The following is a 72,089-nucleotide window of genomic DNA, read 5'->3' as shown; positions in this document are numbered from 1 at the left end:
CTGCTCAGATCACAATATCTGCAGATGCCACCACTGCCTTTTTGAAGATACTGACAAGCATCCCACTGAGACCCTGTTTCTGGGGCCCTAAGCTGACAGATTTCCCAGTATCAGGATCTCTCACCTGGGACATCAGGTTAAATCACAGGGCACATTAGAAGCCAGACATTCTATTCCCACCATTTTCCCTGACACCTGCCTAGGAATTAGAACGTATGGCAGCAGACTCGTACTGTGAGACATCCCCTATCTCCAGAAATCAGAAAAAGATATCCCTACTTCTGCAGTGAGGCCATAGTTTCCTCTCTTCCAAGACACCACCACACAGTCTGTCTCTGCTGCTGGGTCCTGAATGATCCTTGAAGCCACAGTGATGCATTTGCCTCTCTGTCTGTCCACAGCTATAATAACTTCTATGAAAAGTTCTTCACTCCCCAGAGATCCATTTCAGTGTCCCTCCCGACGACTCCCCATTCAAAACCTTTCACCTATTCCTTTAAAATCTCCATAAATGTAGAGGTTTAAAAACAAGAATAGTTTATACTTTACAGTCCTGGTAGAATGAATGATGAAATCAAGTCAATAGTGACTGTATTCCTAGATCTCTCTCCCACCTCACTCCCCCCCTCTCCCTTTTTCTCCCTCTCCCACCTGCTCTCTCTCTCTCTCTCTCTCTCTCTCTCTCTCTCTCTCTCTCTCTCTCTCTCTCTCCCCTTCCTTCCTTTGTTCCCACCATTTTTCTGTAATGTCCATACTAAATGCGATGTTTAATTTTGATGGTCCTTTTGACAGGATGTAGACTCACTTAGGACGCACACTTCTGGCCAACTTCTATGGATGTATCCAGAGAGGCTTAACTGATGAGAGAAGACTCCCTTCTTCCAATGAATGCAGCAGCATTCTATGAGTTAGGATCCCACCCTGAAGGAGAAAAGGAGAAGGAAAGAGAAGAACACCAGCACTCCATAGCCACTGTTTTGTGACTGCGGTCACCATCTGCCCAACCACTTTATGCTCCCATCACAGCGCCTTCTGTTCTAGATTGTGTTTCCTCAAACCATGAGCCAAAGCAAGCCCCCTCCCTTCCCTCAGCTGCCTTGGGCCATATTTCGTAATGAGAAAATAACTATACTCCAAGCAGTGATGTATGGCTCAGCCACAACCCAGTCCCAGTCATTCACTTCTTTTTTTAATCCCCCCCTTTTTTAATCTTTTTAAAAATTTCGTTCTTATTTACATTTCAATTGTTATTCCCTTTCCTGGTTTCCAGGTCAACATGCCCCTAACCCCTCCCGCTCCCATTCTATATGGGTGTTCCCCTCTCCATCCTCCCTCCATTACCACCCTCCCCAACAATCCCATTGACTGGGGGTTCAGTATTGGCAGGACCAAGGGCTTCCCCTTCCACTGGTGTCCTTTCTAGGCTATTCATTGCTACCTATGCAGTTGAAGCCCAGGGTCAGTCCATGTGTAGTCTTTGGGTAGTGGCTTAGTCCCTGGAAACTCTGGTTGTTGGCATTGTTGTTCATATGGGGTCTTAAACCCATTCAAGTTCTTTCAGTCTTTTCTTTGAATCCTTCAGTGGGGATCTCGATCTCAGTTCAGTGGCTTGCTGCTGGCATTCGCCTATGTATTTGCCATATTCTGAATGTGTCTCTCAGGAGAGATTACATCCAATTCCTGTCAGCCTGCACTTCTTTGCTTCATCCATCTTATCTAGTTTGGTGACTGTATATGTATGGGTCACATGTGGGGCAGGCTCTGAATGGGCGTTCCTTCAGTCTCTGATATAAACTTTGCCTCCCTATCCCCTCCCAAGGGTATTCTTGATCCCCTTTTAGGTAAGCGCTCTACCACTGAGCTAAATCCCCAGCCCCTTGATCCCCTTTTAAAGAAGGAGTAAAGCATTCACATTTTCGTCATCCTTCTTGAGTTTCATGTGTTCTGTGCATCTAGTCTGGAAGCTGAGGAAGGGAACACGGACATCGTCTCAGTTAGGGGTTTACTGTTGTGAAGAGACACAACACAACCAATGCAGCTCTTATGAGGACAACATTAATGGACACAGGATTGCAGGTTCAGAGGTTCAGTCCAGTATCATCAAGCTGGGAGCATGGCAGCATCCAGGCAGGCATGGTGCCAGAGAGAGTGAGAGTTCCACATCTTTATCTGAAGGCTGCTTGGGGAAGATTGGCTTGCATGTGGATAGGAAAAGGGTCTTAAAGCCCATGCCCACAGTGACACACCTGCTTTAACAAGGCCATGCCTCCTAATAGTGCCACTCCCTGAGCTAAGCATATACAAACCATCACAGACATCTTGCAGGTGGGTGGCACTGTTCTATCAGACAGAAGTCTCAGCTCCCATTAATATTTTGAGATCAACCCTGGATAGGGCACAGAGCCCTCCACACATCCTTTGACTCAGGGAAGCATCATATGAATGAGATTTGTTTTCAGAAGCACACATGACTCTCCAGGCCTCACTTCCATCCAGGTCCTAGGGAGTCTCCAGGGCTAAATTCTGTCTCTTCTTTTGCAGAAGAAAAATAAAATAAAAATTCACACTTCACAATACAGCCATTAGCAAAAATGGTGAAAGGTTTAAATACAACAGATTAGTACCTGAGCATGAGGATTGACTTTATATGGAAAGTGTTTGGGTGCAGTGCAGTATCCTCTTACATCTACGTGGTGGCCTGTATGTCAGGGAGATGTGTGTGTGTGTGTGTGTGTGTGTGTGTGTGTGTGTGTGTCCATCCCCTTTTGCTCCTTGTATCTATATTATCTGCACCTCAGTGCAAGAGAGTGTAGAATCCAGAAGTCACCCCGGCTGCTGTTCCTGAGGTAGGTCCTCAACCTTATTTTCAAGACAGGCTCTCTCTGGCCTGCAGCTGGCCAATTATCTGGGCTGGATGACCAGTCGCTTCCAGGCCTTTGGTATGCCAACCCATAATATCAGATTAAAGGCCTATGTAGATGGCTGGCTTCTTATTTATAGATTGACTGATTTTTATATGAATACAAGAGATAGATTTAGGCCATATATTTGGAGGACCACTGGCTATTTCCTTACTGAGGTTTCGATTTTTTTTATGCTTTATTAGGGTGTCTGGTTTTATTTATTGTGGTAGTTTTTATGTTCTTATGTGGAATATTATTGTTTTGATTATTTACATGTGTAATTTTAGCTCCTGTATTGCTACATCTTTTTCACTATTTGATTCCTACTTTTTAATGTTATTTTTAGACAGCATCAGTACTGATCAAATGTCTACACAGAGTGAGGAGGAGTTACCACTCCATATCCCCAAGCCCAGTATCTCTGAGGAGGGAAACGTTCACTCCCAATACAAAGTATTGAGGACAATTGGGCAAGGGAGCCACGCCAAGGTCCACCACTGGCTCACAGGCACCCCGGTGGCTGTCAAAGTTCTCCTAAAGTACAAGCAGTGGTTCCAGCAAGCTATGACGGAAGCAAATATATAGAGAAAGACCAACCACCTGAACATCATCTCGCTCCTCCAAATCATTGAGAGCAAACCTAGAATATACCTCATAATGGAGCTGGTGGAAGGCCAACAGAGAGTCAGAGCACATAGAGGAGGACCAGGCCAGGGAAATATTTGAACAGATATTATCAGCAGTGAGCTACTGCCATGGGCCTGGTATAGTTCACAGGGACCTCAAACCAGATGATATTATGATCGATAAAACGAAAAGGTCAAAGTCCTCGAGTTTGGTCTTAGCACCCAATTTCAACCGGGACAAATGCTAACCCAGCACTGCTGTGCGTACTCTTTTTGTGCCCCTGAACTCTTCCTTGGCCATCTATAAGACGGGCCAAAGAATGACATGTGGACCATAGGAGTGGTCTTGTGTTATATGGTGGTGGGAAAGTTCGAATTAGATTCACTGATCATCCAAGAGCTTCAAAGACAAGCTGTGGCAAGAGTGTATGCTTCCTCATGTGGGTTTTCAGAAAAGCTGGAGGACCTCCTTAGTCTGTTACTGAGAGTAATTCCCAGCTATAGATCAAGAGCCACAGAGGTGATGAAACACTCCTGGTTGAAAGAATACTGGAAGGGTTTCCCAAGTCCTTATGGAGAACTACTCCCCCTCACACCAGACCCTGCAATTTTGGATGCGGTGGAATGTATTGGATTCCAAGCCTCTGTAATAAAATACTCTTTAATGAAAAGAAAATATAATGAGGCAATGGCAACTTATTGCTTCCTACAAGAGCAGGCTCTCCAAGGGTATGGTTGCATAGCCCAGGCACAGCAAGTGAGTCCAGTTACAGCCCCATTTCCCTAGCCTTGATGCTGCTGCTGCTTTCAGATTACAACTAAAGAGGAGTGGAATTGTGCTACTTCTTGTCACCTTGCTACTGTCATCCTCCCATGGTCAAGGTCTGGCTATGGCCAGAAGGCTACTCCAAGAGGAGGCAGAAGATCCATTGTCCCTGGTCTTCTCAGGCCATTCCTGAAGACACCTACACAGAACCACTATCACAAATGTGCCATGAGTATCCCATGCCTTCAACCAACAAGCATCTTCACTGAGAAAAGTAGCAGTAAGAAAATAAGACAATCTACTCTCCCACAGAGCCCCAGCAGAGGATGAGCCCATCCTGAGCAGGGTCTGGCCCAGAGGATTTAAGGGGTGGACCAGGAATAAAGGAAATGCCCTGATAAAGCTGTGTTGCTGCTTGCCAAGGTGAAAGAAACCTCGCCTGGGGGAGAACAGCAACTAGCCCTGGAAATGAGCCACAGGGAGAGTCCAGAGTACAAGCAGCAGGCACAGCCCAGGTACCTTTGTGCTTTGTCCTTTCCAGTTTGATCTATGCTGGTCCTTCCTCTGTCTCTGGTTTCCATTTTCCCCATAATTCTTACCTTGTTCCTTCTCTAATTTCTTTTGATGTTTCCCTAACAAAAAGCCTTCTCCCTCTTCTTGATTTCTCCTCTTCCCAGCAGGGACTCAATATAAATGATGTGTATGCCACTCTACAGAATTGTCTTGCTGCCCAATCCCTTTACATGGACTCTATCTCCCCCTTAGGACAATAACTCCCAAAGGGTGATGACTAGAGGGTCATGGGCTCATAGCCTCATCCTTGGGCTACTGGTCCTAGCACATGTGGTCATTAATTACAAGTGCCTCAGAACAGATTCTTATCTTTTCAAAAGTAACATCACATTTCAGTAAGTCTCAAAACTAATAACAAAGTTTGTCATTGAATAAGTATCAACAGCCTAGTTTGCTGGTTATTGTTGATGGTCAGAATCGTGCATGCATGCATAGTTTTGTGCATACTGATTTTTTGTTCCTAAGACCTAGTGATATATAGGATTTTATAGGTAACATTTCTAAATAATTTCTTTCAAAGATCTCAACTGGGAAGTAGAAAAGGAGAAATAATAAAATAGTAAGGCAATCAAAGCCCCAAATAGTAATCTAAGAATTCTAACTCATTATTTTTTTGTATTTTTTGGCTTGCAATAAATTGTCTTGTCTCTTTCACAGTGCCATCTGGAAATTCTGTCATGTCCTGAGTATAAACAGGAGGTGACATCAGAGACATGGCCAAGGAAAAGACACCAGCTGAAGCTACATCAGCAACAGGAGTAGAAGCAACAGCACCAGCAGCATTAGCAGTAGCAGAAGGAGGAAGAGTAGGAGGAAGATGAGGAGGAGAAGAGGGGGGAGCTGGAGGAAGAGAAGAGGAGGAGGAAGAGAGGAGAAGGAGGAGAAGGAGAGAAATGTGGAGGAGAAAGAGGAGGAGGAAAAGGAGGAAAATGTGGAGAAGAAGGAGTAGGAGGAGAAGGAAGAGGAGGAGAAGGAAGAGGAGGAGGATGAGGATGAGGAGGAGGAGGAGGAGGAGGATTTTGCTTCCTTTTCCCTGAGAGAATTGAAAATGACTTCTTGTGGATACACATACTCTGCTGAGCACTGTTTATGAGAACGACTTAACAGAATATTAACCATTCATAGAAGACATGTCAATATTCCTGAGGGGGTTCACCCATGGAAGATAGAGTCCGATGGCAGAGGCAAGCTGTGTGGAATGTTCTTAATGAGGAAGACCTTCTCAAAGCTGATGGTGTAATAGGTCTGAAGGAGCATTTTGTGGGAGTCAGGGTCCCATCCCCCTCTGTCAGGGCACACAGAGCTCCTAGCCTTACATCATGCCTAAGAGATGACATGGAATATTGGCTTCTCTGGTCCCCACAGGGTCCTGGATTGCTTGGTTCCCCCTCATTCCTGGTCTACCCTGTACCTCATGGTGTCTGGAGCTTCTATGGCCTGAAATTACATCAATGATTCACTGGAGCTGGACCTGAACCCAGATCACAGGGATGCCCTGGGCACTGAGGACATTAAGAGCAGCAGACACCATCTCCTCCACTGCTTCTGACTCCGCTCCACAAGCCAAGGCAGCTCCCACATAGTAGGCATCCAGCCTAACTCCCAGCAGGGAGAGTGTGAGATGTCTGTGGATGAACCCACAGCGACTGCATGATTGCGTGGGAAGATAACTGGCAGCGTCTGGAACAGCCTCACTGTACTGATAACCTGACCCAGTAACATGCCCCATTTACACATCTCCTACCTGTGGCTTGTGTAGGGTCCTCAGGGCAGATCCTAAAGTCCATCATGGCTGAACAGCAAAAGTTTGCACATCATTGCAATATGGAGGCTACTCTCAGCTGATGGGACCCACACAGACTATGGAAAAGTTTGTTTAAGTGAAAGTTGGCCGTCCTTGAACTCTCCAGTCTTCCAGGGTAGTGTGTGGTGAACATATCCAGAGCCATTCCTGAAAAACATAAGTGCCAAAATTCAACAATAAGGAGAGAATCCTGCACTGGAGGGAATCACTTGGCCCATTGAGGACACAAAGACATCCTATGCCATGGCATGGAGGCTCCCAAGAACTTCTAGGATGAATGTGAGGCACACAAGAGATCACAGGCATTCCTGGGAGAACATTAAAGTATCTGGAATTATCAGAGACCCTAAGGTAGGTTGGGGAAGATATGGAGCTGATGCATGCTGGGATGCTTGGAGGAGACAGCCTGAGGCAACATAGAGGGAAATGTGTTGTGAGACAGAGAAACCAACAGGATGGCTTATCTGGCCCAGGACAGATCGAATAGCCAGAATTAGGTGGTCTGTGAATACCTGGAGTCCTGGAATTGTAGAAGCATAGAAAGAACCAAAAGTCAGGGTGAAGACTACCTCCATGTTTTCGTATCTCCCTGTAGGTTGAAGAGGCAGAGAATGACCGCAGAGGTGACCAGTATGTCCTCAGCCTGGACAACAAGTGTCTGCTCAATCATACAGACAGCTCACGACTATCTCACCCAAAGCAACCTGAGACTGCACACTGGTGGACCAGCTGGGTCCTCAAGAGCTTCGCTCTCTCAATGGCATGAAGTTCAGGAACTACCTCTTCCTATACTTGCCTGGGGAAGACCCTACCCTTGAGGACATTGTGGTCTGGGCAAGAGTCATATAGTAGTCCTGTCTGTGCCAGCCAGCCTTGAAGGTGGTTTGGGAGCATTCCAGCATGATCAGCCTCCAGCCATTTCCATGCAAGTCAGTTGTTGGCCCTCAGCACTTCTGCCTACCACTTCAGTCCTTTCCCTGCCCACTTGTAGGAGACGGCGGGGCGGGGGGGAACCCTGCTCTGACATGAGCCTAGGACTTGGGATTGACCCTATTTTTCTTGGTTCTGTCTCCAAGCTCCTAGGATTCTCTGGAGCAAAAATGTCTGAGAGAAACAAGTGTCTTGTTAGCCCTGAAGCAGTTTGGGCTCTTGTCTTATCTGCTAGAGAAGGTGTCAGAATGGGACTTGGGCAGTAGATGGAGCTCTGTGACTGCAAAGCCTGCCTAGGCTCCAAGGACCCAGAGCTGGTTACTGCAGGGTCTCCTAGATCACAACTCTGCAGTTCCTTCTCATGTCTTGCTTTTAACTCTACCCAACACAAAGCCTCCCTTGCAGTATGTCTCAGTTCCATACGAGATCATACATACAAGACACCACTGCATGAAATGGAAAAAAGCCCTCACTGCACACCTCAGGCTATGGAGTCTGCTCCATCTGGTGAGACAGTGTTGCTGACGCACTGGTAAAGGGCTGTTTGGGGTCTCCTCTCCTCACCTTAGCCAAGGAGCTCCAGGGGCTTCAAGCAGGTTCAGTCCTGGGGTTCTGGGATGGGGCATGGTCCATTATTTACCCATGGAGTCTTCAAGATTTCTTGACTGCCCAAGGTCCAAAGAAGTATTTGATGTCCCTTTACTTGGATAAGAGGAAACTGAATGTCACTGCTGCTCACAGGTTCTTGCTAGTTGAGCCCAATAGTGGATGCATTTTTGTGAGTCACATCTGCACCTCTTCCTAACGTTTGTCAGAGTGGAACTTAAGTCTGACTGGCTGGGTAGTACAGCACCTCCTCATCTAGGCCTTCTTGTGTGCATCTTGAGCTCATCCAGAACATGTGAGTTTGGCACAACCATTGAGCATGTCAACTGATGCAATGACCCACACAGAGGTGCTGACAGATCTGAGGGTTCTATTCCCTGGACATTGTGACACCGAACAGACTGGGAACAGTGGGAAGAGGAGGGCCCACAAGGCTAGCTCAGGATGCAATCCCAATAGATAAGTGTCCCCCATTCATACAAAATGTGGTGAACTAGCCCTGACGAGAAGTATATTACCTTCCATTAGAAAACCTTTGGGAACAAAAACCCTAGTGTTAAGTGGAGTCTGTGCCAACTGTGGGTATCTGGCATCAGTCAGGACAGGTGTCAAGACAGGCCCACCCACACACATACATGGACACACATTGAGGTACACACACACGCACACACACACACACACACACACACACAGACACACACACACACACACACACACACACACCACCTGCTACCATGGGTGTGTGTACAGCCTGCCTCGCCTTCCACCACATATGTCCCTGAAGTTTGTGAGTCAAAGGGTTCCCTATCCCTCAAGCTCAGGTGAGGTCACTCTACTCCTTCTTGTCCTTGCCTGGCATCAAGCTTTTCACCTGACCCTGGGGGTTCACAAGTGCTCCCAAGGAAAAAAGTAGTCCATATCTCCACTTTTACATGATTGCCCATACTGCTGGCTTCTGGCAGGAGTCCAGTGTGGATAGGTACTTGGAAGGGTCTTGGTCCTTGGTTTGTCAGTCTCTCCATGACCACAGAGCTTCTGTGGAAACAAAGCACTGCAGACAGAACTTTTGAAATCCTGGGTGGCATGGTTGAGTATGCCGGTAAAGAGCAGACAGAACCAGCACGGCAACAGTACACACCTCTGGGCCTGGATGTGCCTGTCTGCCCTTTCAACCAGAGCATGGCCTGCTGTAACAGCTGCTTGTCATTATCTTGGGGAACACAGCAGTGAGAACCCTGCTGGGGCTTCTATCCTCAGGCAGGTGGCAGGAGCCTTGAGCTCACTTGTCCCCCATTATTCCCCTGGTCCAGGGATTATGTTTTTCAGTACTCCCAAAAGCAGCAGAGGCCAGCATAACTCATCCTTAGTGTGTGCAGCATGTGCATGGAGGTCAGGACCTGTGCCCTGTGTCTATAGAGAATAAAGGAGCCAAGACCTTTGACTGACCCTGAGAAGCCACGTGGGTCCCATAAAGATTCTATTTCTGCCTTTTCTCTGGGCCTATGGGGACACAAGGGGTGCAGAACTAAATTCTTCAGAGGAACTTCCAAGTGCCAGCAGCCACTTAAAGAACTGTTCACCATCCTTGGTCTTCAGGTATATCCAAATCAAAAGCACCCTGAGATTCCAACTTATGTGCATCAGAATGGCTAAAATAAAAATCTCAAGTGACATCCAGCACATGCTGATGAGGATGTGGAAAAAAGGGAACACTCCTCCATTGCTGCTTGGATTGCAAACTTGTACATCCACTTTCTAAGTCATTTGGCAGTTCCTCAGAAAACTGGGAATCGTTTTACCTCAGGACTTAGCTAAATAATCCCTGGACATAAACCCAAAGATGCCCCACCATCCCACAAAGACGCTTAATGAACTATGTTCATAGTGGTTTTATCTGCAATAGCCAAGAATTAAAAGCAACCTAGATGTCCCTCAACTGAAGATAAGATACAGAAAACATGTAATATCTGCACAAGGGAATACTCTTCAGCTATTAAAAATAAATACATTATGAATTTTGTAGGCAAATGGATGAAGTTGACAATGTCATCCTTAGGGAGGTAACCCAGAACCACAGAGAAATTTATGGTGTGTACTCACTTGTAAGTGCACATTAATCATAAAGTTCAAGATAACAGATTGATAGGAATGAAGGAAGAAGGAGGTCCTATCTGAGGAGTTGTGAATCTCACTCAGAAAGTGAAAAAAAAATAGTCCCAGTCCTCAGAAGGATGAAGTGATGGAACAGGACAAGAGAAGGGACAGGAAAGGAGATAGAAACGGTGATTAGGTCTAGGGAGAAGGAGTTGGGAGAGGAAAGGGATTGATAATGCAAACTGTCTTGGCAGGAAGGGGCAGGGATTTGTGGTGACTTGCCAGATGCCTGGTAAAGTAGAGGATAGGGGGAGTCTTCGAGGGTGACTCTACCTTAGATTAAAACCAGAGCAAGAGAGTGAAATGGCCACCTCTTGTAGCAAGAAAGAATTTCTAGAAAAGGAAGGCAACATCAATACACTCACGAAATGTTCAACTCAAAATCTGTCTTGCCAATAAATGTGCAGGGATAAAGACAGAGCAGAAATTGAGGGAAGAACCAAAGAGTGACTGCCCCAAAATGAGATCCATCTCATGTGACAGACACAAACTCTGACAGTATTTATGTTACTCTGATTTACTTGCAGACAGAAAAGTAGCACACCTGTCTCTGGAGAGGCTTCACTCAGCGGCTGAAAGCCACAGCCAAATGTCAGGTGGAGCTCAGGAAGTCTTGAGGAAGAGTGGGGGATAAGCAAATCAGAGGGGTCAAAGACCCTACAAGATGACCCCCAGAGTCAATTAGCCTTGGACCATGGAGAATGCTAGAGTCTGGGCAACCAACCCCAGAGCCTGATGTAGCTATCTGGAGCTGGTCTCCATGTGGGTCATTTGACAAGTAGATTTAGGGCTGTCTCATTCTCTGTTGCTGCCACTAGAACCCTACGCATTCTGGACTAACTGATTGTAAATCTGTGGGACAGGAGGTGGCTGATCCTGCTGGGACTAGATGCCCCAGGATGGGGTGGTACCAAAGGGAGTACCAAAGAGAAGGGAGAGCATTATGGTGAAAAGGATTTGTAAGGTGGGACTGAGAAAGGAAGAGGGAGAGTGACTGGGATCAGGATGTAACCTGAATAAAGAAACCATTATTGGAATTAAAAAAAGTTAGCCTGGAAATTAGAAAGATTGCTCAGTGGTTAAGAGCACGGAATGTACTTCCAGAGGTACTGAGTTCCAATCCCAGCAACCACATGGTGGCTCACAAAATCTCTAATGACATCTGATGCCCTCTCTGGTGTTTCTGAAGACAGCTACGGTGTACTTATATATAACAAACAAACAAACAAATGAATTACCTGGTCTCAGTTTTATAGCAATGAATAAAATGTCCTGAGATTAAGTTCAAACCCATGTCATGGACTGCCTGGATCTTTTAGATCTGCAGGAAACTTATCAAGGAAGAACAAAAGAGGCTGGAGAAGGATGGGGAGGGGTCTGATCCGTGCAGCTCCTCAGTGTCCACTAGCACAGCACTTGCCCTTGGGAGATGACGTCTTTCACTCTTCCAGACTGTTGCACCAATCAGAATTACGTGCTCTGTGGATGAACCTGTGAAAGAGGACAATTGCTCTTGGGCCAATATGGAGGTTCCTGGCCTCTCAGCAACTTTACTGCTGACTTTTGAGGTCTCTGGAGGGTGAGCAAAATGAAGACACACAGAGTAGCCTCAGGTTGAGTCAGCCAGGCCCAGAGGGCTCAGTGGTGTCTCTCAGATTCCCAGGCCCTCCCTGAGATTGAACACTCTACACAGTGTAAGAGGATTAGGGGATAACCAGGAAATGAAGTTGCTGAGGTGACTGGCTCTGTAGGAGGGAAAAAAATCACATTGGGAAGCTTCAGGACAGTCAGGAGACTTGAGCCCTCCACAGAGTCTACGTCCAGACTCACAGACATTCATTCTGTCCACAATTCTCCTAAACACAGTTCTTGTCTGACCGGCAGTCCAGACTATGGTATTATACAGTGTATCTTAGAGATAGGACAAACTTTCCAGGTAGGCCTCTTCTGGGTCACACTGTGACTGGGTCTGTGTTACAGCCAATACTGATAGGGACTGGCCAAAAATGGCATTCTATCCCACATCAAGCAATAAAGAAGTACAGAAAGAAAAACAAGAAGGAAAGAAGGAAGGAGAGAGAGAGAGAGAGAGAGAGAGAGAGAGAGAGAGAGAGAGAGAGAGAGAAACAAAGAAAGAAACAAAGATACAAAGATACAAAGGAAGAAATAACCCATCTCACGACATGCGATCTTCGTATTCACCACAAGGGGGCGCGGATGTGATCTTCTTACTACAAATAAAAGCTGACTTCCCTCAGGGAGATTAGATAGATAGATAGATAGATAGATAGATAGATAGATAGATAGATAGATAGATAGATAGATAGATAGATAGATAGATAGATAGATAGATAGATAGATAGATAGATAGGTGATTTGACTTAACTGATTTCTTCAGGGCCTATTATCTGAGCAAAAACACCTTGGACATGGCTGGCGCAATTGCTTCTTATTCATTTCTGCTTTCTTTGGCTGTTTATTCAAGGCAGCCCCCTTAGAATCTGCTCATCTCAATAAAGGCCCATCTGTGCAATGTATAGTTTCTCAGTTAGGAGCTATGGCGTTCTTGAAAGGAGCTCCCAAAATCCCCTCTGGGGCTGTTGCCAGTGTTCTCTACTTCAGACAGCAGCTGCATGAAGCAAACACACACCTGTATGAACATTCTAGCTCGGGAACATGTCACAGTGCACCTGCCCCAGGGTCCCTGCCAGTTACACATGCCACAGGATCACTAATACAAGGTCCCCTCCCCAGGACAACTTCCCCATTGCACCTCCCCCAGAGTCTTTGCTCCACTGAACCTCCACCAGGGTCCCTGCACTGTTGTACCTGTTCCAGTTTCCCTACACAATTTTACCTGCCTCAGGGTTCCTGGCCCACTGCACCAGCCTCAGGGATCCTGTCCCATTGTACCCACCATTCTACACCTTCCTGAGAGTACCTACTAACTGTCCTGAGGTTGTGTTTTATAAAATCTAACTCAAAGATCTTGCCAATCAGACCCCATTGTATTTGGTGGCACCAAGTAGATATTAGCAGGGCTTCATCACCTTCCCTTTCTCAATCCCTTCTCACAGTTGGACATGTGGAAGCAAAGAAACTGGCAGCAGAACATTCAGTAGTCACCCAGAATATCACCACCCCTAGAATTCTCATGAGATGGGCTGCTGTGACTGTGATACAGGGGTGGCATGTAGGCTTTGATATTGAACAAGCCTAGGCTGGTGCCTCTGCTCACATGTGTGCCACCACCTTAGTTTAAGTCTACATGTTGTAAACTCTGAGAGGAGGAAGGAGATCTTTCTACATAGAGGCTGTTCTCTGAACCTGTGTTGGCCAAGGTCAAGCCAGAGTGTATGAACATGCCAGTTCCAGCCCCTGAGGGTTCTCTGCCCCCCTGGTGTTTATTGTGCTTAATGTCTGGTGAGGTGAAGATGTGGTCCATGCTAGGAATATCTTTGAAGACAACTGCCCTGACTTCCCATGCTAAAATTCAATTGAGGACTGACAGGGACCTAAATACCAACAAGACAGTGCCAGGACCATGAGTTTAAAAAACACAAGCCAACGGGACCTTGATTCCCTCCTGTGCTGATCTGACTAGACTCACCACACACAGTTCTCCTGCACATCCAATGCCCCTTAGTAAAATCCGCTGTCAAGGGCAGGTGATGCCTCATGAGAGTGAACTGTCAGACACTTGGGGCTACTGTCCTGAACTCACCAGTCTCAGATGAATGGGCTTTGAAAAGTTTTCAGAACACAGGATAGGGGTGTGCAGGATGTCCTTACACTCTCAGATCAAGCAGATAGCCTAGAGCCTAGGGCCATAGTCCCAAGAGAATTCTGCTCATGTGTGAAGCTTCTAAAGTCTGGAAGCTGAAGAAAGGAACGTAGACATTGTGTCAGTTAGGGGTTTACTGTTGACAAGAGACACACCAAAACCAATACAGTTCTTATAAGGATAACATTAATGAACACAGGATTGCAGGTTCAGAGACTCAGTCCAGTATCATCAAGCTGGGAGCATGGCAGCAACCAGGCAGGCATGGTGCCAGAGAGAGTGAGAGTTCCACATCTTCATCTGAAGGCTGCTTGGGGAAGATTGGCTTGCATGTGGATAGGAAAAGGGTCTTAAAGCCCATGCACAATGTGACACACCTACCTTAACAAGGCCATGCCTCCTAATAGTGCCACTCCCTGAGCTAAGTATATGCAAAGCATCACAAACATCTTCCAGGAGGGTGGTACTGTTCTATCAGAGAGAAGCATCAGCTCCCATTAATATATTGAGATCAACCCTGGATAGGGCATAGAGCCCTCCACACATCCTGGGATTCAACGAGGCATCCTATGGAAAAGCTTTTTCCGAGGAGCACACATGTGTGTCAAGGCCTCCCTTCCGGCCAGGCCCTAGGGAATCTCCAGTGCTAAACTCTGTCTCTTCCTTTGCAGAAGTGAAACATAATAAAAATTCACACTTCACAGTACAGTGAATAGCAGTAGTGGCGAAAGGTGTAAATAGAACCGATTAGTACCAGAGTATGTGGATTGATGTTATATGAAATGTGTTTGGGTGCCGTGCAGTATCCTCTTCCATGTACCTACATACTGAGCAACGACCCTGTACAATTTCTCTCTAGACAGAACCATCTGGAATTCACTCACTGAGGGACTTATGCCCTGGAGTGGTAGCTACAGGTAGGACTTGTGCATCCATGTCACCTATCCCAGAGACAGAGATGCATGGATTAAATGGAGAGAAGCAGACTGGAATTGTGGAGAGGCTAACCTGCCAACAACCCCAAACCCCCAGCAGGATGACAAGGGAGAACAGCGAGCAGTTTCCCAGCCAGCCTCACTCTCCATAGACAGACTTCTTCCAGTCCTTCCTTTTTGCCAAGGGGAAAAAATCCAAAAAGCAGGGGCAGGGAAAGAAAAGCTGCTCTACTCCCAGGAGCTGAGGACAAGTCCCCTCCCACCCTCCTGTCTGAGCCCATAACCAGCCACAGCCCAGTCCTCCGCTCATCTCTAGAGGCACAGGGACCCAAGAAGATGACCCATTGTATCACAAATGGCTCCTCTACAGCATTCTATGGGTGTCAGTCCTGAGTCCCTGAGCCAGAGGTGCTCTGCACAGCTATTCAGAGCACTCTCTTGATTTCTATACAAAGATCTCCGTGTTGCATTTCAGAGGAGAGTGTCCACCCAGCATCAGTCCTGGGGCTCTAGCCCTCTAATCTATTGGGTCATGTTAACTTCACCACAGAGCCACCATGTGTCTTGTACAACTCCTCCTTGAAAACCTTTTGTAGGAAGATATTTAGAGTCCTTTGCAGGTGGTAGGGAATATGACACACAACAGAAGGTGGTAGACAAACCTGGGGACACATCAAATACTGGGATGCTGTGAGGCTCCCTAAGCCAGGCTTGGGCAGGCTTGTGCCAGGGCTCCCATAGGAACCTTTGATTCGGGGGTTGGGGATTTAGCTCAGTGGTAGAGCGCTTGCCTTGCAAGCGCAAGGCCCTGGGTTCGGGCCCTAGCTCAAAAAAAAAAAAAAAAAAAAAGGACCCTTTGGTTCTGTCCCCTATACACAGCAAGAACCAATTACCAGGCCCACATTCTGCCCAGAGCAGCGGAAGAAGGGAACTTGGATTCCAGCTCTGTCCCAGTCCTGTAATACCTGACCTTGTAGCCCTTGCTTCCTTTGGTGCTCAGCAGTTCCCGTAAAATTCAAACAGCAAGGTGTACATGGTGTTCATAGCTCCCTCGGCCTGAAACATTGCTGTGTTTGATACTACAAATCAGGCGGCTGTGACTTGGACTTGAGATCATTGACACAGACTAGGGAGGACTCCAGGACACCTGAGCTCAGCTGTTATTTCTCCCATTAAGTGTACTCTTTTCCTTACATAAGCTCCTCAGTTTCATCAAATTTCATTTATTAATTGTGGATCTCAATGTCTGAGCACCATGGGTGTTCTATCCAGGAAGTTGTCTCCTGTACAATGGGCTCAAGCGTATTTCCCACATTCTCTTGTATCAGATTTGATGGATAAGGTTTTATGTTGCGGTTTTTGATGCAATTGGACTTGAGTTTTGCACAGGTTTATAGATAAGGCTCATTGCATTCTTCCCTATGCCTATATCCAATTAGCCCAGACCATTTGTTAAAGATGCTTTCTTGTTTTTTGTCATATGATTTTGCCTACTTTGTTGACAATAAGCATCCATAGTTGTGTGGGTTTATTTCAGGGTCTTGGATTTCATTTTATTGATCAGCCTGTCTGTTCCTATACCAATACCATATAGTTTTATTGCTATAGCTCTGTAGGACAGCAGTAAATCAGAGATGGAGATTCCTCCCGAAATTCTGTTATTGTTCAGGAATGTTTTAGCTATCCTGGGTTTGTTAAATGTTTCACTTGAAGTTGAGAATTGCTCTTTTAAGGTCTGTAAAGACTTGTTTTCAGCTCTGACAGGTATTGCATTCACAATTTAGATTGGTTTTAGTAAGATGGTCATTTTTAAATTATTAATCCTACCTGTCCATGACCTTTCTTATGATATCTTCTTCAATTGCTTTAATCAGAAATTAAAATTTTTGTCATACAGATCTTTCATTTTCTTATAACTGCACTGAGACCTTTTTGTTATATTATTTGTCGCTATTGTAAAGAGTGGTGTTTCCCTAATTTATTTGTCAGCCCCTTTATAGATTGTTTAAAAGAGTGATACTGAATTTTTTAGTTAATGTTGTATCCATTAACTTTGTTGAAGGTATATATCAAATGTAGGAGTTCTCTGATAGAATTTTTTGGGTCTCTTCTATATTCTATGATATCATCACAAATACCAATACGATGTCTTCTTCCCTTCCAATGTATATCTCCTTGTTCACCTTTAGTTGTCTTATTGCTCTGCCTGAACTTCAAGAACCATATTGAAATGATAGGGAGAGGGTGGACAGCCTTGCCCTGCCCCTGAGCCTAGGACAATTGCTTTGTTTCTCTCTATTTAATGTGATGTTGGCTAGTGGATTGCTGTATGTTACCTTAATTGTGTTCATGTACTCTTCTGTAACCCTCTCTCTCTGTGACTTTTAACATGAGGGACTGTCACATTTGGTCAAAGGCCTTTTCAGAATCTACTGAGATGATCATGAGATTTTTTTTAAATTAATCAATTTATTTATTTAATTTCAAATGATATCCCCCTTCTTAGTTGCCCCTCCACAACCACCCATTCCATCTTCCCCATGCCCCTCAGCTTGGCGTCTATGAGGGAGCTCCTCCACTCTCTCCCCTACTCCCGCCTGACTACTCTAACATCCCCCTAGGCTGGCACATCAAACCTCCACAGGACCAGGGTCCTCCTCTCCCATTGATGTCAGCGAAGGCCATGTATCTGGAGCCATGGTTCCCTCCATGTGTACTCTTTAGTTTCTGTTTTGTCTATCAGAGCTCTGGGTGGTCTAGTTAGCTGATAATGTTCTTCCTATGGGGTTCAATTCCCTCAGCTACTTCAGTTTTTCACCTAGCTCTTCCTTTGGGGTCCCCAGGCTCAGGCTGATGGTTGGCTGTGAGTATCTGCAGGTGTATTGGTCAGATGCTGATATAACAGGGATCAGCAATACCAAGCTACTGTCAGTAAACACATCTTGGCATTAGGAATAATGTATAGAATTTGTATCTGCTGATGGGATGGAATCCTAGGTGGGGTAGTTTCTGTATGGCCTTTCCTTCAGTGTCTGTTCCAGTTTTTTATTTTTGTGTTTACTTTTGACAGGAATATATCTAAGCAAAAATTTTGAGATGGTCGTGTGTCCCAATCCTTCAACTTGGAGCCGTGTCTAGATTAGTGGAGGTGTCTCTACAGGTTGTATGTCCCTTTGTTGCATACTTCAGATAAAGCCATCCTTTTGCGTCCTAGGAGACTCTCACTGCCCTAACACCTGGGACCTTATACTGGCTACACCCAGTTCATCATCCCCCACTGCTACATATTTTTAATCAATTTTCTGAAACTCTAATTTGCCCATTTCCCTTCTAAAATCTGATCCTATCCTCCCCAACCCTTGCATATTTCTCTTCCCCTCCTCTCTTGCTCCCTGGTCCCTGCCTTGCTCCACCACCTGTTATTATTTTGTTCCCCCTACTATGTGGGACTGAAGCATCCACACTTTGGTCTTCCTTCTTCTTAAGCTCCATGTGGTTTGTGAGGGTTATTGTGGGCATTTTGAGCTTTTGGGCTAATATCAACTTATCAGTGAGTACATAGCATGTGAGTCCTTTTGCGTCTTGTTTACTCAGTCAGGTTAATATATTCTAGTTCTATCCATTTCCCTGCAAATTTCATGAAGTCATGAAGTCACTGTTTATAATAGTTTGGTAGTACTCCATTGTGAAAATGTATCACAATTTCTATATCCATTCTTCCATTTTCGGACATCTGGATTGGCTACAAGTTCTGGGTATTATAAATAAGACTTGTATAAACATTAGGGATCATGTGCATTCTTCTACATGCTCACTGACATTTGAACCAGAACCTTTTGTTGAAACTGCTGTCTATTTTATACTGGATGGATTTGGTTACTTTGTCACACATTAGTGCCCATAGGTGTGTGGGGTTATTTTCTGGGTTGTACATTGTATTACCTTGATCTACCTGCCTGTCCCTGTATCAATAACTGTGGTTTTTTAAAATTATTTCTCTGTAGTACAGGTTGAGGTCAGGAATACTGATTCTCCCAGAGTTTCTTTTATTGTTGAGAATATTTTCTCTTTATCCTGTGTTTTTTGTCATTTTAGATGAATTTGAGAATTGCTCTAACTCTATGAAGAATTGAGTTGGAATTTTCATGGGGATTGCTTTGATCTATAGATTGGTTTAGGTAAATGGCCATTTTACTATGTTTATCCTGCTGATCCAAGAACATGGGAGATCTTTCCATCTTCTGAGGTCTTCCGCAATTTCTTTTATCAGAGTCTTGTTCTTATTGTTCAGATCTTTCACTTGCTTTGTTAGAGTCACCCTGAGGTATTTTATATTATATGCGACTAATTTTAAGGGTGCTGTTTCCCTAATTTTTTTCAGCCCATTTTTCCTTTGAGTAGGGGAAGATTGCTGATTTGTTAGAGTGAATTTTTCTAACTAGCCACATTGCTTAAATTGTTTATCAGCTGAAGGAGTTCTATGGTAGAATATTTTGTGGTCATCGGTTGATACTATCATATCATCCACCAATAGTGATATCTTAACTTCCTCCTTCCCAATTTGCATTCCTTTGATCTATTTTTGTTATCTAATTGTTCTGGCTAGAACCTCCCATAATATACTGTATAGATACTGGGAGAATGAGAAGGCTTGCCTTGTCCCTGATTTTAGTAGTATTGCTTCAAATTTCTCTCCATTTTGTTTGATATTGTCTGTTTGTTGTATATGGTTATATATCTACATAAGTATATATGTAAATAGTTAAACATCCATTCAGGTTAGATGTCCTCTGCCTTTGTAAAACTGAATTACATTAATCAGGGCTGTTCTGACTCTCCGTATTAGATTGGGGAAAGTTTTTGGAAACGCTGTACTTTTAAACAACCCCCGTAGTTATGCTTGCTTAGGTGGCACAAATTGCCTGCTTACTGAAATTGAGAACACTGTCTTCGTTATTTTCTTTCTCCATTTTTAGTGTGGGTTTGTTGCATTACCATATATATCTGTGTACATAGGTGCACGTGGAGGCTTACCCTGAGGTTGACAGAAATTATCCTCAAATTACTGTCTGTTACTCATTGAAAGAGGGTCTCTCAATGGCTAAGCTGTTTGCCTTGTCTTTCTAGCATTTATGTAATCTTCGGTTGACCACTGGGCCATCTGTAGTGTGCATATTTATTTTTGAAAGTTACTGTCAAGAAAATATATTGTCCCTTTTCTACATGGAATTGTTTCTTGGTTTATTAGACTTTTGTTATATTTTAAGTTGTATTCATAACTTTTTGGGAGACTGGTTATAGGCCTATGTCACAAACCCTGCCCTTTTCCTTGAACTTACATTTAGTTGATGAGCACAGATTGGGTTTTAAAGTTCTGCTCAGACCAAAGCGTAGGTGTAGCTTGTCTCAGCCGCAATACATAAAATTACTGAAATAATATGCAACAAAGAATAAATTTCACTGAAACATGAAAATTCTGATGAAAATTTAGTTAGGCAAGTTAGTTGTATTTTTATGCATGATCGTTTGTATTTTCTTCTTCTCCAGCCACGATGCAGACTTACCTGGCAGTTCTGGAGCCCCTGAAAACCTGATATTTAAAGAGCATCTGCCCCACTTTTCACAAGGTCCTGATGTGTCTGACAAAATGAAAGTCTCTCTTAAGTTAGCAGAGCTTGAGAATGAACTGAACAGTAAGTGAGAAGAGACAGGTCACCTGTACTCAAGCAGGTCTGACCTAGGCAGTGGATTTGTGGGAGTGGGCCTGAAGAAGAAGGAACAAATGTACTTCTAAGTGATATTTAATTTCTTTTTCTGAAATGGTTGCAATTGTTCCAAATCCAAGAAACTTTGTTTTACTTTACCAAGAAAAACCCTGCCTAGTTCTTAGTGATCTGACTAAGGTGAAGGTACCCGTTCTTGTTAGCTGTGGGGAGTCTTGGACTTAGAGGGCAGAATGATGGGCTGTAAAGATGACAGGGTGTTTCCTCTACCCTACCTTTTCCATTGTCATTCCAAGGTCAGTAGGCCTAGACATTCTCTTTCCCTTCTTTCTCCAAACTCCATTTGCCTACGGGAGATTGATATCCGAGAATTTCAGACCACTACTGTGTCATAGTGGACCCTGTCTGCAGGATAAAGTCTCTCAGTGCAGGTGAAATGTTGGCTGTACCTTCTTTAATTTGCATGAGGTGGCTAGAAGGAGGTTTTTATGTAAGGTGCACAACATATCATTCTTCAAAAATGTGAGCCTCCCTATCTATTGTAAATATTTGAGATTGAATATCTAATTCATTATTTAATTTCAAAAATTCTAAAGAAAGATTTTGCATTTGATCCTAGGGATTTAATTTTAAAAATACAAATCATCATTAGACTAATCACTGGTGGAAATTAAAGATGACAATTCCGTTCTAAAGTTAACTAATATTTCAGAGGCCCCAAAGGCTCTAGAGCTCTCAAAGCATTACACAGCATTCTTGCAGGTAGGAGCAAAGACGTCTGAGAAGAATGGGAGCTCGTGGGTGGCAGGCAAACACAGCTATCTCAGAACTTGAACATTTAGTAAGGAGATGTAGATACACTGTCAGGAAAGGAAGAAGCGTGTTGCTGTGCCTCCTGTGACTTAAGTGCTGTAAGAACACTTTGTCGCAGTTGAGTCTGCATCTCTTTCTCAGCATAACAGAGTTATTTAATTTTAATTTAATTAACGGTGTGAGAAATGAACATAGAACCTGTGTGGTTGACTGAAGGACCCTACAAAACATTATCTGTAAGGTATGCTCGCAAGATGGTAGAGGGGAATGGGAAGGGCCTGCTCTCTGGGAAGTCTGAGGCAGGATCGCGAGTGGGCTGGGAAAGAGATGCCTCCAGGTGAGATGGGTATTCAATACCACAGTAAATTGATTTGTATTTTACAAGCACTGTGGGGACCTTGTATTTCTTGAGAGGACAGGAGCAAAATGAACCTGTGGGTTCAATGAACCGGTTCAATGAACCGGTAAGCTAGACTGGAAAATTCCTGTGGGTAGGCATAGTGCGCATGGGCATGAGTGGCCAATGAACGATACTAGCCCCCCCTCTCTAGGATTTAGCCACGCCCTTCATTCGTTACTGTGAGGATTTTCAGAACAGAGGTTGTGGCAGTTTCAGCATCAAATACCTGTGAGTATGAAGGGAGCCCAGGGAATTTGAAACCGCCCCTATCTGCTCTCAGGAATGTGGGAAAAATAAGAGAATTGGGATTGGCTTGGTAGCACTCTTTCGTGAGTCTTATCTTGAGTTCCCTTGGGATGGAGCCCAATTAGGTCTGCTTCTTTTCGGAATCTTAGGGAAGTTGACCTGTTTACTCCTCACTGTCTTTATGGCTCCTTTCTCCAATTGCCACTTGGGTCCTCTTTGACCTCTCATTTGCTGCATTAGCACCTCAAGGTCTCCTGACTTGGTACCTCCCTCAGCTATGCTGAACAGCCACAGACTACATACTGAGCAGGATTTGGGAGTACAGCTACTAACACCAAAAATTATGTAACCCTACGCGTTCCCTTCTTAGAGCACACAGTAGAAAAAATAGACCGATAAAGTGAACAAAAATATAAACACTATGCCTGATAATGGCTGCCAAGCAGAGAGTCTGAACATTACATGATCTAAACTCAGCCCCACCCTAAAGTTAGAGTCCTTGTCTGGGCTGCAGGGACAGAAAGCTCCTGTTCAACAGAGGAGACTGAGGGCTTAGAAGACAGAGGTCTCTGTGGAAAGTGATATGTGACCAGCCAGGGCTTGTGGTATACTGGAAAGAAGGTAGAGACTGAGGGAATGGGAGCTCAAGCCCCACCATCCTAGCCAACATATAAAGACTATGCTGTGACCTTAACCAGAGAGAAGACGATCTGTTCTGCCTCTTAAAGGTGAGTTTGTAGCAGGTTTTCTTCCTGACCAGAGACGTGAGATGACTGCATGAGAGCTCCTTATAAGAGAAGGCTTGACTTCCCAGTAGAAGACAAGGAACTCTGTGGGCATGCTCCAAGGGAAAGTGGTGAGAACCACAATCAGCATTTTTGATCTTTGCAAATTTGCCTAAGTGGACATTGAAAGAAGAAACCTTTGTTCCAGCAACAAGTGTTAAGTTTCCTGGGGACCGCACAGCTCTGTTTTGTTTCAAGGCCCAACTTAGCTATCCAGAAGCTTCACCCTGGGACTGTACCTTAGCACCCAACTCAGGACCACTTTATCTCACCTTGAGAAATAAATCTTAAGATCTAATGCTTAGTCCCATCTACCCCAAGATAGAACTGAGCTTACAGCAGTGAATTTCAGGCTCCAGGACACACCAAGAACGCACACTGTAATATTTTTGGGCTGCCTGCAGAACTGAGCAGAGGTTTCTGTGGGCTTGAGATTGGAAGTCTTGGGTCCAAGAATTGGCTCCAGTTCTCCTCAGTTTGTAGGTAGCTGATTCCTTTAGGTGTTCTGTGGTTTCTCCCTGCACCCTGTAAGTGTCTGTTGCTCTATGGTTCCCTTCATAAGACCCCAAAGACATTACAACAGAGCCCACCTTTCAGGCTTCCTTGAATCGATGACCTTGAAGGCACTGTCTTTAAGTGTCACCTGCTCAGTGTCAGGGACTTCATCCTTCACCATATGAATTGGGGTATATCTTATCCAACCTAAGGCACTCAAGAGAGACTCATATGGTCAGGGCAAACCTGACAGAAATTTCTCACAGAGCCCCATTCTAATTGGACCAGACTTTGTAAATGTGTCCCAGGTCTTTTTGGCACTGCTATCCAGCATTGTTCTCATGGTCTAACTTTGTCATTTATGGGGAGAAACTGCACAAAAGGCATCACATGAGAAAGGAAGAACAAGGCAGTCAACTTGTAGATGGAATCCTATTATAAATGGCAGAGACCCTAAGGAATCTGCTAAAGTTTAGCATTGAACAATTAGTTATACCAGAACAATGAATATGAGCTCTGTCAACAGAAATAAAGCATTTCTATATCCTAGCAGTAAACAAAACAATAGTTGGGAAAAATTCTATGTCGTACACCATCTTTAATAAAAATCAAAAATATTTTCAAATTACTTTGAGGAAGCACATACTAAACTTTTAACTATAGCTTCTATTATTGTTTGAAATCTAGGAAGTAAGTAAATTTCATCAAAATATTACAGAAATTTTCATACTCAACAGAATACATTTAGAAATTAACAGTGTATAACTCAGAGGTTTTCAAACTCATATCGTGGGTTCTCTTTACCAATCAGAGTTTAGAAGTGCAGATAATGCTGTCTCCAGGTAGTCACACATACTCTGTGAGAAGATTTAGAGAGTTAATTCTCTAACAGGAGGGTCCGCATCCCAATCTGGAGACAGAATTCCCTTCAAGAGGGTCTAAATCACCTGCAGATATGAGTAGCCCCCTCAGAGGAAGGACTGAAGCTCCTGCAGGCGAGAATGACAAAAATGAGAGGATCCATAGGAGGAGGGACTTAATTTCTTCTCTGATGAGACTGCAGCACCAGCAGGAATTTGACTCTGTAGTCTGAGAGATTATTTTCATCATGATGTTCTGAGTTCCCTGAATCCACAGCTGGAATACTGAGCCACCATCAAGAACACTGAACCTGGACCAGTTGTCTTAAGGGCATTAAATACGAATTTCACTTCTTTGGCTTATAAAACCCCACCATGCTCTAGCTTCCTTCCAACATCCACCCTTCATTCCCCACCATCTCAGCTTCTCAATAAATCCTTCCTCTCCTTGATTTTCCAAACCACGTATGTCTTATGATCACCTACACACACACGCACACACACACACACACACACACACACACACACACACACACACACACACACACCTGGCTTTGAAGGGATCAGATTTTGATTTTTAAGGCTGAACTGTTTCTATGGCTTTCTCTGGAAACTCTGCTTCCCAGGTACTTTCCATGGTACCTTCCTGACCAAAGGTTAAAGAGTCCAGAGTGTAAAGCTTGCATCCCTGGTAGTCCTCAGGTCTGGAGCTGATGGGCTCAGAGCCATGGGGTGTGTGTGGGTAGCCGGCCAGGCCTTGCTGAGGCTGACTTGTCTTGTCTCTGCAGTATGTGAAGGAGTCTTCACAACCTGACAGTTGACTTTCTCCTTGCTGAGGCTGTTTCTACCATTTCTTGCACTCTGTCCATTCATGGTGTTTCAAAGTGGGCAGGTAAGTGCTGTGTTGATGCATTTTTTGGATCCTTGGTTGCAGGTTAAAGAAGAAAAGATAGTTGAACTAGAAACAGAAAATGCTGTTCTGTCCCTGAGATTGGCAGAGATAACGAAGTAATGTTTTGCTCTGACCAATGAGCCACAGGTGAGTGTTTGCTTTGCGTAGGCTACTGTGGTTGCAAAAAGGTGGAAAGGACTGCGGCTTTCCTTAGATGGTTGGTTTCTTCCACTGAGGTGCACACTTAGTGTGTCATCCAGAAGTGGAACAGAGATTAATCCTAAATTTTTCATCCCCGTGCTCAGAAGTATTTAAGGAATAATTCATTAATGATACGTCCAACAGTTGGTGGTTCTTGAGAGTGGGGTTGTACAATTTGTGCATCATGAATTCATTCATATAAGTTTTAATAAATCTATAGATATAGTAGTCACCTTCAACACCCAATGACTTGGTCTAAATAAGTGCAAACCCAGGTGTTCAGAAATGGTGTCTCAGACACCCCCACAGCATGCCACACTCCAGGATAGGGATGCTGCACAGTTCAGATGCAGACATTTCCAGTGTGGCTGGTTGTTCAGTATGTCCTTCGTCTTCTCACGGGCTCTTCTTGGGTGGCAGAACCTGCAGTGACACTCCTTTGAGTTATTTTCTTTCGATTTTTCTTTTGAAGTTTAGTGATCTTTTTTCAGGTCCCTAATCTTGCATGAATTGGATCCCCTGCAGACACATAGTCTTGTCTTAAACTGGTACGACTGTGTGTGTCTCTCTCTCTCTGTGTGTGTGTGTGTGTGTGTGTGTGTTTAGAACCACAGATTTCATGATCCTACCCCATAGCTGATCCACTCAGAATACATGGAAGAGGTAGGAGCATGAAATAAAAATAAAGAAAAACCAGGGTGGAAGGCAGGGCCTTGGGAGCAGAGCATGAGAGGAGGAAGAATGCAGAGTGCATGGAAGCAGAGTGTGAAAGTACAGCAGCAGGCATGAAGGCCTTGCAAGTGCTTAGGGTGTGGGGATCAGGTGTGTTAGGAGCTCAGGGAGAAGTTGAATGTGATGAGCTTTCAGGTTTAACTACTGTCTGATCTCTGCAGTGCCATCCCTAGAAAAGTGACCCTTGCTGTTGATGATGTAAGCAGTCCCTAGTGCCTTAGTCACATCACAGACACATTGACTGTCAGAACCCAGTGTGCTGGCCCCTACACTGGGAAGCCCTCAGGGGTGTAAGGAGCATGCACTGGTTTTCTTTGTGCCATACTCACCCTGAGTGAGGAAATGTTTCTGCACTTCTGCTGTTACCAGAGATAATAAACATGGGTGACATTCCTGATAGCCTGTGTGTATGACGATTTTGCTTCAGCAGTGTTAGCTCTCTGGCTTAAAAGATCCAATCTAACAAGTGATAAGATTTCACCCAGTAGGGAAATATGAAAGCAGTTAACTGAAATACATACTTGGCAATTCTGAATTTGAAACAGGCCTCAACCTGACTCTGTTCCTCCTTACCCTCCTCAGATACCTTAGTTTTGTCTACATGCATTCCTGGTGGCAGCTTTGAGGACCCAATTCTGACTTGTGACTGGACATGGGTCATGTTCATGGGCTGGGGAAGTACCAGATGACCATTCTGTGGCCCCTGTATCCATGTAGTTAATGGAGTTCCACAGACCATGACAATAACTCAGGATACAGAACCCATTGCAACAGATGCTCAGCTGAAAACATGGAACTCAAGACTATAAAGACAGCTGACATGCAACATGATGCTAATCTTTCTAAGCTCCTCAATGTTTCACCAAATACCTATAAAGATCGAGTACCCTAGCACACACTGAGAAGTGTGGAGAGAAAGAATTCCATGCCTATGGTCCTCTGCTTATGAGAAATAGATTTCAGGACAGTAAATAGTTTTTGAGGGTAAGTTTCTCTTTTATAAACACCAGTCTCTCTCTCTTATATACTAGTTTAAAATTATTTATTTTTATTTCATTTGCATTGGTGTTTTACCTGCATGTGCATCTGTGAGTGGCTGTCAGATATCCTAGGAAGTGTGTTGTGTTGGGCAATTCCATTTAAAACAGTCAGAACAAAGAGGAAATGCAACATGAACAGTAGCAATCAGGTCCCTCTCCTTAGGTCCCTGTGGATGTAGCTGCTCTTGGTGCCTACAGCGTCTTCTTTGTGAATGCATGCCATGCTCTGAACTATAGCTGTGATGGCTTGTGTCCTATGGCTACTAGAGTACCAGCATCTCGCCTTGTTTCCAAAATACCTGCATCCACCCCTGTCTCCAGGCAAGCATTCTGAGCAAGAAACAATAGCCACATGTAAAGAATGTGGGATTTGTCAGTACACAAAGAATATAGTTTCCTTATCAAAGCTTCATTAGAAAGAGTGTAGTGTGAAGGAGAGAGATGCCATAGACTAGGACTCCAGTTACACAGTAGTCTCCATGTGGCTTTGTCAGACACAACTAGGAAGGGTGTTGGTGACCTGTGCAGACTTGGAAAAATATTTATCATGCTTCCCTATGATGAAAGCCAAGAAGAAAACTGGGACAGATGAGAGCTGCTTAGCTCAGGCTGACCTCTCTTCAGTGGGAAGACCAGAGTTATGTGTGGCTTCTATCTCTGTGTCTCAGGAGGAAAGTGAGGTCAGGTGTTCTTGTGCCTGCTGTTTTCACTGCTTTTAACAAGAAGGCTTCTTCCTTGAAAATGGTATGCTTGAGGGTAGCAAGGTCTGTCCCTGTCATCATTTGATTATGGATGTCCCCAAAAGGCCTTGTGCTGGAAGCTCATGTAAGAACCATTAGGACTAACCAGCTGTGACTGTGGACTATATATGCCCATAATCCTAGAACTGTGGGACAGTGTGATACCAGCCTATTCTTGTAGCTGACAGTCAGCCTGGCTGAGATGACAGACTTGTGTTTCAGTGAGTGGCTTGACTTGAACTTGTAAGGGAGAGAGTGATGAAAAAAGGACTTAATCTTTTCATTTTGTCTCTTCATGCTCACACAAGACACACACACACACAAACACACATACATGAACACACACTCATGACATATACATGCATACAGACACATATGTGCACACACAAATGCACACATGTGCACACACACATGCCCACACACATGCACATACTCACAAAACACACATGGAACACACACACACATACATACATGCATTCACACAACTCAGATGCCCACACACACGGGTGCACACACACATTCACATACACATATACCACACCATACACATCATGCCATACCACACAGAGGCACACACACAAATAAACACATGGAAATCACACACACACACACACAAGTGCACACGCACACAAAGACACACATATATAGATACAAACACACACAACCTACATTATACTACACATATCATAAACACACAAGCACACAGACACACACACAGGTGGTGCCTACTGCAAGATGGTTATGTCATGTCTAGAGGGAGCCTGTGTAGCAAAACCTGGTGGCTATGAAAAGATCCAAACTCTTCCCAAACCCCTCTCACTTCTCATCATGCCATGGGATCTTTCTCTCTAGCACACACTCCAACCATGATATCATATGGTACTATGACCAAAGCTGAGCCAGTGAGGTCACCCCAGCTTTCAATAACAAAACTGTCCCAAACAAACCTCTTCATGCATAAGCCAGCTTCAGTCATTTTGTTCTTGCAACAGAAAGTGGACTTGCTCAGGCACCCTTAAACAACACTCATTTCACAGTGTGACTACTGTCATGGGGTTATGTTTTAAGAGTGCTTGTGAGAGGAGGACCAGGCTGCAGCTGTAGAGGTGAACTGAGATGGCTTTAGCTTTGAAAGACCCCCAAACTTGGGGAGACTCTCTCCAGTCACAGGTTGAGGTGCCCCCAAGAAACGCGAGTAGCCGGTCTTGATGTAACAGCAAGAGGTAGCGTTTATTAACGAGATCCCGGACTGACACCTATCTCACACAGGAGACAGAGGAATCGGCCCCGAGCCTCTTCAGGCAGGGGTTTATATAGGAGAAGCCAGGGGGTTTCGCGTGGTTATCAGCAAGGGAAATGGGTACAAGGTCTCATCTGCAAGCAGTACGTGCGGGCTGGGGTGTTCTCAATATAGGAGAATGTCTTTATCTGTAGAGCAGGGAGTCATCCGTCCGGATGGCCCCCTTCCTGGAACAATCCCTCAACCTTGTTTATAGGCTTGGCCGGGCACATCTCAGGCCAGCTCTGTCCTGCCCCCTTATCTGCTGTTCTTTTGCAGTTTTTATGAAGTTTTTATTTTAACTCTTCAGCTTCAGTTTAGTATATTCCAGAAGAGAGAAGTTGGTTTGTGCAGGAATATCTTCAGATTGGAGAGGCTCAGTGTTTGATGCTGGGAAATGGTAGTAATAACTCTATCACTTATCAGTTATTGTACATGTCAGAAAGTCTGCAGAAATAGTTATTTTGGTCACGTTTTGAATATATTTGGCTGTAATTTAATGTAGACATCACAAAATGAATTTAGAAAGCTGCTGACTGCTAATATTGGTAGTTATGGATTTAACTTCAAGTGTCAGGACACATGTTTTGGTATAGCCACTCTCCCATGTCATAAGATTTAGAATACCTGCTCTCTCTGGTCATGAAGGTTAGTTAATAGCTCCTCTTCAAGGTCATAAGAGCAAAGCTGGCCATTGTCTCATGTCACAAAAGTCAGTGTGTCCAACAGGGTATCATGAATCTGTTTGATGTCTCTGAAGGATTTATTTTCTTTTAGAGTTAGGTATTTTATTTTGTGTATATGCATGGTCCACATATATGTGGGTATGTGCACTGTATGTATTAGGCAGTGTCCCCAAAGTCATAAGAGGGTCAGATACCTGAGACCAGGAGTTGCAGATGGCTGTGAGCTGCCTATGGGTCCTGCAATACACGTGCAGGTCCTCTGCAAGGGCAGCCAGTGCTCTCAAACCCTGAACCATCTCTCTAGTTTCTGCTCTGTAGGTTTTCTCGTGTCCTGTTGATTACTGTCTGCTCCACTAGCCTGTTCCACAGGAATCAGTCTTATGATTGTGTAGCATCACAACACGAAAAACAGTTTAATCTCTGACTGGATGCCCTGACAGATTATTAGAAAGAATACAAATTGACAGTACTTGTTTTTGAATATTAACAGTACCTCTGGAACTAAACTCAGATCGTCAGTAAGTTCCTTTCACCTCTGATCCATCTCACCAACGAACACAGTATATTCTATTCTGTTCTTAGTGCACCATGTATTGCCTCAAGAAGCAGCATTGTTAAGACAAGCAAAAGAAGACTTATAAAATCTTCAGAATTTGAGATTTAAAGTCACCCATAACTGGTGCTACACATCATTAATGGCACCACTTGGGAGAGAGAGGCTCTCTAAACTGTCTAAACTACTCTGGTCTACATGTTAAATATTAAGATAGCCACATTTTGTGGTGTGACCCTGCCTGAAAATAACCAACAAAAACCCAAACACACACACAGACCTCTACACAGGCACACACAGACACAAACACAGACACAGACAGACTGACAGACACACACACACACACACACACACACAGAGCAATGTCCAGTTGCTACCTTTCTCATTCCTCAAGTGGGCTTTCAGTGTAACTATTTTAATCTCACCTACCTCAGTCCTTCCAGTCTGTAGGCTTCTGTTAAACCCTCAGGAATTGGCAACTGACATCAGGCCGGTTTCTGCTTGCTGGTGGGGAAATTGGGTGTTGTTGTTTTGTTATTCTGTACTCCCTTAGCCAACCACCCCAGGCCCTGAGAAGTTTCCATTTACCTCCTTCAGAGGACTCCTTCAGAGTTTTTAAGTCATACTTAACAAAGTAAGAAACCATTTGTTTTGATTGCAGCATTTAGGGTTGTGTTGAATAGGTACCAGCAGAATGTATGCTGTTTATAAGTAGGTCTGTGGGTTAGGACTAGGTGAAATTTTATCTGCTGAGTGAGTGAGTGTTTGCTCAATGTCCTTGCCCCTTTTGGCTTCTGTGGTATTTTTATTCCTGAAGACTAAAGGGTTTGAGTTTGCGTGGGATCCTTCTGTGATTTCCGTGTCCAGCACCTCTGGACTTATCCTATAAGTATTACCAGATTAAAAGGGCTGTTGAGGGGTTGGGGATTTAGCTCAGTGGTAGAGTGCTTGCCTAGGAAGCGCAAGGCCCTGGGTTCTGTCCCCAGCTCCGGGGAAAAAAGAACCAAAAAAAAAAAAAAAAAAAAAAAGGGGCTGTTGATTTTCCATGGAGATGCTTGTTTACATTTTTACTTAATCCACAACTTATGTGAAAGAGGAGGGAGAGCAGCTTGCTGGCTCTGCAGCAACACACATTGACCCAGAGTGAAGGTTCTCTCTGTTACTGATTCGAATTCCTGAATCACCATGACATTTTGAATGAGCTATCCTCCACTGTCTCGGGCATTTGAGTACTCCTTTCCCAGTTGGTGAATCTGTTTGGGAAGATTCAGGAGGTGTGCCCTTGCTGGAGAAAGAATGTCATCTGGGCTGGACTTGAGGTTACTGTGATTTTCGTGACTCCCAGTGCACCTTCTGCTTTGTACTTGTGATTCTAGATGTGAGCCCTCAGTTTCCTGCTCCTTCCACCATGCCTTGTTTTTTTGGTTTTTGTTTGTTTGTTTGTTTGTTTTTTATTAACTTGAGTATTTCTTATTTACATTTTGAGTGTTATTCCCTTTCCCGGTTTCCAGGCAAACATCCCCCTAATCCCCCCCTTCTTTATGGGTGTTCCCCTCCCCCTCCCCCCCATTGCCGCCCTCCCCCCAACAATCACGTTCACTGGGGGTTCAGTCTTGGCAGGAGCAAGGGCTTCCCCTACTACTGGTGCTCTTACTAGGATATTCATTGCTACCTATGAGGTCAGAGTCCAGGGTCAGTCCATGTATAGTATTTAGGTAGTGGCTTAGTCCCTGGAAGCTCTGGTTGGTTGGCATTGTTGTTCATATGGATCTCGAACCCCTTCGAGCTCTTCCAGTTCTTTCTCTGATCCCTTCAACGGGGGTCCTATTCTCAGTTCAATGGTTTGCTGCTGGCTTTCGCCTCTGTATTTGCTGTATTCTGGCTGTGTCTCTCAGGAGCGATCTACATCCGGCTCCTGTCTGCCTGCACTTCTTTGCTTCATCCATCTTGTCTAATTGGGTGGCTGTATATGTATGGGCCACATGTGGGGCAAACTCTGAATGGGTGTTCCTTCAGTCTCTGTTTTAATCTTTGCCTCTCTCTTCCCTGCCAAGGGTATTCTTGTTCCCCTTTTAAAGAAGGAGTGAAGCATTCACATTTTCATCATCCATCTTGAGTTTCATTTGTTCTAGGTATCTGGGGTAATTCAAGCATTTGGGCTAATAGCCACTTACCAATGAGTGCATACCATGTATGTCTTTCTGTGATTGGGTTAGCTCACTCAGGATGATATTTTCCAGTTCCAACCATTTGCCTACAAATTTCATAAAGTCATCTTTTTTGATAGCTGAGTAATATTCCATTGTGTAGATGTACCACATTTTCTGTATCCATTCCTCTGTTGAAGGGCATCTGGGTTCTTTCCACCTTCTGGCTATTATAAATAAGGCTGCGATGAACATAGTGGAGCACGTGTCTTTTTTATATGTTGGGGCATCTTTTGGATATATGCCCAAGAGAGGAATAGCTAGATCATCAGGCAGTTCAATGTCCAATTTTCTGAGGAACCTCCAGACTGATTTCCAGAATGGTTGTACCAGTCTGCAACCCCACCAACAATGGAGGAGTGTTCCTCTTTCTCTGCATCCTTGCCAGCATTTGCTGTCACCTGAGTTTTTGATCTTAGCCATTCTCACTGGTGTGAGGTGAAATCTCAGGGTTGTTTTGATTTGCATTTCCCTTATGACTAAAGATGTTGAACATTTCTTTAGGTGTTTCTCAGCCATTCGGCATTCCTCAGCTGTGAATTCTTTGTTTAGCTCTGAACCCCATTTTTTAATAGGGTTATTTGTCTCCCTGCGGTCTAACTTCTTGAGTTCTTTGTATATTTTGGATATAAGGCCTCTATCTGTTGTAGGATTGGTAAAGATCTTTTCCCAATCTGTTGGTTGCCGTTTTGTCCTAACCACAGTGTCCTTTGCCTTACAGAAGCTTTGCAGTTTTATGAGATCCCATTTGTCGATTCTTGATCTTAGAGCATAAGCCATTGGTGTTTTGTTCAGGAAATTTTTTCCAGTGCCCATGTGTTCCGGATGTTTCCCTAGTTTTTCTTCTATTAGTTTGAGTGTGTCTGGTTTGATGTGGAGGTCCTTTATCCACTTGGACTTAAGCTTTGTACAGGGTGATAAGCATGGATCGATCTCCATTCTTCTACATGTTGACCTCCAATTGAACCACCACCATTTGCTGAAAATGCTATCTTTGTTCCATTGGATGGTTTTGGCTCCTTTGTCAAAAATCAAGTGACCATAGGTGTGTGGGTTCATTTCTGGGTCTTCAATTCTATTCCATTGGTCTATCTGTCTGTCTCTGTACCAATACCATGCAGTTTTTTTCACTATTGCTCTGTAATACTGCTTGAGTTCAGGGATAGTGATTCCCCCTGAAGTCCTTTTATTGTTGAGGATACTTTAGCCATCCTGGGTTTTTTGTTATTCCAGATGAACTTGCAAATTGTTCTGTCTAACTCTTTGAAGAATTGGATTGCTGTTTTGATGGGGATTGCATTGAATCTGTAGATGTTTTGGTAAAATGGCCATTTTTACTATATTAATCCTGCCAATCCATGAGCATGGGAGATCTTTCCATCTTCTGAGGTCTTCTTCAATTTCTTTCTTCAGTGTCTTGAAGTTCTTATTGTACAAATCTTTTACTTGCTTTGTTAAAGTCACACCGAGGTACTTTATATTATTTGGGTCTATTATGAAGGGTGTCGTTTCCCTAATTTCTTTCTCGGCTTGTTTCTCTTTTGTGTAGAGGAAGGCTACTGATTTATTTGAGTTAATTTTATATCCAGCCACTTTGCTGAAGTTGTTTATCAGCTTTAGTAGTTCTCTTGTGGAACTATTGGGATCACTTAAATATACTATCATATCATCTGCAAATAGTGATATTTTGACTTCTTCTTTTCCGATCTGTATCCCCTTGACCTCCTTTTGTTGTCTGATTTCTCTGGCCAGAACTTCAAGAACTATATTGAATAAGTAGGGAGACAGTGGGCAGCCTTGTCTAGTCACTGATTTTAGTGGAATTGCTTCAAGTTTCTCTTCATTTAGTATAATGTTAGCAACTGGTTTGCTGTATATGGCTTTTACTATGTTTAGGTATGGGCCTTGAATTCCTATTCTTTCCAGGACTTTTATCATGAAGGGGTGTTGTATTTTGTCAAATGCTTTCTCAGCATCTAATGAAATGATCATGTGGTTTTGTTCTTTCAGTTTGTTTATATAATGGATCACGTTGATGGTTCTCCATATATTAAACCATCCCTGCATGCCTGGGATGAAGCCTACTTGATCATGATGGATGATTGTTTTGATGTGCTCTTGGATTCGGTTTGCCAGAATTTTATTGAGTATTTTTGTGTCGATATTCATAAGGGAAATTGGTCTGAAGTTCTCTTTCTTTGTTGGGTCTTTGTGTGGTTTAGGTATAAGAGTAATTGTGGCTTCATAGAAGGAATTCAGTAGTGCTCCATCTGTTTCAATTTTGTGGAATAGTTTGGATAATATTGCTATGAGGTCTTCTATGAAGGTCTGATAGAATTCTGCACTAAACCTGTCTGGACATGGGCTCTTTTTGGTTGGGAGACCTTTAATGACTGCTTCTATTTCCTTAGGAGTTATGGGATTGGTTAACTGGTTTATCTGTTACTGATTTAACTTCGGTACCTGGTATCTGTCTAGGAAATTGTCCATTTCCTGCAGATTTTCAAGTTTTGTTGAATATAGGCTTTTATAGTAAGATCTGATGATTTTTTGAATTTCCTCTGAATCTGTAGTTATGTCTCCCTTTTCATTTCTGATTTTGTTAATTTGGACACACTCTGTGTGTCCTCTCGTTAGTCTGGTTAAGGGTTTATCTATCTTGTTGATTTTCTCAAAGAACCAACTTTTGGTTCTGTTGTTTCTTTCTATGGTCCTTTTTGTTTCTACTTGGTTGATTTCAGCTCTGAGTTTGATTATTTCCTGCCTTCTACTCCTCCTGGGTGTATTTGTTTCTTTTGGCTGTAGAGCGTTTAGGTGTGCTGTCAAGCTGCTGACATATGCTCTTTACTGTTTCTTTCTGCAGGCACTCAATGCTATGAGTTTTCCTCTTAGCACAGCTTACATTGTGTCCCATAAGTTTGGGTATGTTGTACCTTCATCTTCATTAAATTCTAAAAAGTTTTTAATTTCTTTCTTTATTTCTTCCTTGACCAGATTATCATTGAGTAGAGCATTGTTCAATTTCCACGTATATGTGGGCATTCTTCCCTTATTGTTATTGAAGACCAGTTTTAGGCCGTGGTGGTCTGATAGCATGCATGGGATTATCTCTATCTTTCTGTACATGTTGAGGACCGTGTTTTGACCAATTATATGGTCAGTTTTGGAGAAAGTACCATGAGGAGCTGAGAAGAAGGTATATCCTTTTGCTTTAGGATAGAATGTTCTATAAATATCTGTTAAGTCCATTTGGCTCATGACTTCTCTTAGTCTGTCTACGTCTCTGTTTAATTTCTGTTTCCATGATCTGTCCATTGATGAGAGTGGGGTGTTGAAATCTCCTACTATTATTGGGTGAGGTGCAATGTGTGTTTTGAGCTTTAGTGAGGTTTCTTTTACGTATGTAGGTGCCCTTGTATTTGGGGCATAGATATTTGGGATTGAGAGTTCATCTTGGTGGATTTTTCCTTTGATGAATATGAAGTGTCCTTCCTTATCTTTTTTGATGACTTTTAGTTGAAAATTGATTTTATTTGATATTAGAATGGCTACTCCAGCTTGCTTCTTCCGACCATTTGCTTGGAAATTTGTTTTCCAGCCTTTCACTCTGAGGTAGTGTCTGTCTTTGTCTCTGAGGTGTGTTTCCTGTAGGCAGCAGAATGCAGGGTCCTCATTGCGTATCCAGTTTGTTAATCTATGTCTTTTTATTGGGGAGTTGAGGCCATTGATGTTGCGAGATATTAAGGAATAGTGATTATTGCTTCCTGTAATATTCATATTTGGATATGAGGTTATGTTTGTGTGCTTTTCTTCTCTTTGTTTTGTTGCCAAGACGATTAGTTTCTTGCTTCTTCTAGGGTATAGCTTGCCTCCTTATGTTGGGCTTTACCATTCATTATCCTTTGTAGTGCTGGATTTGTAGAAAGATATTGTGTAAATTTGGTTTTGTCATGGAATATCTTGGTTTCTCCATCTATGTTAATTGAGAGTTTTGCAGGATACAGTAACCTGGGCTGGCATTTGTGTTCTCTTAGGGTCTGTATGACATCTGTCCAGGATCTTCTGGCTTTCATAGTTTCCGGCGAAAAGTCTGGTGTGATTCTGATAGGTCTGCCTTTATATGTCCACCATGCCTTGTAGTCATGGAACTTAACCTCTGGTAACAAGTGGTCTCTGTAATAGGATCACTAACTCCCTACTTCTTTTATAGTTTGCTGTGCTCATGGCATTTCTGTCACAGAAATACAAATGTAACTAATGCAGATGGTGATGTAATGGAGTGGACTCTTGCTGTGTGACACCTGATCCTGCCAGGTTGTGCTTGTTTGGTTCTTGTTTAGGGGAATATGGAAAACTTTGGAACTTTGACCTAGAAGTTGTTGAATGGTCTAAGAAGAGCTTAATGGTCTATACTGGCAGGAGCTTGGAATGCTCAGGAGTGCCAAGAACTATTCAGACTGGGGAAGCCCAGAACAAGGGGATTCGGAAGGGAACAATGTTTACGACTGGCTAATGATATTTCCTGTGATGCTCTTACAGAAATATGGGTTCCTTCTTCCCACACCCTAACACCTTACCTGAGGCTAAATTTAAAAGTAATAAACAAAATTATTTGGTGCAGATTTGAAGAGAGCCTTGTATAACCACTGTCATGTTGTTCTTAGCAATTACTCTTAACAGGTCTATAATGAATCAAAGCAAAGGAGGCAAAAAAGAAATAAAAAATTATAGTTTGGAGTGAAAAGGACACTGGGAAGATTAATATTATAATGAATGCCCATGCCAGAAGAGAGCCTGAAATTTCTTAGAAGAATAGCACCTTAATAAGAGGCCATCTCTCCTCAAGGAACGACATCACTAAACTAAGCTTCTATTCTGTAATCAGGAGTAACTGATTTAGGGTTTTACTGCTGTGAACAGACACCATGAACAGAGGTACTCTTAAAGAACACATTTGTGTCTGGCTTACAGATTCAGTGGTTTACTTTACTGTCATCAAGGTGGGAGCATGGCAGCATCTAGGCAGACATGGTGCAGGAGGACCTGAGAGTTCTACATCTTCATCTGAAGGCCTCTAGGAGAAAACTGATTTCCAGGCAGCTCAGACAAGAAACGTAAAGGTCACAGCCACAGTGACACATGTATTTCATCAAGGCCACACTTAGTCCACACCTCCAAATAGTCCCACTCCCTGGCCTTACTGTTTTCAAATCGCCACAGGAACATTAGACATTTTCAGTTCCTGGAATCACCTTTGATCAGAAGCTGCGGCTGCTGTGGTTCATGGGGCCCAGGTCTTTCCAGAATCAGGCATCTTCTCATGTATTCTCATTGGTCACTGGAAGTAAAGAAGCTCAGCAAAGGACTGCTGTGTGGGCTGAGACAGCTGAGAAAGTCTGCTTGGGAAGGTGTGTCAATTTTTGTCTCTACATAGAGACAGGATAGGGGTTACCTGACCTTCCCTGGCCAGTTTCCATTTGGGACCCCTGGACTGTAATCATTGTCTGGTAGGCAAGTGTCATTTGGCATTCAATGTCATGTTGTGCCTATTGTGTACCCAAATTTGATACAAGACTTGAGAATGTAGGCTTGAAAGGTATCCAGTTCCTAATCTGGGGAGGAGAAGAGCAGGCCTGAGAGGAACAGGCTTCATGTGCAGAGGGAGGTCCATCTGTACATGGGTGAGAGAAATTCAGAGAATGTTAATCAAATCTGGCAATCTGGGGGAGGGTGCAAACAATCAATGACAGTAAAGTCAGCTTCAAACTTGGGAGAAGGTTTGTTGCCACTGTTTGCACACCATGCTTCAGAGATGGTGACTCACAGAGAAGCTCTGTCTTGAGTTCATGGCACTGAGCATGTGAGCTGAGCACTTGACATCTCAAGTTCTATATGTTGTCAGGGGCCTTACACAAAGGCCCTTATCTACCTGCCAGCATGTTGCTTTACTAGTAGTAGTCACATGAATTTAAATTTCCTACTTGTTTGTGTTCTTAAATGCTCACCGATTAGTTTTAGCTGAGTTTCCTAGGAGACTTTGCTCTCACATGCTGTAAGTTTTAAAGATATGGTGATTAATATGAATAACTTTTCATAGGTCAATGCAGGGCCCACAGTGACCTCACCTTGCTATCTTGAGCTGTTAACTCCTGGGCAAAGTTTCTCAAGAGTCTCTGCCTCAGAAAGAAATGTGGTACTGTGATTTCATAATCTACCTACATTCCTTGTGTCACCCAATATATCAGCTAGAGTGAGGGGATCCTCCCCTGTTCAGGACAATTTAGATACTGCTTCCCCAGCAGGAATGGAAGGGCCACTTCCTGCCTCTGCAGGGGCAGTCCCTGGTGTTCACTGTAATGTTACTCATCACTTGCACCTTGAATCAGTTGTTCCACTGGAGCACGAAGCCTCCACTTTATTCTGGGAGATGACAAGGTGTCTCCAGCTAGGGACAGTGGTCCAAACATGAGTTTAAATGAGGGCAGTGAGGGTGGTGTACACACATTGTGGGTTTCATATTGAGTGCTACTGAAGTTCATGTACTTCCTACTAGATTCATCTGTGAGTGACATGTGATCTTTGTATTAAACTTTACCTTCAGGTTCAAGATTTCATGGTAGACCAAGGCCCTACTTTCTTTTTAAGATATCCTAGGAAGTGGATATAAAAGAGAAAATATAGTTCAGAAAACGGACCTAGGCGTACAGCACTTGCTTACATGTGCAAGTCCCTGTGCTCAACTCCAAGACCACACAATATGCCTTATAGATAGATGATGTAGGCCCTTAAGTTCTTCTGACAGCCCACATGTGGACGAGGTATACACAGGCCATAACCTGTCTTCTCAACTCTTGCATGATTATAGGGTCATATGAGACCTTTCTGACGACCGTGAAATATAAGGCTACTCCTATGTCCCATATGTCATTCTTTGGACTATTATGAAGTTTGCCTAGGCAGAGTTCAAAGGCAGCAAAGTGTAACCACCATAGTATTGGTTCAGCATTTGCCCTAGTTCAACTTATGTACTGAAGCCAAAGTGCATAGCTGTGACTTTTCCATTCCTGTCCAACAAAACATCATCTGTTTTCAGGCACATTCACGCCCAGAGAAGGCTGTACTGTGGCTGTACTGGGCCTGTCTGCTATTCACAGGCATACTCAGCCATGCCACCCAGCACATCCCAAGCTCTATTTGGAGTGCTTTGGTACCACAGGAGACTTGTGTTGGTGGACACACTGACAAACGAAGTACCTAGACCCTACCAAGCTCCTGTCCACACTTGACTCATGACCAGAGCCAGCAGTATGAGCAGCTGGGTAAAAATGGAGACATTTGCACTTTCGTCCTTTTTTTTAATACAACAAAATGTTTAATGAGCAAATTCGTATTAGCAAATATGAAACTGCCACAAGGAGGAGCAGGACTGAGACCACTGGTTGAAGGTCAGGAAGACTAAAACGAACCAACTACTTAAGAAACCAGGGTGGAGAATGATGAGGACCAGAAGCCAGAGGACAGGAACTGTGGCCCTAAAAAAGGAGAGGGTAGGGTACTGAGGGCCAGACAACCAAATTCAAAGTAGTTTTGCCATAAAATACAAATATGCTATGTTCCTAGCATGCTGGCGGGGGGGTACTTTCTTCCTTGGTAGCACTTGTGAACCCCAGGACCAGGTGACAAGCTTGAGGCCAGGCAAGGAAAGAGGATCAGAGTGACCTTACCTGAGCTTGAGGGATAAAAACCTCAGAGAGGGGAGGGACTACCCTTGGCTCAGACTCTTCAGGGACATATGTGATGAGGGGAAGCTAAGGAAAGGCAAGGAGGACACACCCCCTTGGTACCAGGTGGTGTGTGTGTGTGTGTGTGTGTGTGTGTGTGTGTGTGTGTGTGTGTGTTTGCACATGCTCATGTGCATGTGTGCCTATATATGCACCTGCATGTGTGCCTGTGTGTGTGTCAGGGGGGCATGTCTTGACACCAGTCCTGCCCCATGCTGGTCATTCACAGTTGGCACAGTCCCCACTTAACACTAGGGTTTTTGTTCCCAAACTTTTTCTAATAGAAGCTAACATACCTCTTGGTCAGGGATAGTTAACGCACTTCATAAGAATGGGGAACACTGATCTTTTGGGATTGAAACCTGAGCTAGCTTGGGGGTCCTCCTCCTCCCATGGTTCCCAGTCTGTTTGTTATCACATTGTCCAGACAATAGAACGCTCAGCTCTGCCTGTGCCCCAGTGTGAGTCATTGCATCAACTGACATCCTGACTGGTTGTCCAAACTCCACGTTCTGGCTGAGCTCAGGACCCACAGGAGAAGGCCTAGATGAGGAGGTTCTGCCCTACCCAGCCAGGTAGACTTGAGCTCCACACTGACGAATGTTAGAAGGGATCCAGATGTGGCTCTCACACAATGCTGGCACAACTACCAAGAATCTGAGCTCAGCAGTGACATTCAAGTCTCCTCTTGCCCAAGTAAATGGACATCAAATACTTCTTTGGACCTTGGGCAGTAAAGGAATCATGAGGGCTCCATGGGTAGATAACGTACCATATACCTTCCCAGAGCCCATGAACTGCACCTGCTTACTGGCCCCTGAACCTGCTTGACTAAGGTGAGGAGAGGAGACCCCAAACAGCCCTATACCACTGCCCCAGGAACACTATCATGCCAGGTGGAGGCAGCCCCCACAGCCTGAGGAATGGGGTAAGGATTCTTTCCCATTGCATCCACTGGTGTTTTGTTTGCAAGGTTTGGGTGGAAGTGAGACATACTGCAAGGGAGGCCTTTGTGTTGCTTACTGTACTTAAAAGCAAGACATGGGAAAAGGACCTACAGAGTTTTGATCTAAGACATCCTGCAGTAGCCAGCTCTGGGTCCTTGGAGCTTAGGCAGGCTTTACAGTCATAGAGCTCCCTCTACTGCCCAAGTTTCACCATGACAACTCTTGCAGATAAGACAGGAGCCCAAGCTGCTTCAGGGCTAACATAGACACTTGTTTCTCTCAGACACGTTTGCACCTGAGAATCTTAGGAGCTTAGTTTCAGTGAAGGAAGAATAGGGCCCACCACATGCCCTAAGCTAATGACAGAACTGGCTGCCTATCTTCTAAAAGTGGGCAGGCAAAAAGACCTTTATAGTGTGCATCAGGGTTGAGGGCCAAAAACTGCCTTGCCCAGACATGGCCAAAGGCTGCTGGTTCTGGAATGTTACCAAAAAACCTTAAAGGCTGGCTGGCACAGACAGGGCTGCTGTATGGCTCTTGCCTACACTACAATATCTGGCAGGGGTGGATCTTTGCCAGGCTAGCACAGAATGAACTTCATGCCATTGAGAGGAGCTAACCAGTGTGCAGTCTCAGGTTTCGCTGGGTGATCTAGTCATGAGCTGTCTGTATGACTGAGCAGACAGGCATTGTCCAGGCTGAGGACATACTGGTCACCTCTGTGGTTGTTCTCTTCCTCTTCAACCTGCAGAAAGATACAGCAACATGGTGGTAGTCCTCACCATGACTGTTGGTGCTTTCTATGCTCTTACAATCCCAGGGCTCCAGGTCTACCCAGACTGTTCTAATTCTGGCATAGACAATCTGTCCTGGGTGTGATAGGTCATCCTGTTGGTTCTCTGTCTTAGCTCTCATGGCACACTGCCCTCTATATTGCCCCATGCTGTTTCCTCCAACCTTTCCAGCATGCAACAGCTCCATGTCCTGCCCCACCTACTTTATGATCCCTGATAATTTCAGATATTTTAATGTTCTTCCAGGCTGGGCTGTGGCCTCGTGTGGGGCTCACATTCATCCTAGAGGTTCTTGGGAGCCTCCATGCCATGGCGTAGGACCTCTTTTTGTCCACACTGGGTCGAGTGATTCCATCCAGTGTAGTATTCTCTCCCTATTGTTGAATTTTAGCACTTATGTCTTTCAGGAATGGCTCTAGATGTGGTCATCGTATACTACCCTGAAAGAACCGCCAGAGTTCCAGGACGGCCACCTTTCACTTAAGCAAACTTGTCCACAGACTGTGTGGGTCCCATCAGCTGAGAGTAGCCTTCACATTGCAGTGATGTGCATATTTCTGCTTTTCAGCCACGATGGACTTTAGGATCTTCCCTGAGGACCCTACACGAACCACAGGTAGGAGATGTGTAAATGGGGCATGTTATTGGTTCAATTCTTCAGTGTGGTGCCTTAAGCTGACAGACTTTTGGGAGGGCATGTGCTTCTCTATTACATGAGTTAGTTCCATTGTTGGCCTGGATTCTGCTGTGACTGCCTCTTATGCTCTCTCCTCCCACTCTTTAACTGTTCCTAACTCTCAGTGAGTCCAGCATCGTGCTGGCTGGTCAATCAGCCTTCATGCCAGTCTAGATTCAGTCCAGAAACACAGAGCCCACACTGTCCTCTACCGGGGTTTCACAGGGCTGCTGGTTTAGTTTCTCCAGTGCCCTATGGTGGTACAAACTCAAGTTTCTTAGGTCCCTAGGGGTCTGGTAAAAACCCTTTAGTACAAGATAGAGGTAAAGAAGGGTAGAAATAAAGTCTTGCAGTTCTTCATGTACACCTCTCCAAGGCTCTACACTCTTCTGGTCCTGGTGTGCCACTCAGCAAGCCCTCCCACTAAGGCTCTGTGCCTGAAGCAGAGGACCACTGCTAAACCAGTGTTCCCAAGGAATTGGCTGTACCTGCAGCGTGACCTGTAGAGGATTCTCCACAACCCTGAGGACCCAATTTGAAAATCTTAGTTGGGCAGTGTGTGGGAGCCATCCAGGCTATATGGAGACCTTACCCAGAATTTGACCTCAAGCCCTGCACCCTGATTAGCTTGACCCACACTCCTGCAAAGGTCTCTGGGTGGCTGCTGAGATGAGTTGGAGGAGGATGAGGAAGAAAAGACAGGTAAATCAGGGCCAAGACAGGAGCACTGCCCGTACTCACTGTGGTGGCCCATCGTGTCCTGGGCTCATTCCTGCTGTAACTCTCAAGTAGGAACCACACATCCTTCCTCATGGGACTGTCCGTGATGAGGCCAGCTGAGGATCTGACCTGTCAGCAAGAAAGACAGGAGCTGTATGTGCCACAAACCAGAGCACAGTGTCCCATATAAGGCCATCTCACAAATGATGCCATGTCCTCCCCAGAGTGGCTCCAGTCAGGGTTAGGAGTGGCTCATGTATTCTGAGCTCTCTGCTACTCCTGCAGACACAGGAATGGTGCCTTCTCATGCTCATCTATCCTGAGCCCAGGGATCAGCCAGAGGTCATACTCATGGGAATTCAGACTCAGTTCAATCTGCTATCCTGTAGCCCATGAGTCTGGACTCAACTTTAGTGGTCAAGGCCAGTGGTTTTTTCCTGGACAAGACTTTGAGAATGTAGCCACACACAGTGTTAGTGACACATTGCATGCCCTTGACTGGCCTTCAATGTAGTAGTCCTGAGTGACCATTCCAGCGTGCACCCAGGGATTCAGACTAGCAATGGCCAGATCAGGCTCTTTGCTACTTGGGCCTATAGCTCACCCCCAGTGTAGTTCCATGTGGCCTGGCTGCTGCAGCTCCTCCAGAAGCTACCAGATGTTTTCCCACAGAATCCTGCAGTCCCTGTGGGCTCTTCCACAGACATCTCACACTCTCTCTGAGGGGATTTAGCCTGGATGCCTGCTGTGTGGGAGCTGCCTTGGCTCGTGGAGCAGAGTGAGAGGCAGGGGAGATGTTGTCTGCTGGTCTTATTGTCCTCAGTGTCCAGGGCTTCCGTGCTCTTTGGGTCCAGGTCCAGCTCCAGTGGGTCACTAATGTAAATCCAGCCCATACAAGTTCCACACACCATGGGGTATAGGGTAGACCATGACTGAGGGGGAACCAATCAATCCAAGGACCCTGTGAGGACCAGGTCACCTCTCAGGCATGATGCAAGGCCAGGAGCTCTGTGTGCCCTGACAGAGGGGGATTGGACCCTGACTCCCATGAAATGCTTCTTCAGACCTATTACGTCATCAGCTCTGAGAGCATTAAGAACATATCACACTGCTTGCCTCTGCCATGTAACTCTATCTTCCAGGGCTGCAGGACCTCAGGAATATTAGCGGTCTTCTATGAACATTAATATTCTGTTAAATCACTTTGATAAATAGTTCTCAGCATGATACCTGTCTCCAGAAGTAGTCATTCAGCAATTCTCATGGGCACGGGGAAGCAAAATCTTCCTACTGCTCCTCCTCTTCCTCCTCCTCTTCCTCCTCCTCCTCCTCCTCTTCCTCCTCCTCCTCTTCCTCCTCCTCCTCCTCCTCCTCCTGCTGCTGCTGCTGCTGCTGCTGCTGCTGCTGCTGCTGCTGCTGTTACTCCTGTTGCTGCTGTAGCTTTGTTGGAAGCATCAGCAAAGCCCATAAGCTCAGCATCCATGGAATGAGGTGGGGTTGGGAATTGCAGACAGGTGCACATATCTGTCCAGATGATGACCTCTTACAGGACATAGGTGTAGGGTTGTGCATGGACACTTAGGCACAGAAGGAGGTATGCATACACATGCAAACACTCCCTCTTACACAGAGGTTAACATGATGTACAGAAAACCAAGTCCATCCTGAATGTGGGGCTCACTTTAGTTGTTACATTCCGATGGTAGAACAGACGTGTGTGAGGACAAGAAGCTCTGTGGTCCCTGGGGCCAGAAGGAAGAGAGTGGCTATGCTGACACAGTTAAAATAAACTCTCACAGTCTATGATAGCCAGGTCACAGGACCCAGGCAGCTGTGTTATTTGTGAGCACCGAGGGCAGCCAGAAGCTAACTATTGAGCACTGACTGGACCAAGCCCAGAAAGGGTCTCTGTTTTTCAGAGTGCTGCGGGCAGTGCAGTGTGTAGCACTTTCCTTTTGAAGACTCTTCTGGGGTTTTGAGTCCCCTGTAGAGGAGCCTCATGTCTGAAGACACTAAGCCTATGAGGAAAGATCCTCATGTGCAGAGTTCATTGAAAGGCCTGAGAGCAGAAAAGCAAAGAAAGAGCAAAATGTGCCCCTTCTGCTCACTGTGGTTCAGCTTCTGCCTTTGCAGCTGAGCTCAGGTGCCCTGGAGTCCTCCCTAGCCTGAGTCAGTGGTCTAAAGTTCAAGTCACTGCTTTCTGGTTTGTAGTTTCAAACGCAGCACAGTTTCAGGCAAGAAAAGCTGTGAACACTATCTAGACCTTGCTGTCTACATTTGACGGGGACTGTTGAGCCCCAAAGAAAGCAAGGTCTATAAGGTCAGGTATTACAGGACTGGGCTAGGGCTGGAATCCAAGTTCCCTTCTCCCTCTGCTGTGGGCAGATGGTGAGCCTTGTAATTGGTTCTTACTCTGTACAGGGGTAGAAACAAAGGGTCTTATGGGAGCTCTGGCACAGGCCTGCCCAGGAATGGCTTAGAGAGCCTCGCACCAGCCCAATATTTGATATGTCCCCAGCTTTGTCTAACACCTTCAGCTGTGTGCCATTTTCCCTGCCTCTTGTAAAAGACTCTAAATGTTTTCTGACAAAAGGCAATCAAGGAGGAGTTTCACAAAGACAGGTGGGGATCTGTTGGGATGTTAACATGGGCTAACACATTAGAGGGCCAGAGCCACAGGACCGATGCTTGGTGGACATTCTCCTCTGACATCCAACACAGACATCTTTGTACAGAGATCAGGAGAAGTCTTCTCTGAATAACAGTGCAGAACACCTCAGGCTCAGGGAATCAGGACTGACACCCATAGAATGCTGTAGAATGTTTGTGATACAAGGGCTCATCAACCTGGGTCCGTGTGCCTCTAGAGATGAGCACAGAACCGGGCTGTGGCTGGTTATGGTCTCAGACAGGAAGGCGGGAGGGAGCTGGTTCATGCAGTTTTTCTTTCCCTTGGCCAAAAGGAAGGACTGGAAGAAGTCTGTCTATGGAGAGTGAGGCTGGCTGGGAAACTGTATGCCGTTCTCCATTCTCACCCTGCTGGGGGCTTGGGGCTGTTGTCCAGTTAACCTCTCCACCATTCCAGTCTGCTTCTCTCCATTTAATCCATGCATCTCTGTCCCTGGGCTAGGTGACCTGGATGCAGAAGTCCTACCTGTAGCTGCCATCCTGGGCATAAGTCCCTCAGTGAGTGAATTCCAGATGGTTCTGTCTAAAGCAGCATCAAGCAGGGTAAGAACCGTGGTACATGGAAGAGGATACTGCATCCAAACGCATTTCATATAGAATCAACCCTCATGCTCAGAGACCTGATCAGTCCTATTTACCACTTTCATCATTTTTGTTATTCACTGTACTGTGAAGTGTGAATTTTTATTATATTTAACTTCGGCAAAGGGAGATAAAGAGTTTAGCACTGGAAACTCCCTAGGGCCTGGCTAGAAGGGAGGCCTGGAGACCCATGTGTGCTTCTGGGGAAAAAGCTCTTTCGTAGGATGCCTCCCTGAGTCCCAGGATGTGTGGAGGGCTCTGTGCCCTATCCAGGGTTGACCTCAGTATATTAATGGGAGCTGAGGCTTCTCTCTGATAGAACAGTACCACCCTCATGGAAGATGTCTGTGATGGTTTGTATATGCTTAGCTCAGGGAGTGGCACTATTAGGAGGCATGGTCTTGTTAAAGTAGGTGTTCATATTGGGCATGGGCTTTAAGACCCTTTTCCTATCCACATGCAAGCCAATCTTCCCCAACCAGCCTTCAGATGACGATGTGGAACTCTCACTCTCTCTGGCACCATGAATACCTGGTTGCTGCCATGCTCCCAGCTTGATGATACTGGACTGAGTCTCTGAACCTGCAATCCTGTGTTCATTAATGTTGTCCTTATAAGAGCTGCATTGGTTGTGTGTGCCTCTTCTCAACAGTAAACACTTAACTGAGACAGTGTTCATGTTCCCTTCTTCAGGTTCCAGGCTTTAGCAGCTTCAAAGATGAGCTGCATTCTCTTGGGACTATGGGACCAGAAGCCCCAGGCTGTCTGCTTGATCTGAGAGTGCTAGGACATCCTGCTCCTAAGGGAATTGTTACTGCTCCATTGCAATACTGTGAATAGCATCAGCAGGCTCCTGCTCTGTTACCCCCTGAACACAATGCTGTCTTCTCCAGGAGTGGATCCAACAGCTCTCAGAACCTCCCCAGGAACTGGGTGTTTCCCAAGGATTACCTGCACTTGGTTGCAAACCCCTATCCTGTGTTCTGAAAACTTTTCAAAGCCCATTCACCTGATACTGGTGCTTTCAGGACAGTATTCCCAAGTGTCATTTCCTACCCTGAGAGTTCACTCTCATGAGGCAACACCTGCCCTTGACAGATGATTTTCCCAAGGGGCATTGTATGTGCAGGTGAATTGTGTGTGCCAACTCTTGTCAGATCAGCACATGATGGCAGCAAGGCCCCATTTGCTCTTCGTTTTGAACTCATGATCCTGGCACTGTCTTGTTGTTATTTAGGTCCCTGTCAGTCCTGAATTGAATTTTAGCATGGGAACCCAGGGCAGTTGTCTTCAAAGATATTCCTAGTATGAACCACATCTTCACCTCACCAGACATAAAGCACAACAAACACCAGGCAGGCAGAGAACCCTCAGGGGCTGGAGCTGGCATTTTCAAACACTCTGACTTGACCTTGGCCAGCACAGATTCAGAGGGCAGCCGCTATGTAGGAAGATCTCCTTCCTCCTCTCGGAGTTTAGAACATGTAGATTTAGGCTAAGGTGCTGGCACACATATGAGCAGAGGCAGCAGCATGGGCTTGTTCAATGTCAAAGCCTACCTGCCACCCCTGTATCACATGTCAGAGCAGCCCACCACATGAGAAGTCTAGAGGTGATGATATCCTGAGTGAATAGTCCATGTTCTGCTGCCAGTTTCTTTGCTCCCACATGGCCAACTGAAAGAAGGGATTGAAAAAGGGAAGGTGATGAAGCCCTGCAAATATATACTTGGTGCCACCAAAGACCATGGGCTCTGACTGGCGAGATCTTTCAGTTAGATTTTAAAAAATGCCTCCTCAAGATAGGTAGTAGGTACTCTCAGGAAGGTGGACCATGGTGTGGTACAATGGGGCAGGATCCATGAGGCTGGTGCTGTGGGCCAGGGACATTGGGGCAGGTAAAACTGAGTAGGAACCCTGGGCCAGGTACAACAGGGCAGGGACCCTGGATCATTTACAACAGAGCAGGGACCCTGGGGCAGGTGCAGTGTAGCAGGGACTCTGGGGGTGGTGCAATGGGGCAGGAGTCCTGGGGAAGGGATCTTGTAGTTGTGACCCTGTGGAATGTGCAACCGGCAGGGACCCTGCTGGAGGTTCACTGAGGCATGCAGCCAAGGTGGAATGTTCGGAAAGTTGTCTGTTTGCTTCATGCAGCTGCTGTCTGAAGTAGAGAACACTGCCAACTGCCCCAGAAGGGATCTTGGGAGGGCCTTGCAAGAATGCCAGAGCTCCTAACTGAGGAGTTACACGTTCCACAGATGGGCCTTTATTGAGTTGAGCAGATTCTAAGAGAGCTGTCTTGAATGAACAGCCAAAAAAAGCGGGAATGAATAACAGGCATATTGCACCAGCCATGTACAAGGTGTTTTGCTCAGAAGAGTAGGACAGGAAGAAACTGATTAAGGCAATTCACTTGTCTGTCTGTCTGTCTGTCTATCCATCTGTCTGTCTATCCATCTGACTCTCCTTCCATCCATCCATCCATCCATCCATCCATCCATCCATCCATCCATCCATCCATCTCTCTGAGGGAAGTCAGCTTTTATGTGTAAGAAGAAGGTCACAGAAGCACTCCCATTTGGCAACAATGAGGTTTGTAGGGAGTGAGATAGATGGGTTATTTGTATGTTTGTTTGTTTGTTTGTTTAATGCAGGTGGTGGGATAGAATGACAGTTGTGAGCAGTTCCCATCGGCATCAACTGTACCACAGACCCAGTCTCAGTGTGACACAGAAGACGACTACCTGGAAAGTATGTCCTCTCTCTAAGGGGACAGTATAATACAATACTCTGGACTGCAGGTCAGACAAGGCCTGTGTTTAGGAGACTTGTGGACAGATGAATGTCTGTGAGTCTGGACTTAGACTCTGTGGAGGCCTCAGGTCACCTGACTGTCCTGAAGCTTCCCACTGTGATTTATTTCCCTCCTACAGAGTCAGCCACCTGAGCAACTGCATTTCCTGGTTATCCCCTAATCCACTTACACTGTGTAGAGTGTCCAGTCTTAGGGAGGGCCTGGGAATCTGAGAGACACCACTGAGCCCTCTGGGCCTGGCTGACTCAACTTGAGGCTACTCTGTGTGTCTTCATTTTGCTCACCCACCAGAGACCTCAAAAGTCAGCAGTAAAGTTGCTGAGAGGCCAGGAGCCTCCATATTGACCCAAGAGCAATTGTCCTCTTTTACAGGTTCATCCACAGAGCACGTAATTCTGATTGGTGCAACAGTCTGGAAGAGTGAAAGATATCATCTCCCAAGGGCAAGTGCTGTGCTAGTGGACACTGAGGAGCTGCAGGGATCAGACCCCTCCCCATCCTTCTCCAGCCTCTCTTGTTCTTTCTTGAGATGTTTCCTGCAGACCTGAAAGATCCATGCAGTCCATGACATGGGTTTCAATTTAATCTCAGGACATTTTATTCATTGCCCAAAAACTAAGACCAGATAAAATTTATTCATTCATTCATTCATTCATTCATTCATTCATTCATTTCTTATATATAAGTACAGGGTAGTTGTCTTTAGAAACAACAGAGAGGTCATCAGATCTAATTAGAGATATTTGTGAGCTGCCATGTGGTTGCTTGGATTTGAACTCAAGACCCCTGGAAGAGCATTCAGTGCTCTTAACCATTTATCAATCTTTCCCATTTCCAAGGTAACTTTTTTACTTTCAACAAGGTATTCTTTATTCAGGTTACATCCTGATCCCAGCTACTCTCCCTCTTCCCTTCCCAGTCCCACCATACAAATCCTTTCTAACAATACTCTCCCTTCTCTTTGGAGATGGGGATACTCCCTGGGTACCACACCACCCTGGGACATCTAGTCCCAGGTGGACCGAGCACATTCTGCCCCACAGATTTACAATCAGGCAGTCCGGGTATGGGGAAGAGATCCAATGGCAGGCAACAAAGACTGAGACAGTCCTGGATCTACTTGTCAGATGACCCACATGGAGACCAACTGCAGATAGCTACACCAGGCTCTGGAGTTGGTTGCACATGCTCTAGTATACATGGTCCAAAGTATCTGACTGTAGGGGACTTCTTGTAGTGTTTTTGACCCCTCTAGTTTGCTCACAATTCTCCCTCACTCTTCCACAAGACTTCCCAAGCTCCATCTGATGTTTGGCTGTGGGTTTCAGCTTGTGGATGAAGCCTCTTCAGAGACAAGTATGTTTCTTTTCTGTCCACAAGTATATCAGAGTATCATAAATACTGTCAGAGGTTATCTCTGTCACATAGATGAATCTCACTTTGGGGCAGTCATTGATTGGTTGTTCCCTCAATCTCTGCTATATCTTTATCCCTGCACATTCATTAGCAAGATAGATTTTAAGTTGGTGCTGTGAGTGCATTGATGTCCACTTCCTCGTCTAGAAGTTCTTTCTTGCAACAAGAGGTAGCCATTTCTGTCTCTTGCTCTGGTAGGATTCTAACCTAGGGTCACCCCCGTAGACTCCCCCTATGCTCTCCCTTACCAGCCATCCAGCAAGTCACCAGAGATCCCTGCTCCCTCCTGCCCAGAAAATTTGTATTCCCACTCCCATCCCTCTCCCAAACCCCTCTCCCTTGACCTGATCACTATTTCCGTCTCCTTTCCTGCCTCTTCTCTTAACCTGTTCCATCACTTCATCCTTCTGAGGACTATTTTGTTTTCCCTCTGAGTGAGATTCACACCTCCTCATTTAGGCCCTCCTTCTTTCTTCTTGTCTATCTATCTGTTATCTTACACTGTATGATAATGTCCACCTATAAGTGAGTACACACCATACGTTTTTCTGTGGTTCTGGGTTTCCTCACTCAGGATAACATTCTAAAGTTCATCCATTTGCCTAAAAAGTTCATAATGTATTTATTTTTAATAGCTGAAGAGTATTCCTTTGTATAGATATATACCATATTTTCTGTATCCATTTTTCAGTTGAGGGGTATTTAGGCTTTTTTTAGTTCTTGGCTATGACAGATAAAACCAGTATGAACAAAGTTCATCAAGCATCCTTGTGGGATGGTGGGGCATCTTTTGCGTATATGTCCAGGGGTTGTTTTGCTAAGTCCAGTGGTAAAACGATTCCCACTTTTCTGAGAAACTGCCAATATGATTTTGAAAGTGGATATACAAGTTTGCAATCCAAGCAGCAATGGAGGAGTATTCCCTTTTTTCCACATCCTCACCAGCATGTGCTGGATGTCACTTGAGATTTTTATTTTAGTCATTCTGATTCATGTAAGTTGGAATCACAGGGTGCTTTTGATTTGGATATACCTGATGACCAAGGATGGTGAACAGTTCTTCAAGTGTCTCTTGGCCCTTCGAAGTTCCGCTGATGAATTTAGCTTTGCACCCCATTATTAGATTAGGATATCTGGTTTCTTGTAGTTTAACTTGTTATTTATGTAATTTGGATATTAGTCTTTTGTGAGATATAGGCTTGGTGAAGATCCTTTTCCAACCTGTAGTCTGCCATTTCTCCTATCAAGTGTGTTCTTTTCCTTACAGAAGCTTTTCAGTTTCAAGTTTCGTTTATTGTGGATCTCAATATCTGAGCACCACTGGGGTTCTGTTCGGGAAGTTGTCTCCTGTACCAATGTGCTCAAGCCTATTTTCCAATTTCTCTTGTATCAGGTTTGACAGATAAGGTTTTATGTTGAGGTCTTTGATGCAATTGGACTTGAGTTTTGCAGAGCTTTATACATTAGGGTCATTGCATTCTTCTTTATGCCTGTATCCAATTAGACCAGCACCACCTGTTGAAGATGCTTTCTTATTTTTGTCATATGATTTTGCCTCCTTTCTTGACAATAAGCATCCATAGTTGTGTGGGTTTATTTCAGGGTCTTGGATTTCATTTTATTGATCAATCTGTCTGTTCCTATACCAATACCATATAGTTGTATTACTATAGCTCTGTAGAACAGCAGTAAATCAGAGATGGTGATTCCTCCTGAAATTCTTTTATTGTTCAGGAAAGTTTTAGCTCCCTGTGTTTGTTAAATATTTCACTTGAAGTTGAGAATTGCTCTTTTAAGGTGTGTAAAGACTTGTTTTCAGCTTTGACAGGTATTGCCTTCACAATTTAGATTGGTTTTAGTAAGATGGTAGTTTTCAAATTATTAATCCTACCTGTCCATGACCTTTCTTATGATATCTTCTTCAATTGCTTTAATCGGAGATTAAATTTTTTGTCATACAGATCTTTCCTTTTCTTATAATTGCACTGAGGCCTTTTTGTTATATTATTTGTTGCTATTGTAAATAGTAGTGTTTCCCTAATTTGTCAGTCCCTTCATTGTTTGTTTAAAAGAGTCCTACTGATTTTTTTTAGTTAAACTTGTATCCATAAACTTTGCTGATGGTGTTTATCAAATGTAGGAGTTATCTGTTCTTTTTAGCTTTGTCAGTCTTGGACCCAGAGGGCAGAATGAAGGGCTGTAAAGATGACAGGGTGTTTCCTCTATCCTATCTTCTCCTTTGTCATTCCAAGGGCAGTAAGCCTAGAAATTACCTTTCCATTCTTTCTCCAAACTCCATTTGCTTACCAGACAGTGATAGCTGAGAATTCCAGACCACTACTGTGTCATGTGGACCCTGTCTGCAGGAGAATGGTCTCTTAGGGCAGGTGAAATGTTGCCTGTATGTTCTTCAATTTGCATGAGGTGGCTAGAAGGAGGTTTTTATGTAAGGCACACAACACATCATTCTTCAACAATGTGAGCCTTCAGATCTGATGTAAATATTTGAGATTGAATATCTAGTTCATGATTTAATTTCAAAAATTCTAAAGAAAGGTTTCAGATTTGATGCTAGGGATTTTATTTTTATCAATTCAAATCAACATTACACTAATCGTTGGTGGACATTATAGGTGACAGTTCTGTTAGAGAGTTAACTAATTCTTCAGAGGTTCCAAAGACTCTAGGACTCTCACAGCATTACACAGCATTCTTGCAGGTAGGAGCAAAGATGTCTGAGAAGAGTGGGAGCTCATAGGTGGCCGTCAAACATAGCTATCTGAAAAGATGTAAATTTAGTAAAGAGATGTAGATACACTGTCAGGAAAGGAAGAAGCGTGTTGCTGTACCTCCTGTGACTTAAGTGCTAGAAGAACACTTGTGTCAGTCGAGTCTGCAACTCTTTCTCAGCATAATAGAGTTATTTAATTTTAATTCCTGAATTTTGCACTGTCATTCCTTAGGTGATTTATGGAAAAAGACCTCAGTTTGCTTATTTTATGTGAAAGGGGATTTTATGATTTCATCACATTTTCTATTTTCAGAATCCCTAATGTGGGTTCAGAAGATTTTTCTGATCCATAGAAATCTGTGCATCAGTGAAATATGCACACTTTCAAATAAAACAGAAGCATTTTCAACCCAAAAATTCTTTTTAATACAAGCTATACGATCAAGTGTTGAAATACAAGCATAAGTATTTTTTTTTACATTTACCGAGTTTCCTATTTGAAAGTGTGTCTTTGCTTTTTCCTCTGTAAGAGAATAGAATGTCCCAGAGAGCTGATGAAGGATTTGCACACTTGTCTTGCCTAGGAAGTGCATTCTCCTTGTTTCTGCAGCACATGGGCAGCCTTTGGTGGCATAACAATACCTCCCAAAGAAGAGCAGGTACCTGCTATCCCTAGTGCATGGGAAGACAGATGCACTCAAGAACCTGCAAGCATCTGAAAAATCTGCATGTGTGTTTGTGAGACCTGTAGTGAAATAGACTTGGCCATCCCTGGGCAGTGAGGTCAGATGTGAATATGTGTTGTAAGAGCACATTGAATAGCATACATTACTGTGGGGAAATGTCTCCTTTCACTGCCCCATGCTAATGCCTGGACTCCCCAAACATATTCACTGATAAGCCCATTGCCTTAAAGGTCTTCTGGTCGTTCATGTTTGAAATGTAAGTGGCCACTCAGTACTGATGGAATGAAGGTATGCTTTATTATCATGGCACAAGGTACACTGATCAGTTCCAGCAGGCTGAAGGGTCAGTGAGATGTTGTGTCCCCTCACTCTCATGCATACTTTGCTTGAGCAGGGCAGCAGGACAGCATCCAAATCTCAGGGGATGGGTGAAATACAAGGAGGGAGTGAGGCGGTTGTTACTCAAGGATGTAAAGTTCAGATGAACAGGGAATGACTGTGACTACTGTTATATGGTAAACTGTGACACTCCACAGTGTCCTGTAAAAAATGCAAAGGAACTTTAAGAAAGGGAAGGCATGTTTGAGGGTTTAAGGAATTTGGGGGGAACATTTTTGGAAGAGCAGAATTTATATATTAGAATTAGAGTTTGTATTTCGATATTTTAATTTACAGGTTTTTTAAATCTGTGGAGATATCCATTAGAAACTAGATTTGGTCCTGATCGAGGACCATGTCTTCTTATGCACCCTGTCCTGTGTGGGATTTGTGGCTCTGACCTACTGTTTTCCCTGGTCTCTGTACCACTTCATTTTCTGCCAAATCCTACATGAGTCTTCCTCTGTCCATTCCCAGGTAATAAAGTGTTTTCAGAAACACATATACTCATGAATTTATGATACAATTAAAGCAGAATAGGTTGGTTGATTGACTTGGCAGAAGAAATGTTCATCTCCTAAAGTGCCGGGTGATTATGTTTATTTACAAAATTTTTCAACTTATTCACTCAAGGCATTGGGAGGTAAGTGCCAGTCTTGAGGTTGCTTAATCATTTTTAGCAGTATACAGATAGTACTGCCCCTGCTCACCCTGTGATCCCAGGCAGTCACATACATGACAGGTTAGGGGATCAGACGAGAAACCATATGTGTGTGTAACTGTTAACACTGTGAGAAATGAACACAGAACCTGTGCAGGTTGATTGAAGGACCCTATAAGACATTATCTGTTAGGTAGGCTCTCTTGAGATAGTAGAGGGCATGGGGAAGAGTCTCCTCCATCGGAAGGCTCAGGAGGCAGGATCGCAAGTTGGCTGGGAAAGTTAGGTCTCCAGGTGATACGAGTATTCAATGCCACAGTAAATTGATTTGTACTCTACAAGCACTGTGGGGACTCTGTTTTTCTTGAGAAGGCAGAAGCAAAGTCCCATATTCAATGAGCAGGTAATCTACCCAGGAAAACTTCTGTGGGTAGGCATACCGCTTTTGCTTATGAGTGGCCAATGAACAATACCCACCGCCCCTCCCCCTACAGACTTAGCTATGCCCTGAGGGGATTTCCAGAACAGAGTTAGTGGCAGTTTCAGCATCAAATGCCAGTGAGTATGAAGGGAGCCCAGGGAGTTTGAAACCATCTCTCCATGCTCTAAGGGACGTGGAAAAAATAAGAGAACTGGGGTTGTCATCGTAGCACTGTTTTCTGAGTCTTGAGTTCCCTTGGGATGGAGATCAAATTTTCAGAATCTTAGGGAAGTTGACCTGTTTGCTCCCAACTGTCTTTATGGCTCCTTCCTCAAACTCCCACTTGGGTCCTCTCTGACCTTGCATTTGCAGCATCAGCACATCTAGGTCCCCTGACTTGGCACCTCCCTCAGCTATGCTGAACATTCACAGACTCCATACTGAGCAGGATTTGGGAGTACAGCTACTAATACCAAAAATTATGTAACCCTACTCTTTGCCCTCATAGAGCACACAGCAGAATAAATAAATGGATAAAGTGAACAAAAATATAAACACCATGTGTGGTAATGGCTGCCAAGTAGAGAGTCTGGACCTTACCTGATCTGAAATCAGCCCCACCTAAGGCTTATGGACAGGATACTGGGAAGGGGAAAAACATTTGAAATGTAAGTAAAGAAATATATCTAATAAAAAATTAAAAAACCAACCAACCATACAAACAAACAAACGAACAAACAAACAAAAAAGACTATACTGTGACCTTACCCAGAGAGAAGATGATCTGATCTGCCTCTTAAAAGTGAGATTTTAGCAGGTAGTGTTTGCTGACCAGAGAGGTCAGATGCTTACTGAGCAGCCCCTTAGAAGACAAGGCTTGACTTCCAACTAGCAGACAAGGAAGTCTGTGGGCATGCTCCAAGGAAACTGGTGAGAGCCGCAGGCAGCATTTTGGATCTTTGCAAATTTGCCTAAGTGTACATTGAAGGAAGAAATCTCTGTTCCAGCAACAAGTGCTCAGGTCCTTAAGGAGAGCACAACTCTGCCTGCTTCAAGCTCCAGAAGCTACCCAGAAGCTTCATCCTGGGACTGTACCTTAGCACTAACTCAGGACCACTTTACCTCACCTTGAGAGACTAATCTTAGGACTTCCATCCATCCCAAGATACAGCTGGGCTTGTAGCATCAATTTCAGACTCCAGGGCACACCAAGAATGCACACTGTAATAATCTTTGTGGGCTGTCTCCACATTTGAGCAGAGGTTTCTGTGGGCTTGAGATTGGAAGTCTTGGGTCCAAGAGTTGGCTCCAGTTCTCCTCAGTTTGTAGGTAGCAGATTCCTCTTGATGTCCTGTGTTCTCCCTCTGTACCCTTCTAATGTCTGTGGCTCTAGGGTTCCCTTCATAAGGACCCCAAAGACATTACAACAGAGCCCACTTTTCAGGCTTCCTTGAATCGATGACCTTGAAGGCACTGTCTTTAAGTGTCACCTGCTTAGTGTCAGGGACTTCATCCTTCACCATATGAATTGGGGTGTATCTTGTCCAACCTAAGGCACTCAAGAGAGACTCATAGGGTCAGGGCAAACCTGACAGAAATTTCTCACAGAGCCCCATTCTAATTGGACCAGACTTTGTAAATGTTTGTGTCCCAGGTCTTTCTGGTACTGCTGTCCAAAATTGTTCTCATGGTATAAATCTGTCATTTATGGAGGGAAACTGAACAAAAGGCTTCGCATCAGTAAGGAAGAAAAAGGCAGTCGACTTGTAGATGGAATCCAATTATAAATAGAAGAGACCCTAAGGAATCTGCTAAAATTTAGCACTGAATAGTGAGTTATACAAGACCAATGAATATAAGATCTGTCAGCAGAAATGAAGCAGTTCTGTAGCCTATCAGTAAACAGCACAAAATTAAGGTAAAATTTCTATGTCATACAGCATGTTTAAAAAAATCAAAAGTATTTTCAAATTACTTTGATCAAACACATACTAAACTTTTAACTATAGCTTCTATTATTTTTGAAATCTAGAAAATAATAAACTTCATCAACATATTACAGAGATTTTCATAATCAAGTGAACACATTTAGAAATTGACAGTGTATAACTCAGAGGTTTTCAAACTCACACCATGGGCTCTCTTTACCAATCAGAGTTTAGAAGTGCAGATAATGCTGTCTCACATTACTCTGTGAGAAGATTTAGAGAGTTAATTCCCTAACAGCAGGGTCCGCATCCCAATGTGGAGACAGAATTCCCTTCAAGAGGGTCTAAATCACCTGCAGGTATGAGTAGCCCCCTCAAAGGAAGGACTGAATCTCCTGCAGGCTAGAATGACAAAAATGAGAGGATCCATAGGAGGAGGGACTTAATTTCTTCTCTGATGAGACTGGAGCACCAGCAGGAATTTGACTCTGTAGTCTGAGAGATTATTTTCATCATGATGTTCTGAGTTCCCTGAATCCACAGCTGGAACACTGAGCCACCACCAGGAACACTGAACCTGGACCAGTTGTCTCAAGGGCATTAAATACGAATTTCACTTCTTTGGCTATTAAAATCCCACCATGCTCTAGCTTCCTTCCAACATCCACCACCCTTCATTCCCCACCATCTCAGCTTCTCAATGAATCCTTCCTCTCCTTGATTTTCCAAGCCTACCTACGTCTTATGAGCACCTACACACACACACACACACACACACACACACACACACACACACACACACACACACACACCTGGCTTTGAAGGGATCAGATTTTTATTTTTAAGGCTGAACTGTTTCTATGGCTTTCTCTGTAAACTCTGCTTCCCAGCTACTTTCCATGGCACCTTCCTGACCAAAAGATAAAAGAGTCTCGAGTGTACAGCTTGCATCCCTGGTAGTCCTCAGGTCTGGAGCTGATGGGCTCAGAGCCATGGGGTGTGTGTGGGTAGCCGGCCAGGCCTTGCTGAGGCTGACTTGTCTTGCCTCTGCAGTATGTGAAGGAGTCTTCACAACCTGACAGTTGACTTTCTCCTTGCTGAGACTGTTTCTACCATTTCTTGCACTCTGTTCAATCATGGTATTTCATGTGGGCATGTACATGCTGTGTTGGTCCATTTTTCTTTTGGATCCTGGGTTGCAGGTTAAAGAAAAAAAAGGTAGTTGAACTGGAAACAGAAAATGCTATTCTGACCCTGAGATCCGCATAGGTAATCTTTGTCCTGTAGACTGATTGACTGATGAGACACATGTGAGTGTTAGCTTTGCGGAGACTACTGTAGTTGTAAAAAATGGAAAGGACTGCGGCTTTCCTTTGACGGCTGGTCCCCTCCAGTGAGATTGCCACTTAGTGTGTCATCCAGTAGTGGAACAGAAATTAATCCTAAATCTTTCTTCCTCGTGCTCAGAAGTATTTAAGGAATAATGCTTTAATGATACATCCAACAGCTGGTCCTGGACAGCTGTGTTGTACTGTTTATGCACCATGATTCACCCACATTAATTTTAATTGATGTATAGATATAGTAGTCACCTCCAACCCCCAAATACTTGGTCTCAATAAGTGCAAACCCAGGTCATCAGATATGGTTTCTCAGACACCCCACAGCACGCCGCACTCCGAGTGGGATGCTGCACAGTTCAGATGCAGACATTTCCAGTGTGGCTGGGTGTTCAGTGTGCCCTTCATCTCCTCACAGGCTCTTCTGACACAACCTCCACTGAAACTCCAGTTGTTTCCTTTCCTTGGACTTTTGTTTTGAAGTATAGTGCTCTTTTTTCAGGTCCTGATTCTAGAAGGCATTGAATCCCCTGCAGACACACAGTCCGTCTTGTCTTAAACTGGTACGTGTGTGTGTGTGTGTGTGTGTGTGTGTGTGTGTGTGTGTGTGTGTGAGTGTGTGTGTGTGTGTATGTGTGTGGAGTTGTAGTAGTAGTAGTAGTAGTAGTAGTAGTAGTAGTAGTAGTAGTAGTAAATGAAGTTCCACAGACCAAGACAACAACTCAGGATACAGAACCCCCTGCAAGAGATCCTCAGCTGAAAACATGGAATTCAGGAGGGACTGAAGACAGCTGACGTGCAACATGATGCTAATCTTACTAAGATCGTCAACTTTTCACCCAATACCTGTGAAGCTAGAGTAGCTCAGAACACACTGAGAAGTGTAGAGAGAAAGAATTCCATGCCTATTTTCCTCTGCCTATGAGAAATAGGTTTCAGGACCGTAAATAGTTTTTGAGGGTAAGTTTCTCTTTTATAAACACCAGTCTTTTTCTCTTATATACTACTTTAAAATTATTTATTTTTATTTCACTTGCTTTTGTGTTTTACCTGGATGTGCATCTGTGTGTGGCTGTCAGATATCCTAGGAAGTTTGTTGTGTATGGGCAATTCCATGTAAAACAGAACAAAGAGGAAATGCAACATCAACAGTAGCAATCAGGTCTCTCTCCTTAGGCCCCTGTGGATGTAGCTGCCCTTGGGACTGACAGAGTCTTCTTTGTTGATGCATGCCATACACTGAGCTACAGCTGTGATGGCTCCTATCCTATGGCTACCACAGCACCTGAATCTTGCCCTATCTCCAGGATACCTGCATCCAGCCTTGTCTCCAGGCAAACATGCTGAGGAAGAAACATTAGCCACATGTAAACAATGTGGGATTTGTAAGTACACAAAGAATATATTTTCCCTATCAAATATGCATTATAAAAGGAGGATAGCATGAAGGAGAGAGATGCTATAGACTAGGACTCCAGTTACACAGTGGTTTCCATATGGATTTGTCAGACATGACTAGGAAGGGTGTTGGGAATCTGTGCAGACTTAGACAAACACAAATGCTTTTCTGTAATGGGATCCAAGAGGAAAACAGGATCAGATGAAAGATCCTTACCCAAGGATGACCTCTCTTCAGTGAGAAGGCCAGAGTTATGTGTGGCTTCCATTTCAAGATCTCGGGTGGAATGTGTGAGTCAGGTGTCCTTGTGCCTGCTGTTCTCCAGTGCTTTTAACAAGAAGGCTTCCTCCTTCAAAATGGCAAGCTTGAGTGTGGCAAGGTCTCTCCCTTCTGTGGTTGGATTATGGTTGTCCAACAAGGGTGTACATGAGTATATGTACACTGTGTGTATTATGTAGGGCCCATAAAATCCGAAGAGGGTAAGATATTCTAGATCTTGAGTTGCACATGACTGTGAGCTGACTTGGAAGTGTTGAAAATAAGTGAAGGTCCTCTGCAAAGGCAGCCAGTGCTCTCAAACCCTGAACGATCTCTCTAGTTCCTGCTCTGAAGGTTTTCTGATGTCCTGTTGATTACTGTCTGCTCCACCAGCCTGTTCCACAGGAATCAGTCTTATGATTGTGTAGCATCACAACACCAAAAATAGTTTAATCTCTGACTGGATGCCTTTAATGATTTTACAAATGATAAAAATTGACTATATTTGTTTTTGAATATTAACAGTGCCTCTGGAACTAAACTCAGATCATCAGCTATTCCTTTCACCTCTGAACAATCTCAAAAGCTCACACTGTATATTCTGTTCTGTCCTCAGTGTACCATGTATTTCTGTAATCACCAGCATTGTTAAAGCAAGCCAAATGAGATTTCTAAAATCTTCAGATTTTGAAATTTACATTCACACATAGCTTGTGCTACACATCATTAATCCCCCCTTTCAGGAGAGAGCAGGTCTCGTTACTTCAAAACCACCCTTGTGTACAGGGTGAGTTTTAGGACACCTTCAGTTTGTGGTGACACTCTGTCTCAAATTAACCACACAACAACAACAACCCAACCACACTCACACAGAAACACATGCATGGAACACACACACACACACACACACACACACACACACACACACACACACACACAGCACTGTCCAATTGCTACCGTTCTCATTCCTAAAGTGAACTTTCAGTGTAACTGTACTTTAACCTCAACTTCCTCAGTCCTTCCAGTCTGCAGGCTTCTCTTAAACCCTGAGGAATTGGCAACTGACATCAGACCGGTTTCTACTTCCTGGTGGGGTAATTGGTTTGTGTTGTTTTGTTATTTTGTACTCCCTTAGCAGACCTCCCTAGGCTCTGAGAAGATTCCATTCACTTCCTTCAGAGGACTTTAGTGTTTTTAAGTCATACTCAACAAAGTAAGAAACCATTTGTTCTGACTGCAGCATTTAGGATCATGTTGAATAGGTACCAGCAGAATGTACGCTGTTTAAGAAGTAGGTCTGTGGGTTAGGACTAGGTGTAATTTCATCTGCTGAGTGAATGAGTGTTTGCTTCATGTCCTTGCCCCTTTTGCCTTCTGTGGTATTTTTATTCCTGAAGACTAAAGGGTTTGAGTTTGGGTTGGATCCTTCTGTGATTTCAGTGTCCAATACCTCTAGACCTATACTGTAAGTGTGACCAGATTAACAGGGCTGTTGATTTTCCATGGAGATGCTTGTTTACATTTTTACTTAATCCACATCTTATGTGAAAGAGGAGGGAGAGCAGCTTGCTGGCTCTGCAGCAACACACCAAGACCCAGAGTGAAGGTTCTCTCTGTTACTGATTCGAATTCCATGACATTTTGAATGAGCTATCCTCCACTGTCTCGGGCATTTGAGTACTCCTTTCCCAGTTGGTGACTCTGTTTGGGAAGATTCAGGAGGTGTGCCCTTGCTGGAGAAAGAATGTCAGCGGGGCTGGGCTTTGAGGTTTTAGTGCTTTTGCACCACTCCCAATGCACCATCTGCTTTGTACTTGTGATTCTAGATGTCATACCTCAGCCTCCTCCTCCTTCCACCATGCCCTGTAGTCATGGAACTTAACCTCTGCTAACACACGTTCTCTGAAATAGAATCACTAATGTCCTACTTGTTTTATAGTTTGCTGTGCTCATGGCATTTCTGTCACAGAAATGCAAATGTGATGATGCTCATGGCATTTCTGTCACAGAAATGCACATGAATGCAGAAGGTGACTTAATGGAGTGGACTCTTGCTGTGTGACACCTGACAATGCCAGGTTGTACTTGTTTCTTGTTTTGGGAAATATGTAAGAATTCCAGTGCTCTAAGATGAGTTTAATGGGCTACACTGGCAAGAACTTGGGAGTCAGGAGTGCCAAGAGCTATTCAGACTGTGGAAGCCCAGGAGAAGGGGATTCAGAAGGAAAAAAAAAATGTTTGTAACTGGTCTAGGATAATTCCTATGAGGCTTTTACAAAAATGTGGCTTCCTTTCTGCCCACATGCTAAAAACTTACTTGAGGCTAAATTCAAAAGTAATAAACAAATTTCTTTGATGAAAATTTGAAGAGAGCCCAGTATGGCCTCTGTCATACTGTGCTTATACTCTTCAATGAAAAATAGCAAATGGGGCAAAAAGAAATACAAAATGTACAGTTTACAGAGAAAAAGACACTGGGAAGACTAATATTATAGCCAATGCCTATACCAGAAGAGAGCCTGAAATTGCTTGGAGATTAGCATCTTAATAAGAGGCCATGTCTCCTCAGGTGAAGACATCACTCAACTAACTTAGTAATCTGTGGTAGAAAATGACTTACTTAGAGTTTTCCTGCTATTAACAGACACCATGACCAAAGCAACTCTTATAAGAAGAACATTTATTTGGGTTTGCTTACAAGTTCAGAAGTTTGGCTCATTATCATCAAGGTAGGGGCATGGCAGCATCTAGGCAGACATGTTGCAGGAGGAGCTGGGAGTTCTACATCTTCAACTGAAGGCTGCTACTAGAAAACTGATTTTCATGCAGCTAGGACAAGGAACATAAGGGTTACATCTACAGTGACACACTTCCTCAATCAAGGCTACACCTATCCAATGAGGGCTCATCTGCAAATAGTCCCACTCCCTGGGCTGAGCATATTTAAATCACTGCATGAACATTAGGTATTTTCAGTTCCTGATATAACTTTTGATCACAAACTGCTGCTGCTATGGTTCATGGGGTCCAGGTCTTCTAGAAATCAAGCATCTTCTCATGTACTCTCATCAGTCACTGGAAGTAAGGAAGCTCAAGAAAGGACTGCTGTGTGGTCTGAGACAGCTGAGAAAGTCTGCTTGAGAAGGTGTGTCAATTTTCTTCTCTACATGGAGATAGTATGGAGGTTACCTGACCTTACCTGGCCAGTTTTCATGTTTGGAACCCCTGGACCCTATTCATTGTCAGGTAGGAAAGTGTCATTTGGCACTCAATGACAACTTGTGCCTATCGTGTACCCAATGTTGATAGATGACTTAAGAATGTAGGTTTGAAAGGTGTCCAGTTCTATCTGGGAAGGAGAACAGCAGGCCTGAGAGGAACAGGCTTCATGTGCAGAGGGAGGTATCATCTGTACGTGGGTGGGAGAAGTTCAGAGACGGTTAGTCAAACCTGTGTATCCAGGAGAGCTCAGTTAACTGTGGAAACAATAAGAGTAAAGGTAACTTTGAACTTGGAGGAAGAGAAGATTTGTTGCAACTGTTTGTGGACTGTGCTTCAGAGATGATGAGACATAGAGAAGCTCTGTCTTGGGTTCATGGCACTAAGCATGCTAGCTGAGTACTTCACATCTTAAGTTGTGTATGATTTTAGGGGTCTTACACAGAGGTTATCACCGTATCTACCAAGAGCATCTTGCTTTACTTCTAGCAGTCACATGAATGTAAATTTCCTACTTGTTTGTGTTCTTAAAAACTCACTGATTAGTTTTAGCTGAGCCTCCTGGGAGACTTTGCTCTTAAGTGCTGTAAGTTTTACATATTTGGTGATTAACATAAATAACTATACATAGGTCAATACAGGGCCCACACTGACATCACCTTGCTATCTGGAGCTGTTAACTCCTAGGCCAAGGTTCTCAAATGTCTCTGCCTCAGAAAGAAATGTGGTAGTTTGATTTCATAATCTACTCACATTCCTTTTGTCACCCAGGATATCTGCTAGAATGAGAGGATTCTGTCCCATGCAGGACAATCTAGATACTGCTCCCCCAGCAGGAATGAAAGGGCCACTTCCTGTCTCTGAGGGGCAGTCCCTGGTGTTCACTGTAATGTCACCCAACAATCCCACCTTGAATCTGCTGTTCCACTTGAGCCTGGAGCCTCCCTTTTATTCTGGGAGATAAACAGGTATCTCCAGCTAGGCAGAGTGGTTCAAACATGAGATTTCGTGAGGGCAGTGAGAATGGTGTATACACATTGAGGGTTTCAGATTGAATGATACTGAACTTAATGTACTTCCTATTAGAGTCATCTGTGAGTGACATGTGAGCTTTGTATTAAAATTTACTTTTACGTCCAAGATTTCATGGTATGTCAATGCCCTACTTGCTTTTGAAGATGTCCAAGGAACTGGATATAAAAGAGAAAATACAAATCAGAAAATGTTCCTAGGTGTACAGCATTGTTTAGATGTGCAAGTCCCAGTGCTCAACTCCAAGAGCACACATTATGCCTTAGAAATAGATGATAAGTGCTCTCTCTCTCTCTCTCTCTCTCTCTCTCTCTCTCTCTCTCTCTCTCTCATGAGTGTGTGTGTGTGTGTGTGTGTGTGTGTGCTTGTATATGTATGTGAGAACCTGAAGGTGAGCCCAGGGTCTGCATGGTCCAGTTGGTACAAGGATCCCACATTGTTTGACTCTCATGTAGACAAGTATAATGTTGTTGGGGTGACCAGCATATAAACATTGGGACACGAGAGAACTATTTACAAAGCCAACAGTTTTGACTGATTTATGTGAATTAGGGCAGATTTGAGAGCACACTTAAGAGATTTAAACTGTGTTTGAGAAAATTTTATATATATATATATATATATATACATATATATATATATATGTATACACACACACACACACACACACACACACACACACATCATATCCCTGTACACCCCTTGGTTGGTGGTCTATTACTGGAAGCACTGGGTGGTCCAGCCAGCATATGTTGTTCTTCCTATATCGCAAGACCTCCTCTGTCACAGGACATCCACTGTTTAAGCACCACCACTACCTCAGGAAGTCCACTGTCTGTGTGTCAACTCCACTGTTACAGGACTTCAAGTGTCTCAGTATCTCAACTATCACAGGACTTCTACTGTGCCGGAGCTCAAGTGTCTTACAACGTCCAATGTCATAAGATCATCAATGTCACAAGAACTCCTCTGTCCAAGGAACTGCACAGTCCAAACAACACTATGATTGCAGGACATTCACTGTGGAAACACCTCTACTATAGTAGGGCCTCCACTATCCATATATCAACTCGACTGTCACAGATCACCCATTGCTGCAGGACCTCCACTGTCACAGGACCTCCACTGTAGGAGCACTACAACTGTCGCAGGATCTCCAGTGTCTTATAACCTGCTCTATCCCAGGACTTCCACTGTTGTAGCACCACCATGGTCACAGCAACTACACTGTTTCAGGACATCAACTGAAGCAGGACCTCCAATGATGCTCCAACTTCTCTGTCACGTGATCTCTACAGTTACAGGAATACTCCTGTATCATCAATTCCAATAGCTGGACCTCAGTTGTCACAGGACCTCCACTGTAGCCGAACCTTCAATTTTGCAGCACCTCCACTGTAGGTAGAATGACCTCCCCTATCGCAGTGCCTCCACTTTCAAAGGACCTTCACTGTCACAGAACCTGCACAATTTCAGTGCCTCTGCTGTTGCAGGACCTACCTCTTCACAGGATCTGCACTGTTGCAGCAACTCTAATTGCACTTTTACAAAGGCATTACTGGTTATTAGATTTGAGGCTGAATGGAATGTGATGTTACTTTCGCAAACATAAGAATTTGTTCTGTGCCTCTTGTGATTAATGCCACATGTGCTAGGACCAGTAACTTATGGAAAGATTCCATGAGGTCATAGCACTCTCCACCTCACCTTGTGGAAACTGGTGTTTTCAGAGGATGATAAACTTCAGGTGAAGGGATGCAGTCAGCAAGACCACGCTCTAGAGTGGGGTACACAGCAGTCATATTGAGTCCCTGCTGGGAAGAAATCCAGAAGAGGGAGAAGGCTTGGGTTAGAGGAAGAATCGTAAAATATTTAGAGAATATAAGAAGGTAAGAATTATGGGGAACTGGAAAACAGAGACAGAGGAAGAATGAGCACAGAGCAAACTGGGATGGACAAAGCACAAATGTACCTGGGTTGTGCCTTCTGCATGTTCTCTGGACGATCGCCTTGTGCCTCATTTCTGGGAGAACACTCTCTTCTCCCCATATAAAGTTTCTTTCTTGAAAGAAAGCAGCAACACAACTTCATCAGTGAATTCCCTATTGAAATTTGTTCGTTCCTTCAAAGCCTCTGGGAAGGCCCTAGCTGGGGAAAGTCCTCTCTGCTGAGAAACAGCAGGAAAGTAGGTTGTCCTCTGTGTTCTCATTGCTACTGCTCTTCTAAGTGTGGTTGATTGTTGATTGAAGACACAGGGCACTTCCAGCATGTATGTATGCTTTATTCAGTGTGGGTGGCATTGGCTGTATCCTGAAAAGAAGGGCAGACCCTTCTGCCTCCTCTTTGACTAGGCTTAAGATCATAGTCAGACACTTAACCATTGGAAGATGAGACCAATATGTCTACAGTGTACTCACTTCTATTCCTCTTTAGTCCTAGAGGGAAATGAGTGCCATCAGCAAGGGTGGGGAATGGGGCCCTAACTGGACAAACTTACTGAGCCTGGGTTATGCAGCCATGCCGGTGAATAGCTTCCCCTTACATTAAGTAATAAGATGCCATGCTCTGGTTGTACCTTCCCTGATACAGTGAATCTATAATCTCTTGGCCTCAAAACCCAATATATTACATTGCTTTCACAAGTGGAGTGTCTGGCATGAGAGGGATCATTTCCTCATAGGGATTTGGGAACCACTTACAGTCTTCATTGAGCATGGGTGTGTCATCACCTATGTGACTGTTAGCCCATATCTGTGATTCACTGTCATTAGGAGGCTAAGCTGCCTCTTCTGACACCCCACAGTGGGCCGGATACACACCACTCACAACCTGTCTCCTCAGCTCTTGTATGACAAAATCTAACCCAACTCCTAAGTCCATATGTTGGGTTTATTTTGTTTTTGGAACATCCTAACGTTTTCCTAGGAAGAGATCAGGTGCACCATTAGGATAAGCACCATGCTGCCAGTTCAGCATTTGCCCAAATTTGACTTGCCTTGAAGGCCAAAGTTGATGATTTTGACTTTTCCATTCTTCTCTAACAGAATATAATCTGGTTTCAGGTCACTGTGTACTTTTACAGTGCCCATAGCCGTAGATTAAGCCTGCTAATATTTACCCAAATATTTCCTTGACCCTGTACTCCTCTAAGGGGAAAGACTTTCAAATGTATTTGTAAAGCTGTAAAATTTCAACCAGTTTCATGATAAGTTATTAGACTTGTCTCAGACTCAATTGGAGAAGCAAGATGATGTTGGGGTGGATGAAAATCTTCATTATATTTGCCATGGTCATGTTTGGCTGGCACCATTGCTTCTTCTTTGCATGCACTTTGATAACCCCTGTAGCAGAACTTCCACTGTCCCAACACCTGCACTATCCCAAGACCTCCACAGTCAAAGGACCAATATTGTGGTAGGGTGTCTGTGGTCAGGCAACTTCACTGTCTCAGACCCTCCAAATTGCAAGACCTTTACAGGCACTGGAAGTTACTGTCCCTAAACTTCCACTGTTGGAGTACCTCAACTGTAACAAGGACCTCTATCATTGCAGGACCCCCTTGTCATAGCACCTCTACAATTAAAAGAAGTCCACTGTCAAATGACCTCCAGTGTCTCAGCCCCTCCACTGTTGCAGGATCTCTACTGTCTCAGGATCACTACTGTTGCAGGACCTCCCCTCTCTCAGCAGCTCCAATTTGCAGGAGCTCTCCTATCAGAGGACATTTACATTTTCTGTACTTCCAGTGTCACAGCACCTCAACTGTTAAAAGAATTTCCATACTCACAGGACCGCCAATGTCTCAGTAACTCCACTGTCCTAGGACCTTTATGTTATAGGACCTCTGCTGACACAAGATGTCCACTGTTGCTAGACTTCCACTGTCATAACCACTCAACCATTACAAGGACTGCAATTTTGGCATGACCTCCACTGTCCCATCCCCTCCAGTGTCATAGGACCTCCACTCTCACAGGATAATCCACTGTCTCAGCAAGGCCAATTTTCAGGACCTCTACTAGGACAGGATATCCATGGTAGCTGGACGTACACTGTTGAAGTACCTCAACTGTTGCAGGACCCACAGCGTTGCAGGACATGGACCCTCTCAGCTTCTAGAATTTGCAGGACCTCTACTGGCACAGAAATCCCACTGTTGCTGGAGATCCACTGTCATTGAAAATGCATTGTCTCATGATATTCACTGTTGCTGGACCAATAGTGTGGCAGCACCTCCATTTTATCCAAACCCCTCCACTGATGCAGGATCTCCACTTTTGTCGTACCTTCACTGTCCAAGCAAACCAACTATTTCAGGATCTCCAGTGTCTCAGGGCATTCACTAATGCCCGTCCTCCAACGTTGTAGGATATCCACTTTCTCAACAGCTACACTTTGGCAGGACCTCTATTGGCAGAGAAAGTCCACTGTTGCTGGACCTCCACTGTCAGTGCAAATGCACTCATTCAGGACCTCTACTTTTCTAAGGACCTCTAATATTGCAGGACCTCTAATGTCCCAGGACCTCAAGTGATGCAGCACCTCCTTTGTCCCATCACCTTTACTGTCCCAGAACCTCCACTTTCCCAAGACCTATTCTGTTGCAGGGCCTCCAAAGTTGGAAGAACTGCACTGTATCAAGACCTCAACTATTGCAGGACCTCCATCATTTTAGGAACACAAAAGTTACACTGTCCATAACCTTCATTCTCCTAGCACCTCCACTCTCACAGGACCTACACTGTTGGCAGGAACTCCAATGTCTATGCAACTGCACTGTCTCAGGACCTCAATGTTCCAGAACCTCCAATGGTGCAGGACCTCCACTGTCATGGACCTCCACTGTCTCAGGACATCCACTCTATCACCACCTAGACTTTTGCAGGACCTCTACTGGCCCAGGATCTCCATTGTTGCTGGTCTTACATTGTCTAAAGACCTCTACTATCACAGAAATGCCACTGTTGTAGAACCTTCACTGTCACAGGGCCTCCACTGTCCAAGACCTCCACTGTTGCAGAACATCCACTCTTGCAGCATGTGCATTGTCTCCTGACCTCCACTACAGCAGTCAAATCTCCACTGTATCGTGACTTCCACTCGTGCAGGTCTTCCAATGTTGCATGACCTCCAATGTGAAAGTAACTCCACTATCTCAGTGCCTCCACTGTTACAGGACCTACACTGTCAGAGGATCTGCACTGCTGCACCAGCTCCACTGTCACATTTTTGAAAGCATTGCTTGTTGTTAGTGTTGAGGCTTCATGAAATGTGATGCTACCTCTGAAAAGTTAAGAATTTTTTCTTCAGCTCTTGTGATTAATGTCCAGATGTGCTAGATCAGTAGCGCATAGAAAACTCAATGAGCCGATAGCCTTCGAAGCCTCACCTTGTGGGTTCTGTTGTCTTTTGGGAGTGCTAAAGTCCAGGTGAAGGCATGCGGTCAGAAGGATAACTCTAGTGTGGGGTACACATCAGTTGTGTTGAGTTCCTGCTGGGAAGGGTAGAAATCCAGAACTGAAAGAAGGCTTATGGTGGAGTAAGAATCATACAATGCTAGAATAGGTGAAACAGAAACAATTTTGCAGAAATGGAAACCAGAGACACAGGAGGAACCAGCACAGAACAAACTGGGTAGGACAAAGCACAAAGGTACCTGCGCTGAGCCTGCCTGCTGCTTGTTCTTTGGATGTACTCTAGCCTTTATTTCTCAGGAGAGACACTGTGCTGTCCCAGGAGAGTTTTCTTGCTTGATGGAGCACAGGAATACTGCTTGATTTGGATATTCCTAATTTCTTGGTCCACCCTGTAAATCATCTGAGCATGCTCCTGCTTGGGACAGTCTTGCCCTCTCCTGAGGCCCAGAGGGATAATAGGATGTCTTCTGTGGTTTCATTGCTGCTTTCGTTCTCCCTGAGGCTGCTTGTTGACTGAAGGCAGAAGACACCCTGCCATGTATGTTTTGTCCAGTGTGCTGTCACCTGGAGTGGCCTGAAGAAAAGGCCAGTCCCAGTGGTTCTTCTGAATCTTCTATGACTAGAGTTATGGACATAGGCATAAAAGAGGCCATGGGGAATGACAAGTTCAATGTGCCAGTGGTGGGTTGGTTTCCACTCCTCTGAAGTCCTAGAGGGAAAGCAGCATAATCTTTAAGGGTAGGGAATGGAGCCCTAACTGGACTCAATGAGGGAGCCTGGTTATGAAGCCAGCACCTGGATAGCCTGCCCTTTCAGTAAGCCATTGGACGCCATTATCCGTTAATAATTTTTTTTGATTTAAAGAATCTTTATTTCTTGGGCTTAGAACTGAATATATTACATCACTTCCACAATTCTAGGGTGTGGCCTGAGGTATCATTTCCTCATAGGGATTTGGGAAACCCTCCCATTATTTGAAGCAAGGTTGCATTATGAGGTTTGTGACTGTCAGCCTATATCTGGGGTTTACTGTGATTAAGAGATAATGATGATGGTTGACCATCATAAACGTTGACAAAGAGGAGTTCAGGGGCAACAGAAGTGTAAGCACCACAGTGGTGCTTCAGCATTTGCCCTGGTTCAACTCGGGTACTAAGGCGAAATTCGATTATTTTGTTTTTTTCCATTAATATCCAAGATAAATACTATTTGGCTTCAGGTCCCTGTGAAATATTGTGTGCCCAGGGCAGTAGTTCATCACTGCTAATATTTGCAATATATTTTACTGACTTGTCCTGCTTTAGGTAGCCATACTTTTGGATGTATTTGTAAAACTGTTGAGCTTCAACAAGCTCCAAGACAAGATATAATATTGTTTTGGTCTCAATTATTTGAAGAAGCCACGTGATGTTGGGGTTGTCACCCATCATCATCACTGCCATGGTCATTACTGGCTGGCATTATTATT

General features: G+C 44.3%; 1 long non-coding RNA gene across 5 annotated transcripts; it reads left to right on the top strand.

The window, feature by feature from the left end:
* Positions 1-22,164: 22,164 nt before the first annotated feature.
* LOC134485000 (uncharacterized) lies at positions 22,165-54,353 on the top strand. 5 transcript variants are annotated; one of them, XR_010062895.1, is made up of 6 exons: positions 22,165-22,245; positions 25,338-25,442; positions 42,663-42,871; positions 46,782-46,882; positions 49,575-49,671; positions 50,108-54,353. It is a non-coding gene; the product is annotated as an uncharacterized LOC134485000 (long non-coding RNA). The 5 variants fall into 5 exon arrangements; XR_010062894.1 differs by lacking the exon at positions 46,782-46,882; XR_010062893.1 differs by having other exon boundaries at positions 49,575-54,353.
* Positions 54,354-72,089: the final 17,736 nt, after the last annotated feature.

The sequence above is a fragment of the Rattus norvegicus genome, chromosome 1 (genome assembly GCF_036323735.1).
Source record: "Rattus norvegicus strain BN/NHsdMcwi chromosome 1, GRCr8, whole genome shotgun sequence".
Classification (NCBI taxonomy): Eukaryota; Metazoa; Chordata; class Mammalia; order Rodentia; family Muridae; genus Rattus; species Rattus norvegicus.
The sequence above is the reverse complement of the archived record's forward strand: the minus strand, read 5'-3'. Positions and strand labels throughout refer to the sequence as shown.